This window comes from Cetorhinus maximus, chromosome 19 (assembly GCF_964194155.1).
Source record: "Cetorhinus maximus chromosome 19, sCetMax3.hap1.1, whole genome shotgun sequence".
Lineage (NCBI taxonomy): Eukaryota > Metazoa > Chordata > Chondrichthyes > Lamniformes > Cetorhinidae > Cetorhinus > Cetorhinus maximus.
Genome location: NC_135897.1, coordinates 79,363,866 through 79,435,954, shown reverse-complemented (window position 1 = coordinate 79,435,954; position 72,089 = coordinate 79,363,866).

Genomic DNA, 72,089 nt, shown 5'->3' with positions numbered 1-72,089 from the left:
TCCCAGGATGTCTAGTGAATCTCATTTGAACTGCCTCCAATGCCAGTATATCCTTTCTTAAATATGGGGACCAAAACTGTACACAGTACTCCAGGTGCAATCTCACCAACACCCTGTACAGTTGTAACAAGAATTCCCTATTTTTAAACTCCAACCCCCTAGCAATACAGGCCAAAAATTCCATTTGCCTTCTTAATTACTTGCTGCACCTGCATGCTAACTTTTTTGTGTTTCATGCACAAGAACACCCAGATCCCTCTGTGCTCTCTCCATTTAAATAATCGTCTGTCTTTTGATTCTTCCTACCAACGTGCATGACCTCACACTTTCCTACATTAAACTCCATCTGCCAAGTTTTGCCCACTCACTCAACCTTTCTGTAACCTCTTGCACATTCCTTATGTCTTCATCACAACATGCTCCCTCACCTATTTTTGTATCAGCAGCAAATCTGGATACATTGCACTCTGCCCCCTCTTCCAAGTCATTAATATAGATAGTAAATAATTGAGGCCCTAGGACTGATCCTTGTGGCACTCCATTAGTTATGTCTTTTCAACCTGAAAAAGTCCCATTAATCCCAACTCGCTGTCTTCTGTGAATCAAACAATCCTCAATCCATGCTAATACATTACCCCTAATACCATGAGCTCCTATCTTGTGCAATAACCTTTTGTGTGGCACCTTATCGAATGTCTTCTGAAAATCCAAAAACACTACATCTACCAGTTCCCCTTTATCAACTCTGCTTGTTATATCCTCAAAGAACTCTAGCAAATTTGTCAAAAATGATTTCCCTTTCACAAGACCATGCTGACTCTATTTGATTGCATTAAGCTTTACTAAATGTCCTATTTCTTCCTTAATAATGGACTCTAGCATTTTCCCAATGATAAATGTTAGGCTGACTGGCCTACAGTTTCCTGCTTTTTTGTCTCCCTCCCTTCTTGAACAGGGGCATCACATTAAAGGCTTTCCAGTCCGCTGGGACCCTCCCGGAACCCAGTGAGTTCTGGAATATTTCGACCAATGCCTCCACCATCTCTGCAGCCACTTCCTTTAAAACAAATATGGAATTATCATTATCACATAGCATGTATTGTTTTAGAAATCTTCAATTTCTATTTTTTCAAGCCATGCACCATTCAGTCACCATTATGTCACGGAATTATTTCAGTCATCAGCTAGTGTCACTCTACTGGCAGTTACTGGGAGATGCAGAGTATTTGCACTCTGACTATCCATGGTGGAATTAGGTATGCTCAGCACCAGAATGGGATGAAAAACACATCATGTGAAGAACTGTAGGCATAAACCCAAATCCTGCAACGCCATAATCTAAACAAATATTGTCACCATGGACGACACCAACCTCTAACTTTCTTCTACTCTAATTAATTCTAGATTAATGAGGAAACAACGTGGCTATGAGCACAACTTTCTCCTCCTGTCTGCAGCAGGTTTTGTGGTGGCCTGAAAGTAAGGAGGGGCCAAAAATCGGATGTCCGTCGGCTGGTTAACAGTTTGGGATTTTCCCCTCGCCACTATCATGGCGGGTCAGGTTTCCTGCTCATCCATGGCAGGAGCCCCATTTGCATGTATTACCATGTCACGAATGCTCAATAAAAATGCTACTCACCGGAATCACATAGCCCCTCCCAACCTAGCACCATGTCAGCGGGAAATTAGACCCGTCTGAAGCTCATTTGGAAATAAGTGGTTGCAGCTGTCATCCCTCGCTTTTCTCCTGATTTCAAAATGAGTGCAACAGTCAAAGCTCACCTGCAACATTGCTGCCCCAGGTTCTCACGGATGCTACATGGGTCGGGGTGTAGGCTTGCTCTTCTCACTGGCCTTCTCCATCTTCTGGGAGAGTGTCTTCAGCGGGGCTCAGGCAGGGCTGTTTACAAGAAAGAGACCAGCCATTATGACAGGAGGTGGGGGCGTGGGTTGGGAAGGAAGGAGGAGACACTGGGGACAATGGGCAATGGTGGGGTTGGACGGAGGGGCGAGGAGACAATTGCAGGCAGAAGGTGGGGAAGCTGGAGCCTGACATGGAAGACTAGAACGCAGGCACAGAAGGGGGTGGATAGAAATCGAACTGTACGAATGGGAGGGGATGCACACAGACTCCGGAATACAAGGTGGGGGTGGGATTTATGTTAGTATGGTAAAAGAGGGATGGCTTGCACAGAGACTCATGGGAGGTGGGGGAGGGGAAAGGCTTGCACGTGAGGGACGGGTTGCACAGGGACTCATGGAGTGGATGGCAGAGTGGGGGAGAGACTTTGTTGTCAGCAGTAAAGAAGGAATGGGAGACCTCTTTGAAAGATAGTCATAGCCCCTGGTCTGGGTCCAGGTAGTCAGAGTAAGGGACTAAAGGTAGTCCTGGGGATGAGAGGACCTCAGGGTCAGAGTGAGAGATTAAAGGTACTCTTGGGGCTTTGCGGGCCATGCCACAGGGCTATGCATGGCACACACGCTGTTTGCTGCTGAGATAAGGCACAGCTTGGTGTGCAGGGCATGGTCATGCTGTCACTGGCCATGGTCAGTCTGGTTTGGTACTGGGCTGCAGATGGGATGGTGAGGGTTAGGGGAGGCATCTGCAGTCTGTAAAGGGGAAAAAGATAATACAGGGGGTTGTATTCAAAAAACTTTCCTGGGTGGGGAGGGAAGGGGTGTCTTCTCTGTATGTGACCATGCACACAGCCTTGAGATGGGTAAGGGTGAGGTCCACAGTGGGCATGGAGACATCAACAGTGATGGGTCCGGGTGGGATAGTTGGAAAGTCCACCACAATTGCAATGGGATCCAGGATTGCTGGGGGAGGCTGGAGAATAACCAGAGGGAGCTCTACCTGCACATTGTGGGATTCCAGGAAGATTAAAGGGACCCGAACACTGACAGAGGGAGGGTTCGAAACTGGTCTCAAGATAATATCTCAGCACCACCATCTTGAAGTAATGGCGCAGCAACAAACCAAAAGTGGGAAAAAATCTGGATGGGTGGGGTCTGAGTGTGGGAGGAGCCCAGGGCTGCACTCAGGGCATATTTCAGTGAGAACCCTCAAACTGTTTGGACTCAAAACATTGAAATGGAGTCAGGAAATGGAGTTAGAAAACAGGAAGATTTCCGTGAGAAGGTTCCATTGGAGCCATTGCCTTTTATTTGTGCTTTAACAAGAGACTGCAGGAGTCATTGGCTTCACAATACAGTCACTCCATTTTAGCTTCAACAGAGTTATGTGAGAATTTAAATGAGGGCAACCATACAGGAAATACAGCTGCTGCATATGTGCCAGACTGCCAATGACAGCCTGAAATGTGCTTTATCCAATTGGCATAAGTCACAGGCCAAAGGCCATCCAGTCATTGCTAAAGTGCAAGCTGAGGTTGATCAGCATAAAAGATAATAGATTGCAGGTCGCACATCTCAAAGTGTCCAAAGCTCTCATAAGTTCTTTGGGATTGAGATTAAAGTATCAAGGTTGGCATCTTGGTCACCTCGATCTGTGAGTGTGCCCTCAGCTGCATGGCTGTATCAGCGAAAAGCGATTAGAGCAGACGCAGCTCTGGAGCATGATGTTGCCTTTTTGTATTCAAGTGCAAGGTCCACCATATTTGCCCAGTGTTCATTAATCTCTTGCATCGGTCCTCTCCCAGGGAGAAGGATGATTGATGGATGGAGCCTGTGGTCAATGCTGCCCTCTTGATCCGATTGAGGAGAAGGGGAAGGCCTCACATCGCCTGGCCCAGCTTCGAGAGGAGGCCCAGCCTGAGGTCCATGGTCGAGGGGAGCCCTAGCAACACTCAGAGGATGTGGAGGTTAGACCCACCCCAGGGAGGGAACTCACACGAGCAACGTTCTACCAGAGAAGACTCTCCTATCTGGAGATGAGCAACAGACAATGCTGCCCCAATCTGCACTTGTCAAGAGAGGTGGTGGGTCACATCTGGCATTCTGTGGGAGGATCTAATGCCCCATGGACTGGGAGGGCACCCCCTGCCTGTAGCCCTGAAGATCGCTGCCGCACTCAACTCTTTTGCCTGTGGATCATTCCAGGGATCCACAGGGGAGCTATGCAGCATCTCACAGTCCTCAGCACAAAAACGTATCAAGGGTGTGACAGCTGCCATCTACAGTAAGAGCCATTATGCAAACTTCATACTCAATGAAGCTAGCCTGGCTGCTAGATTTCTGGGGTCTGCAGATATCCCAGGCTTCCCTAGAATACAGGGTGCAATCGATTACACACATGTGGCATTGAGAGCTCCATGGCAGCAGCCCCTGATGTTCATTAGTAGGAAAAGACTTCACTCCATCAACGTTCATTCATGTGCGATCATCAAATCCCACCCACCACAGAACTTAGTCTCAAAAGTGGAAAATTCTGTCCTATAAGCGGGTTCCTGCCTAAGCCAAGGCTGCTACAAAGATTGGACCCGGAACTTGTCAATTAGTTTTGAAACTCTATGTAGTATTTTCATTACATGAATCTACAAGTTCTGTGCATTCTGACATGACTTCAGAACGTTCATAATCCATTTTTTTCCCCAATCTGCTGAATAAAAGGCAGCAAATGTAAAAAGATACACACAACTTTGTGCACATTTGTGCCTGGGATTTGTCATACATCCTGAGTCACTCCCAGGTGCATCACATATTCGAAGGACCTCAGCAAATGCAGGGATGGCTGCTTGGGGATAAGGGCTACCCTCTCAAACAATGGCTCATGACAGCCGTGTGTCGCCCTCTGAGGAGACATATAACATGACGCATAAGGCAACACGATCCATCACTGAACAGACCATTGGCATCCTGAAGATGCGGTTCCAATGCTTGGACTGCACAAGTGGCTCCCTGCATTACTCTCCTCAGAGGGTGTCCTGCATCATCGTGGTCTGTTGCTCCCTTCACAACCTCATGCTTCAGAGGGGGGGAATCTTTTGCAAGAGGGAGATATGGCTGAGAACTCCTCAGACGATAAAGGATGGGCAAGAATCTGAATTGGGAGATGAGGGACCGATTGCACGTGAGGGTGACCTCAAAGAAGCATGATGTGGAAGACATGCCCATGCCACAGTGATAGCCACATGATTCCAGGATGATTAAGGTACAGGCAATGTGACACAGCCACATTTCTTCCGTCCCTTTGTGCCATGCTAGTGGACTGAAAACCTACACAACCAGTAACATTGATGGCAATCTCAACACTTGGCCTTGCACGCTAGGCCCTATTCTTTGGAAAGGTCAGCGGTCAACGCTCCATCGCTGCGCTCTGGGAAGTGATAGTCACTACAACAGCGCAGATGCTGCATCAAAAGCCTTGATGCAGTGGTGGCCACCTTTATGAGAAGCATTTTGCAGACACTTCAGTAAAGAGTTTGGCACATCTCCCTGGCATATCACAAGGGTATAGTAACTATCAAGCATCATCTACACATCACATGTTAGGCAAACACTGACTGGGAGCATGGCTCTCCCTCACAATAAGAGGGCACATAGATACACATGTACAACACTTTCAAATGATGACACCATTCTCCGGAACATGTATTTACAAAGGTGTATTATATTAACAGGGATTAAACACTCGTTACCCAGAAGTGAATTCAAAGCTTATTCGTTTTTCTAATTCTACCGCTACATCCTGCTGCACCCCCAACATCTGCAGCAGAGGTGGAGGCAGCCTGTTGACTGCTACGCCTTGTTGCCTTTGATGACTTTGGCGGGTGTCCTCTAGTGGCTTGAGAGCTGGAGGGCCCCATCCTGCTTTGGGTCTCCTGCCGTGGGGCAGGTGCACCCTCCTTGGCCTGTCCAGCTGGAGGTGATGGGGTTACAGGCAAAGGGGACTGGGATTGGCTGGACACTCTCGGAGTCACCTGGGTGGATAGGTGTCCAGCTGTTGGCCCTCCTCCCTGGTGGTGCCCGAGGGCCCCTGCCTGACTCCCTGAGAAGAAGAAGGGGCACCTAAAGGAGGTCAAGGTGCCCGCTTCCCCCTTGCCTAGCCACTGATGGATCCCGCCAGTGCCTATAGCGATGGAATGCAGGTCTGAGCACAAATCCGGCAAAATCTGCTGGACCAAGGCCTCCAAGACAGTCGTCACCCTTCGCATGGAGACTTCGAGATGCTCACATGTTGGAGACACAACTTCAGACAGGACGCAGACAGACTCCTCCATCCTTCATTCTGGTCTGTTGACCACCTCTCGCAACTCAACCTGATTTTCTGCCGCCTGTTATTGCATCTCCAGCATGTGTGACATGGCCGCTTCCAGAGGCTCATCAGAGACCGAGAGCAAGAGCGAGAGCGAGATTTAGTTCATGAACAGACTGAATACAGCGTTGCAAGTCACTCACTGAGAATGTCAGGATGTGATCAACTCCTGGAGGTCTCACCCGTAATGGCTTGCTGGGAGAGGCCGATCCCGCCTTCCCCATAGGAGCGGTCCTTCTCCTCGCCCACCAACTCGGCGGCATCCTCCTTGAGTTTGGTTAGCTCCAGGATGTCAGCCCTCCCTCCTCCAGTCTGGGGTCTCTCCCTCTTGTTGTGGGTAAGCTTGGCCTACATGGAGACAAATGGATGGAGTGTGATGAGAAGAAATGGAGGAGAGATTGGGAAGCATGCATGCCTACTGTGTGCGTGGAGCTCTCCCCAGTAAGGCGCGAGGATGAAGTTTGCGCACCATGGTAGATGAGATGCTGGGATATTAAAGTATCCATGAGACAATAAGTGTGATGTGTCCCTTGTTAATATTGTGTGAAATATTGAACAGTACAACCCTTTGAGTGCATGATGCCATTATGAGAGTGTGAGATTGGAGTGAGCTGAAGGTTGACTTACCCAGCGGAGAGGATGAGATCATTCATCCTCTTCCTACATTGGATGGCATTTCTCAGGTGGTCGCCCTTGCAATGGCCTCCCAGACTGGCGAGGTGAGCTTGGTGGGCTTCCTGGAGCCATCCCTGGGTAGAGGACATCCCAGTGTTGCTGCACACCATTGATGAGCATCTCCAGGGAGTCATTATTAAAATCGGGGCAGCCCTCTTCTCCAAAGCAGCCATCTGGAAACGTCTTCTTCTCAAAGCTGGGCTGGAGTGAGCAAAGGTGATGTTTAAATATGGCACCTAGACCTTCGAGCCCATTGGATGATGCTGGAGCAGATGAATCAGTTTATTTTTTTAAAATCCATTTACGGGATGTGGGCTTCGCTGGCTGGGCCAGCATTTATTGCCCATCTCTAGTTGCCCTTGAGAAGGTGGTGGTGAGCTGCCTTCTTGAACCGCTATAGTCCATGTGGTGTAGGTACACCCACAGTGCTGTTAGGAAGGGATTTCCAGGATTTTGACCCAACAGTGAAGGAACGGCGATATATCTCCACGTCAGGATGGTGAGTGACTCGGAGTTCCCAACCTATGCATAATTAATGAGCATCCGAGCGCGAAATCAGGTGCAATTTCCCGCCACGTCACCAAGCGGGAAACGCGCCACAGGATCCGCCCACCATAGTACTCAGTCTCAAAAGTGGAAAACTCCACCCTACAAGCGGGTTCCTGCCTAAGCCAAAGCTGCAACAAAGATTGGACCCGGAACTTGTCAATCAGTGTCGTCACTCCATGTAATATCTTCATCACATGAATCTGCAAGTCCTGTGCATCCTGACATGATTTGAGAATGTTCATAATCCATTTTTTCCAATCTTCTGTATAAAAGACAGTAAATATAAAAAGATACACATGCATCTTTTCAGCATAGCCCTTGATGAACCAATACACAGTGGCCCTCTTACATATGTCTTTCAGCTTTGAGCTGTGGACCTCATAAAAGCACTTGGTTCCCAGAGTAATGATCTGCAGTTACCATTAAGATGAGCTGCTAAACCCCTTACAAACAGGTGGAGGGAGTTGGATGGTTTAAGTGTTCACGTCTTTAGTTCCCTTTACTTTCCTATAGATCTCTTCAGCAGACAGCACATCAAGCAACATGCAAGTGCCACAGTAGGGTATGCTGTTTGATTTAAAGGCTGATTCTTGGCTTGAAAGCAGGTGATGAGATGATTTGACAAAGGAAATAAAATGGCTTTAAATGCTATGGACTTAGTGCTGACAGATCCTAGTGGAAGTGCTAGTCTGTTTAAAACAGGTCCGTTCTTTAACCGTTGGAGAAATGCATTCCCTTTGCTGTATATGAAATATTCAAACAATAATAGAGGGCTGTCAGTGAGATATAAGAATAATTGAATGGAAGCATTCTGATGATGCCATAAACAGTGAGTGCAAAGCTCAAGTAATGCAATTCTTAATATATTTGTCAGCTATATTTTCTATTTGTTATAATTATCCATTAGGTAACATGTATTTGTTTTATGTTGTTTAAAAAGGTAACTGTCTGCTGCAATGGGTTAGTTATTTTCCTTTTACTTCTGGGGATGGATTCCAATCCTACCAAGATTGATAAAAAAATATCTAATTTGCCTTCCACCTGTTACAGTTCTACCCGAAAGCCAGTTCCTAGTGGACAAGGGCACAAAACATTGGCAATCTCATCCAGAGTAAAGAGGATGAAAGATGTGGAAAATAGAAATATGTCCCATTGAAGCAGCAGCTTTTATGAATGGGCCTGGGATACATCATTGCGGAAGAATGGAGAAAGTCTTCCTCTGAATCTAACTGTTTATGTTTGAGCTGGCAAAGATGACAAATATCATATGCCCAAGTTAGAAAGTGTTTCATCCTACAATAACAAAATAAAATGTATTCAATCATACTCCCAACTTCTGCCTTGTTAAGTCATGGAAAGGATTTGAGGGACTTGGTGAATGCCATGGAGCATTAAGGGCAGGTGGTTATGCTTCCTCTCATTGGAGATGGTCATTGCCTGGCACTTGTATAGTGCAAATGTTTCTTGCCACTTATCAGCCCAAACCTGGATGTTGTGCAGGTCTTATGCATGCAGATGCAGACTACTATATTATAGAAGGAATTGTGAATAGAATTGAACACAGTGCAAACATCAGCAAACAGCTCCATTTCTGGTTGTATGATGAAGTGAAGGTTATTGGTGAAGCAGCTGAAGATAGTTGTGCCAAGGATGCTACCATGTGGAACTCTTGCATCGATGTCCTTGGGCTTAGATGATGGAACCTCCAATGACCACAACCATCTTCTTTTGTGCTAGTTATGACTCAGCAAGTGGAGAGATTTCCCCTGATTCCCAATTCCGATTTACTACAGCTCCTACTAGGGATCACACTCAATCAAAAGATGCCTTGATGTCCCCACATCTCTGGAATCCATGTTTGAGCCAAGGCTGTGATGAAATCTGGAGATGAACGGTTCTGCTGGACACAAACTGAGCATTGGTGAGCAGGTTATTGGTAAATACGTGCTGCTTGCTAGCGCTATTGATGAATTATTTCATCATTTTGTTGATGATTGGGAGTATGCTGCTTTTTTTATGGACAGGGCACACCTGGCTCATTTTCCACATTATTGGTTAGATGCTAGTGTTGAAGCTGGAGCAATTTAGTTACATGCTCACTCTTGGAGAAGAGGTCTTGCTTATTGCAGCCAGAATAATATCCAAAGCTTTGCTGTGTCCAATGTGCTTAGCCATTTGGTTCCTGGATGCCAAGGATCAATAGATATCCCTGGCTCTCTATACATTTTCAGAGGTAACTTATCAAGGCAACAGAGTGAGATTTATGTCAGCATCATAAACATCAAAAGAAACATAGAAAATAGGAGCAGGAGTAGGTCATTCGGCCCTTCGAATCATATTTACAATATGATTGAAGATATTGGATCTAATTTCACTGCCTGTTACAATGGAATGAAACGCCAGTGTATATCATAATGTTAAAGGCATGTGGTATGAATGAAAAAAAGACATTCAACCTATCTGTTAAGTGGGATCTGCTCAAACAGTCCCTCTTCCATTCTTCTGGAAATCTCAAAGGCTTTAGATGACACCAACAACCATGGAGTAGAGATTCAAACAGTTCATAATTATTATCTCGAATAAAATTACAGTCATCATATCAGTCCAGGGCACATATTACTTCATCTAATCTACCGTGAAGAACTTAGGGTCAGCGCATTGTGTTTTTGGTCTTTACTTCTTCATGGCAAATGGTGGTAGCTACTGCTCTCTATCAACACAGAATGCTCACCCCACTGAATGATTAACAGTTGGGATGTGATCGCTGCGAGTGATAATCAACAGTTGATTACTCGGAGATAATTACTGTTAGCACGTAATTATAAATGCATCAGTAAAATATGTTATTTTGTCTTTAAAGTTTATTTCAAGCAAAATAGTAGCCTGGCAGTGTCACCCGAGCAATCAGTGGGTTAGAGGCAAGAACGATGGGCAAAGCCACTGATTTGGCGCTTCCACCGATAAATAGAATTGAGGTGCGCAAACAATCAAAGCACTGGTAAAAATCCCATATTTAAGGACAGTAGTTGACTCACTCAGGCTAAGGTTGCCCTTCGGCAATAGGTGTACATTTCTTCCAAGTTTCCTTTCTATTGATTTAAATGGAAAGGTAAATCGAGTCGGGTGTATAACAGGTGGCAGGTCTGATATCACCACAGCAACCTCCCCCCACCACATCCTACCCACAAAGATTAAAATAACCTCCTATCAGTCAATATAAATGGATGGTAACAAGGAATGTGAACCTGAAACGTGAGTAAGAATCCTGGAATCCCATGTAATAAAAATGGAATTGAATTTATTCAGGCCCTGATGATAGCTTCACTATTGTAGCTGCTGTGAATCAGCAAGGCCAGGTCTATACAAGAGAAAATTACAATTCCAAATATATTATTTCTTCAAGGTACCCTACTGATGAATAAAGGAACAGAAGACTAACAAGCAAATGAATTAAAATAAGATTCTTTTAATTATATGCTGCCCTCCCGCCTTATAAAGTGTCCAAGTGAAGGCTGTAATTCGTGAGACTCAATTGAACATTCTGGGAAAAACAATCCTCTCTAAACCATTTGTAATGTAAACCGCCAGCTATTTTAATCAATGGATTACTGTACCTCTGATAAAATGGAAGGCTCAAAATGTCTATTCCAATTTTTTGTCTGAAGCAACATTCATAAAGCAATTAGATTACCCATGTTGTATGGTAATTCATGACTGTCACCCCAGGACGTCTGTAAAACAATTTAACAATTTGAACATCAACTCTACTGGGGAAGGGGTGGAAAAATTGGTACATTTTAATGAGGCAAATCCATACCTGAAAATCTTGCTTTACTAGGATTCGGATAACACTCATCATTTACAATTTATCATGCTCTGTTTTCTATCCCAATGGACATGCAAGCTTAAATTATAAATTAAAATTCTAATTTGCCATTTTTGCAGCAAAACTGTGTAAATGTTCAAAGTTTTCAGAGTCACCAATAGCAATGAAGATGGTTCCTCCACATACACAGCCGTACCAATCCATCATCTGTTAACTAAAGACTAATCTCAAAATGACACCCTGTGTGATATGGTATTGTTACGATCCCCATGAGGATTCATAACCCAAAATAACCAAATTTACTGAATAACCCCCAAATGCAGAAATGACCAATAAAAAGTTTTCACTTCTTATAACTTTTACTTTAAAGTGAATCAGAATCAATGGTCAATTAACCACAAAGTAACAGGCAAACCACAGTCGGTACACACTATAAATGACACATGGAATAGAAATTACGGAGACTAACTCATTGATTTAGTAGGCAGTTCACTCCACCTGTAGGGTCCCAGTTTCAGCCATACAGTTAATCCAAGGAAAATTCCAGTTCCTTTCCTTCAAGGATTTAGCTGATTCTCCACAGCTAGCAGTTGCTGCATAAACAGAGTTCTATACATGAAATCTTTCACATAAGGCGCCTTTCCTTCCAAAGCCATCTCAACTCTCCTTACCCACTCTTCTGCTTCCGCTTCTTTTTCTGTCTGTGTGCCACTGGACTTCTGTATTTTAACTTGCTTCCTGGTGGTACTGCTACCAGGTTAAGGGTCACCAAATCACATGGACCAGTATTTCTTATTATCCATAAATTACGAGTGGTCCCATTACAGATGATACAAATGTGTAAAAGTCCTTTTCAAACACTTTTTAAAAAGAATTACAGATTCCCCAAACATTTTAAAGTAATTGCAAATTTGCCTTACTGTTACTGCTTCCAGGTCAAAGGCCATCACAGTATAATGGCATGGGTAGAAAACCTGATAACACTTTTATTTTTAATATTGAAATTCTACATGGAATGGATGTGTCTTTAAATCTGAGCCAAGTTTGGTCTATTTACAGCTCAAAATACATTTTGGCTATTTATGTTGATTTTAAGCCCCTGAGACAGTATTTGAGCCAACTGCTCCTCTGCAATAAGCACTCACCTATTTTTGCAGGGTCAGTTCTTTTACATGTTCATTGGCCGTCAATAACACAAACCCCCTGTAAAGTGAGAATGACGTGGAGTGGGAGATGGGTGGGGGGGAAGGGTGTTTTGAAATTAGAGTGTAACCTTTAAAAAGCCATAAGTGGCTCCAGCTTGCAGCAGGGGTAGAAACATGTCTGGCTCAGTGATTTGACTGTCAGACAGCTGTACTTGATGCCTCATATGTGATTTTGTGCCAGTCTTCCATTGGGGGAAGAATGTAGAATATTGCAAGGAACCAGAAAAGAAGAGCACTATAATTTTAATGAGATAAACCTCCCTGGTGAGAGGCAGCAAAGGAGGAAAAGATACTAGGTGCCCAAGAGAATGAATGACAGAATCATAAAATAGCGCAGCACCGAAGGAGGCCATTTGTTTTCTATATCTCTCCTGATTTTCACATCCATTGGTTTCAAATCAGGAGATGTAATGCCCATCGCCCATTTTATACTATTGCACAGAGTCAAAATTATCTCCTACATGTTTGTAGCTCCTTGACCACATTAACTTCTATGCAGAACTTTATGACCCCTTCCTTCATTTTAACAGGGTAATATCAGCAACCTTATTACCTCTGAGGGGCATTGCTCTATAGCTGGTCTTCACTAGATCGCTCAAACATGTTGCAGGAGAAAGTTGCACAGAATGGGGGCAAATTTGGCTTTGGCCAGTTGCATAGAATTGACAATATCCTATAAGAGGCAGATAACCAAAGGGGCAGTTCATACAATAGCGAACCTGGCCTCCTGGCCAATGTTTACCCCTTAACTATACATATGAGCATATCAATCAGGAGCAGGAGTAGGCCATTTGGCCCATCCAGCTTGCTGTGCCATTCAATAAGATCATGGCTGATCTAATCATGGCCCCAACTCAACCACCTTTGACTCCCTCATTAGTCAAGAATCTATTTACTTCTGCCTTAAAAATATTCAATGACCATGCGTCCACACCTCTCTGGGGAAGAAAGTTCCAAAGATCACAACCCTTTGAGAGAAAAATTGTCTCCTCACCTCCATCTTAAATGGGAGACCCCTTAGTTTTAAACTCTGTCCCCTAGTCTCTCCCACAAGGGGAAACATCCTTTCAGCATCCCCCCTGTCAAGTCCCCTCAGGATTGAATAAGATCACCTCTCATTCTTTTAAACTCCAATAGATATAGGCCCAACCTGTGTAACCTTTCCTCATAAGATAATACCCCCATCTTAGGTATCAGTCAAATGACCCTGCTTCATCATCAACATCACTAAAACAGATTATTTGACTATTATCACGAGGCTGTTTGTGGAGCTTGTTTTGTGCATATTAGCTGCTCCATTTCCTACATTACAACAGTGACTGCATTTCAAAAACTCCTTCATTGGTTGTAAAGTGCTTTGGGATGTCTTGAGGCTGTGAAAGTTGCAATATCAATGCAAGTTCTTTCTTCATATATAGCAAGGCATGGTCAACATCCATAAATGGCAGGTAAAATTCAGACCAGATAATGACCACCTTGAATAAGAGAAAGACCAGTAATCTTTCCTTGCTTTTCCATGGCACCTCCAGCCAACATCTTAGGGTCGCCACTGACCAGGGACTGAACTAAACCAGCAGCATCAACTCCATGGTTACAGCAGCAGGACAGTGGTTTTTCTATTGATTCCTCAACACCTCCCCATCCTCTACAAGGCTCAATTCATGATTGTGATGGAATACTCACCGGTGGCTTTGATAGGTGCAGCCAGAACACCATTGAAGGAGCTTAAGACAATAGAGAATAGATAGGTTTGCTTGATGGTGCCCCTGCTACTTGATTCAATATGCTCCCCTGCACCACAGGTACACTATTACCGCAGAATGCATGGTCCACAGGATGCATGGTGTTACTTTGACAGCACTTCCCTGCCCTGTAAGTTCTACCATCAACAAGGACATGAGGATAAGAACAACAACAACTTTCATTTATATAATAACTTTAACATAGTAAAATGTCCAAGGCACTTCACAGGGGCATTACAAATAAAATTTGACACTGACCACTTAAAGAGATTTTCGGATCAAAGGTTAAAGAGGCAGGCTATCCAGAATATCTTAAAGGAGCAAGGAAAGGTAGAGAGGCAACGAGTTTAGGCAGGGAATTTCAGAGCTTAGGGCCAAGATAGCCGAAGACACGATCACCAATAGTAGAGTGTTGAAAATCAGAAATGTAAAAGAGGCCAAGATTGAAGAAATACTGAGATCTCTGAGGGTGGCCGAGAAAGAGGAGGTTACAGAGTCAGGGAGGAATGAGGCCATTGAGGGATTTGGAAACAAAGGTGAGAATTTAAAAATGGAGGCATTACTGGTCTGGGAGTCAATGTGAGTCAGCAAGCACATTGTTGATGAGTGAACAGGACTTGGTATGAGTTAGGATATGAGCAGTGAGGTTTTGGATGAATTCAAGTGTACGTAAGGTGTTAGGTGGGAGACCAACCTGGAGGACATTGGAATAGGAACATAGGGTAGAATTGTCCCCCTGTCAGGGGGGGTTGTGCGGGGGCGGGCACGGACCCAATCGATGCCCCCAATCGAGTCCGCGTTGCCATTTTACTTGGTGGGGGGCATTTAAGGCCCGCCCAACATGACACACACCTGGAAGCGCTGTGTGCTCCGTGTGTGGGCCAGGGGGGTGTTCCCTGAGCTGGGAGTGCGTTCTTTCACACATACGCGTGCACGCGGAAGAGCACAGAAATCTCCCTGAGGCACCTCTGTGTCTCAGGGAGAGAAGTTTTAAGTTTTAGCCGTTCAATAAAATGTTGAAAAAATTTTTATGACATGTCCCCTCATGTGAAACTGTCATATGAGCTGGGATATGCGCATTAATTTCAATAAAAAATTTTGAGAAAATTTAAAATCATTCATGAAACCTCATCCCGCTCATGGATGGGGTTCCATCAAAAATGGGCTCTCCGCCTTAAGGTTGGATGGGCAGCTCCGTTAATTATTTTAATTATTAGTTAAATGGCCTTAATAGGCCTTTGACAGTTCGGCAGGCATGCAGCTGAGTTGGCTGCGCGACCGCCGAACTGAAAATCTAAATGACGCGTGGCGACGTCGAGACACATGCCCGACATCACCCTGCGTTGTTTTACGCCTTGGCGAGTGGGCCTCGCCCCCACTCGCGGAGCCGAAGATTCTCCCCATAGAAACAGGAGTAGACCATTCAGCCACTGACTGTCCTGCTGTTCAATGAGGTCGTGGCTGATCTACCCTGTAACTCCACATGTCAGGCATGGTTTCATAATGCTTTATACCCTTATCTAACAACCGTATCACCTCCACGTTTCACTGCAATTACATACCATCCCGACTTGGACATTTATCATTATTCCTTTATCATCATTTCCTGGAATTCTGCACATAATGCCCTCGCGAAACACCACCAATGCTGGCCCTGCGACAGTTCCAGAAAAAAAGCCACCTATTGGTTTCTCAGGGAAATTGGGGGTGAGTGGTGAGTGATACCTTGCCAACATTACCCACATCCTTTTCAAGTTCCACCATAGCAAAGGGGCAAGTGACAGTAGGTGAATACAATTAAGGAGAGATTGAAGATGAGGAGGAGGAAAAGTGGGAAAGAAAGAAATTATTTTTCATCAATATGGATAATGATGACAACAATAAGAATGAAGACGATAAGGGAGAGTATGTTGAGTACAAGTCCCTGGATCAGCATCAGTCTTAGAGCCTGAGTAGCCCATGTTCTTCCGCCACCACCCTCACAACATAAGCCCACTGGGTTAATTTTTTTGTCAGTTCTGCATGCAACCTCAGATGCTTCCACCTGGTGGGAATTGGATAGTATCAGTGAAGACGTGGTATGGGGTGATTTACGGAGCACAAAGGAGCCCGGAGAACTGGGGAGCGGATGAAGATGTGCCATCTTCCCAATGATGGTTGAGGGACATAGGAGCAAGAGTAGGCCATTAAGCCCCTGGAGCTGGTTCAACTGTTCAAAGAGATCATGGCTGATCTGCAAGCCTTAATACCTTTGGATAACAAAAAGCTATCAATCTCAGTTTTAAAATCAACAATTGATCTTCCATCAATTGTCATTTGCGGAAGAGAGTTCCAAACTTCTACAACCCTCTGTGGGAAGAAGTGTTCCCTAATTTCAATCCTGAAAAGTCTGAGTCTAATTTTTATCATACACCCTCTAGTCCTAGAATCCCCAACTGTTGGAAATAGTTTCTCTAATTCTACCTTCTCTGTTTGTGAAAACTTCAATCAAATCAGCCCTTAACCTTCTAAATTCTAGGGAATACAACCCTACTTTGTTTAATCACTCATTGTAGCTTAAACCTTGGAGTCGAGGTATCATTCTAGCAAATTAGTGCCACATTCACTCCAAGGCTAACATATCCTTCCAAAGGTATGCTATCCGGAACTGTTTGCGCAGCACTCCAAAACCAGGGTTTTGTATATCTGAAGTATGACTTCTACCCCCTTGTATTCTTTTGCTGTAGAAATAAAAGCCTGGTGGTTTCCCTGCCTGGCAGGGGGACCACATGCCACTTGTGAAAAGCCAGCGAAGGCGGGAAGAGGACCTCAGTTGACTACTTCAGTGGCTCAATTGGCCTCTGGCTGGAAGGACCCTCCTCCAACCTCCCCACACCCCACCCATCCCCCCCACCACTGGTAAAATGTCATGGCAATGGGAAGGCAATGGGTACTCCATGCCTTGCTTTCCCTCACCATTTTATAGGCTCACCCACTCGCAGCCTGCCCCTAGAGGGCTGGTAAAACTTAGCCCATGATGTGCACTATTACTTGAGATTATCATCACACAGGAAAGCATGCATGTATTGCACTTTGACATGTTCAATCAAATGATGAAAACTTGCATGGTTAAAAAGGGCCAAAGAAATGATGTTTTAAAGTGGATACTGGGTTGAAATATTTGTCCTTTATTTGATGATGGGGAGGACATATGTGCACTGTGACAATGGCAACTTGTGTTAAATGGATGGGAACATTTCATTAATAAGTTGTACTTGGATGGTAGCACAGCAGCTATTGGAGCTTACTCTGACAACAAACATGATACTTTCTTCCAAGTACACCTTCCTTCCAAAGCAGCTGGTGTCACCTCCCCAGAAATACCTTCGCCCAGGCTTTTTGGATGGCAAAATTGCACAGGACACAACAAGCTATGGCTACATGGAACACATGTAGTGTAGAGCCCCTCCCGCTCCACCAAAACAGCTAAAATCATCTCTTTACAATACTAATTGTCTTCTTAATAGCTGTACTGGTAGAGACACATGCCCCCTTCTATTTCAACTTAGCTATTGTCCTTGCAACGTTTATAAGGTTCGTTGTCCACCACAGAACATCTCATCACCCACAAGCCATCGATTCACCTGATTATATTCCCAAGAACCAACGTAACATCGCAACTTTCAACAAATCAAATTCTAAGGAAAAGTATGTTAGGTAACTGGTAAACTGGAAGGCAGCCTAGGTGAGATCACAGACACAGGAAGAGCTGTGAAGGAAGATGACAGGTTGCAGATCATTGTACAGTATGCTACACAGCTCTCTTTGCTAAAGAACAGTCTTCCAGCTTAGAGCTCCTCACTAAGGTCTTTACAGAATCTACAAGGTCTTTAAATTCTTTGGGAGAGGATAATAACTCAAAAGGTGCATCTTTCTCCCTTTTCTCTACCCTGTACTGCTGCCTCTCCATCATAATGGCATATGGAGGAATATCCATTGGGAATCCCATATCCAGTCCTTGGAAGTTCTCAACGTGGGCAGATGGAGAAGTATCCAAGGCAGAATTGACCCAGATTTGCACAAAGTGCAGAGGCAGGCGGGAAAAAGAACATTTTACACGTCGGCTGCAATGGCGGCTTTTCATGTCATATCGCCCCAATCCCACCTCATTAATCATGAATTCCCAGAAAACACGCCATTTCGATGGCAGCTGAGCCCTCATTTGCCCCCCCGCGCCACCACCTCACTGCTCCCTCACGCCGGGCGCCATATTTAAAATGCAGCCGTGCGCACACCTCTCAGTGCTTCCAGCCCATGACTGCTGCTCAAGGGACATGGCCCCGAAAGGCAAGAAGACTGCAGCCCCCCCCAAATCTATGACGCATCCCTGGGACGATTTATGGACACCATTGGAGCCCGCCGTGATGTCCTCTACTCCCAGTCTGGCCACAGAGGCCCATCAGAGTCACCACTCCGGCTTGGGAGGCAGTGGCAGTGGTGGTCAGTGCCAACACTGAACACAAGAGGTGGAATGATCTAATTCAGGGTAAGGCAACCATCTTATCACTTTAAGCTGCCTCCTCAGCCCTCACCCTCTTGAGGCCCCGTGCACAGATCAACATGTGCCCCCTCCCCTGAGATATCTGCCTTCCCCAGTAATACGAACATACAAACAAGGAGCAGGAGTAGGCCATTCAGTCCCTCGAGACTGCTCTACCATTTAATAAGATCATGGCTAATCTGATCATAACCTGAAATCTGCATCCCACCTACCCCTGCTAACCTCTAACTCCCTTGCTTACCAAGAATCTATCCACCTCTGCCTTAAAAATATTCAAAGAATCTGCTTCCTCCACCTTTCCAGGAAGAGAGTTCCAAAGACTCTTGACTCTCTGAGTGAAAAAATTTAGCCTCATCTCTGCTTTAAATGGGCAGCCCCTTATTTTTAAACATTGACCCCTAGTTCTAGGGGTCAGATTCTCCCACAAGAGGAAACATCCTCTCCAGATCCACTCTCTCAAGACACCTCAGGATCTTATATGTTTCAATCAAGTCGCCTCTTCTACACTCCAGCGATACAAGCCTAGTCTGTCTTTCCTCACAAGATACCCACCCATTCCAGGTATTAGTCTGGAAAACCTTCTCTGAACTGCTCCCGACGCATTTATATCCTTACCGCCCTAGTCCTGCAGCCTCTTCCCTTGCCTGAGGCCACTTCTCCTCCTTCCCCAAGCAAGCCATAGCCCTGCAGCCATTGAAGAGTCACCCCTGTCTTACGGTTGGCCTGAGCCCCCTAAAAGTGATGTGGTTCTGCCTGCGAAGCCTGGCGCTGATGACCATGAGTGCTGCCCGAAGCAAAGTAGGCAAACAAGCCTCAAAATCCCAAGCAAAGTGCAGCTTGCCAAGTGCACATTGCTTATGTATAATTCTGGAACACGTTTGCGTGGCTGCTCATATGATCCAGAATTGGGGGGGTGGTGGGGGGGGTGGGTTCCGAGAAGCTTGACTTATAATAATATGCAGACGTGTTGCAATTAAGTTCCCGAACGGGCGGCGGGAAACACTGCCCGCCATTGACGGGCAGAGCGAGCGGCTGCAAACTGGCTTCACGACAATGCAAAACCGATTTTTGGATTTCCACCATATTGCCCGCTCACGCCCGCCATGATGCCCGATGCCAGCCGGCATGGAGAATACCGGCCGCAGTGTTCCAACTGTCAGACTAAATCCCAGCATTTTGTATGTCAAAAACCAAAAAATAACAACTTCAAAAAATCCTCACAAGTTGCAGTGGTCAGCTGTCATTTCCACTAGTCTCAGTTATTACTGGCAACAGATATGTCTTAGCTATTTGGTTCTGTTTCTCCTGCTGCATTCGAAGCATGGTTTGTGGGATTTTGGAACGCCAACTCCATTGGCCTCGTTTGGGGTCTCAGCAAGTGGATCACCGAGAGGCCAGAACATGCAACTAGGAACTTGGGTGCATCGATTTTTGAGCAGAAAATCAGTGAAAGTGGCTACTTCTCCAATTTGTGATGTAGAAAATCTGATTTGCACCAAAGCGAAGCTGTAGAGATGCTGAAAAAGGAGTAACAATGGAAACCGTGCCCTTGTATTTTTCAGGTTGCCACAATACAATTGTCAGAGGAGTTGAATCCGGTTGGTTGGGGGAGTGGGAGGGTTGATTGTGGGGGTGGCTGGGGTGGGGTGGGGTGCGAATCTCATCAGAACATGGTTCTTTCTCTATCCTGTCATGCTGCCTCTCCATTATAATGGTAAACAGAGGAATACACATCAAATTTATACAGGTTATAACTTCCTTGCTTTTGTAGTCCATGCCCCTATTTATAAAGCCCAGGATCCCAAATGCTTTATTAACCACTTTCCTAATCTGCTCAGCCACCTTCAATGATTTGTGCACATATATCCCAAGGTCCCTCTGCTCCAGCACCCACTTTCTAATTAATATATTTCATTTTATATATATGAGTGCACGCTCTTGGTGTTGAGTCTCATCCATCAGAACAACATATTGGGAAATTCCAGGTACATTTGCAGCATTTTTCCATCCACGAAGGACAAAAAACCTTAAACATCGGATCATGGTTTCCCAATATAGGATTGTGGCGGCCAGAAAACACTCAAGTATTTTACCACTCTGTATAGTTTCAGTTTGAAAGAGGAAATGACAAAGGGAGGTTTGGAGTCCATCAATTCTGCACTTGTTAAAGTGGCTGACATACTGGACGATGGGTCGTCCTGATTCTGAAGATTACATTCAAACAAACGAACATGTGAGTTAGGAGCAGGAGTAGGCCACTCGGCCCCTCAAGCCTGCTCCGCCATTCAATAAGATCATGGCTGATCTGATTGTAACCTCAACTCCATGTTCCTGCCTACCCCCGTTAACCTTTCACCCCCTTGCTTACCAAGAATCTATCTACCTCTGCCTCAAAAATATTCAAAGCCGCCTTTAGAGGAAGAGAGTTCCAAGGATTCACGACCCTCTGAGAGAAAGGATTTCTCCTCATTTCTGTCTTAAATCGGCCCCTCTTATTTTTAAACAGCGAATCCCAGTTCTAAGTTCTCCCGCAAGGGAAAACACCCTCTCCACATCCACCCTGTCAAGGACCCTCAAGATCTTAAAGGTTTCAATCAAGTCACCTCTTACTCTTCTGAACTCCAGAGGATGGATACAAGCCTAGCCTGACCAACCTTTCCTCATAAGACAACCCACCCATTCCAGGGTTTAGTCTAGTAAACCTTCTCTGAACTGCTCCCAATGCATTTACATGCTTTCTTAAATAAGAAGGCCAAAACTGTACACAGCACCCCAGGTTGATGTATAACATTAAAGGAAAAAACAGTAAAACTTGGAAGTGAAGGGTACCAGTAAACTGGTGTTGTACACCTTAAAATGGAACTCCGGCATTACTGGTGCCAGTATTACTGATTTGTACTGGGATTCGAACATTTTAAACTGGCATTTTTCTCTCTTATATAAGTAGAGAGCAATAGACTCAGAAAATGGTGGTGGTGGCATCGGATAGGGCAAGATAACGGGGCAAGATAGCACCAGTGGCAGGCCTGAGTAAGTCAGTGTCAGGGATAAAAATGGCAGTGAGTGAAGGAAAACACAGGGGAAGATACTAGCGCCTGCTTGGATCTGTAGAGAATGATAGCAGCAAATTACTTACAGTTAGTTCAGCAGACAGCAGTTGTGATTTTCAGTGAAATATATGGACCCACAGTGCCACCTACACACTTGACTTTAAATTGCAGGCTGCCTTCATTGCCACTGTGTGCTGTCTTCTCACAGCAGCTTTCCAAGAAGAATGATGAAGAGAATTTTTTTCCATGCCTCATCAAGTATGCCTGGCCTCTGTTGGCAGTAACCCATGTTGTACAGGCCACAGCCATGACATCCTCAAAGAACTCCCTGACGGAGGCAAAGTCCTGGAGCAAACTATCTGCTTAGAAGTTTCCCACCTTCCCTGAACCATATCCGCATTGCCACCCCAGGAGGGGTGGGAGGGAGAGAAGGAACAGCTTTGAAAAATAACACCTTTGTTATTGCAAGTGTTAGTGATGAAGCTGAATTTGCAGATGGCCCCATGGTTTCTGCACCCTTCACCAAACACAGATGGAAAATGGACCCTTTGAACTGTTCAAAAAAAGAAATCTGTTACAATAGCTTTCTATGAGGCCTGAGAAGACCCCTCAGTGACTTTCACTCCGCCTGATTTTCAAGGCAGGTGCTGACAGAAAGTCTGATTTTTATTTTCTTTTAAAAGGCAGATGTACTCATAAAAGGGCTGCTGAGTAAACAACGATGAAAGCAAGTTTGACCATTTTAATGTAATTTGTTTTTTTGTTTCATGTTTCGCATGTCACGTCTCAACATGCAGTTGAATCAAAGTACTGAGAAGAGGAGTGACTGTTTCCAGGGGTCTGACTTTGAAACAACAGTCAACTGAGGTGCAAAGACAACGCGGAGTTTAAAAGGTTTTCACTTCAGGTTGTGGCATTTTTGTTCTGGACTAAAGAGTCTTGATGGTGTTTAATATTATCATCCCATTTTCAGGGAAATTAATTTAAAATGAATAAGGATTTGAGAGTTATTATTTTAAAGTCCTCTAATAACTGCACATGCTGGGTTTGACGTCGTTATCAGGTTTTTCTGAGCCTGCAATAATTTTTCCGATTGGCCTGCCAAACCTTCCACTGCTAAATTCCTTTTGGAGTTATACTCGTGTAATCACTCATATGATCAGTTCCTGAGCTTGAAAATCAGCAGCCTGACATTTCTGTGTCCCTGCAGGTCTCACAATCAGGCTACAAAACGCCTGATTGCAAACTGCTGCTAAGTGTCCTGCTTTTCATTAGGAAAAGGAACTAACTATATTATGTTACATTATATTGTATACATAATGGGTAGTTAGAGAGATAGACAGATGGGTGGATGGATGGGTAGATAGATAGATAAATAGACAGATATACAGGCAGACAGACAGATATATAGATAGATAGACAGACAGGTAGATAGATAGATAGACTTATAGACAGACAGACAGACACCTAGATAGATAGACAGACAGACAGATAGACAGAGAGAAAGACGGACAGACAGACAGACAGACTGACAGATAGATAGAAAAATGGATGGATAGATAGATAGATAAATAGATAGATAGATAGATAGATAGATAGATAGATAGATAGATAGATAGATAGATAGATAGATAGATAGATAGATAGATAGATAGATAGATAGATAGATAGATAGATAGATAGATAGATAGATAGATAGATAGATAGACAGACAGACACCTAGATAGATAGACAGACAGACAGATAGACAGAGAGAAAGACGGACAGACAGACGGACGGACGGACGGACGACGGACGGACGGACGGACAGACAGACAGATAGATAGAAAGAAAGAAAGAAAAATGGATGGATAGGCAGATAGACAGTCTGGAGAAGCTAAGCAGTAACTGAATTTTGGGGTTCTCACGAGATAATAATGTACAAGCGCTAAGTTTGAGGGGTTCATAACAGCCCTGGAACTCCTTCTGATTGAATTAATGCATTAATTCTGTCAATCACTTAAGAATAAATATGCTTAATACTGACTGCAAGGGCATTTTTAAGAAAACAATAGTTCACCTTTTCTACTCCCATCCTTACCTTCCTCGGAGAAGAGGGCAGTCACTACCCAAAAATAAAAAGTCCAGAAAGGTTGTAACCACAAGGCTTGTCTACATTCCTCCACCTGTACTCATCTGAATCAATCGAGGAGCAAATCCCATGATAAATTCCCTCTCTAATCAAGAATTTCTGACAACTTATCAGCTAATGCAGTTGTTAATGTTGAAAGCGGCTGGCTGATCTGTTAGTGATTAGGTTTTGGGCCAATGCAGTTTCTACATGAGCAATTCCAAAATTTCCCAAAGATGGGGAAGACCTTGATACAAAGGGCTGACCTTTCGCAGCCTCGTGGTGGTGGGCCTGGAGGTGCTGGGACAGGGGGGAAGCGGGAAAATCATGGGGAGATATGTCAGAATGTAATCCCACTGTCGGTGTCCTAGGGGTGTCATGGGAGGTGGGCAGACATTTAACATCGTTAGACCCCAATTAAAGATGATTTTGTGACTTTGCTGGCATTTAGCCATTGAGGGGAGTGCCCCTCCCCCAGCTCAATAGAGGCAGCCTCCCTGCTGCAGTCTGGGTGGCTATCAGAGCCGGAGACTCAATCCCCAGTGACAGGGCCACGGGCCACACTCACAGCCTAAACGATCCATTCAGAGGGGGTTTCCCATCCACTCGAGGGGCCTAATGGCTTTGACCCTCAGAATGATTTATTTAAATGTACGCCTCTAAGAGCGTTTCCATGTTAAGGCACCCTTGCGATCTCCGAGCTGCCTCAGCAGTGGCCATCACTCCCCATGGGGCTTCCAAAGCTTCAGAGCTGTGGGTCGTCTGACTGGGCAGGCAGCGTTGGGACCCTGCCTGCCAGCCTTAATAGGATGGAAGGTGCAGAGGCGACCAGTTAGGAGGCTGTCTCCAGGAAGGTTGCACTGCCAGTCTAGCTGCCAGCAACTGTAGGCTTGGGACCCCAATTTGGTCCTGACATCGGTGACCAGAAGCCTACAGGGAAATTCAGCCCAAGAATTCAATTTTCAGCGAGTAGTAGAGCCTTCCCCCAGGTTCTTCCCGACATTTGTTGTATCCGAGAGCCAGTAAGTGATCTGCTCACAGGCCTAGCCCAATACTGCTGGGTAACCACCTGCTGAGAGATGTGGGAGCGTAACTGCATTGCTGTCATCCCGAATGGAAGCACCTAACCTCTGCTCCCTAACCCTTACTGATAATTCAGCTGAGGTCAAGAGCTCAATATCTGGTCAATGGGAAATTACAGGTCACAGTTTATCACAGCATTGTACCAGTGCACAAACATGCTCCTCCCCTTTAAAACAATCCAATTTAGCTGCTTGCTTATGGTTCCTGTACTATATCATACATTATTCAACTAAGGGAGTTATATCGACTAATGACTTGGAGAAATTTTGACTTTGTGCCGCAGCAAATTGGCAGCCCATTTTAAATCCTACATTACAATAGTGACTACACTTCGGAAAGAACATCATCGGCTGTAAGTTGCTTTGGGACATCTTGAGTTTGTGAAAGGTACTATGGACAGAGATTTACGGCCCTGTTTCGGTGGGGATGGAGCCGTAAAATGTGACGGGGCCGTTATAAATCCCATTGACGACAGCGGAGACTTAAAATCCCGCTGTCGCAAAATTCTGCCCCGTATGTATGCAAGCAAGTTAAAAAGTCAACCCTGTGTTGCTTCAATTCTGGCCTCTTACGCCCATCCATTGGTGGCTGGCTGCACCTCCAGTGTTTCAGCCCTAAGTTCATTTTCCACCTCTCTATTGTTAACACCTTCCGTGACTTGGTGTCAATACTTTTTTGCGTGTGATTACCCTCCTGTGAAAGCCTTAGGATATTCTGCAATGCGAAAGGCACTGTTTAAACGCAAGTTGATGTTGGTAGTGGTAGGTTTGTAATTTGGGTTAAGCATTCCTCAGCGCGACTGGTAACTAGCCAACACAGCTACTTAGCAACCTGGCTGTCGGTTGAGCAGTTCTGCACTCAGAATCCCTCTGCAGATGGTTGCTGGAGTTCTCAATGTAGTCAGCTGCAAAGGAAGGGTCAAATGCTAATGTTTGAAATGACTGCAATAATGAAAGTCTGCTCTGATCTCCACATGGTAAAAGAAGAGACGTATTTCAGCACGCTTGTAACCATGTGGAGATCAGAGTGGACATGTGTCATCACAGTGACAATCTGTCCAAGGTAGTTTGGGACTGTTAAAAAACAATTGAACATTTATTGTCTTGGAATGCAATAGCCTGACTTGGATTTTTTTGTAGTTTAAGACAATGGACCTACAGCAGATTTCGAATCATTTCTAACTTACTGCATTAGTCAATCGTAAAGCCATCATGCCTTCAAATATTAGATAACCCTCCCGTAAATAATAAGGCAGAAATCCAATTGAAAGGTTCAATTTATATAACATTCCTGATTTATGTCCTTCATTTAAACCCCAAGATTAAATAAATGAATTCAGAGCAACACGCACATTGGGCAGAATTTTCTGGCCCCATTTTAGCGGGGACGGGGTCGTAAAATGCAGCGAGACATTCTAAACATCACTGGCTTCGGTGGGAAGGTAAAATCACGCTGCTGTAAAATTTCACCCATTGTGTAACAGCGTTTTTTTCTTCTTAAATACCACCATAGTGAAAATGTTTTTACCTTTGCCCTGCTACAAAGAAGGAAAGACCTCCGGGTGTATTCCTTCAATGATGTGGGGCCTGCAGCTTTATCACATTGTTCATTTAGTGGCATATAAATTAACCCAGCATATAAAGCAACCCAGATTTTTTGGCACCAAAATGCTTGTTTAATCCTATACCCAGCGGACAAGTCAACTGATACCCCCCATGCCCCCACCACCCCACCCGCCTCCACCCACTGCCCACCAACCTCATCATTTTTCAGCCAGTAAATGCAGGTTTAGGGCTATATTCGCATTAGGAGTCGTCCTCAATCTTTCAATTCAGAAATACATGCTTAGGGTTATACTCACCTTATAATTGCGGGAATGGGATCCAGCAGGCAATACAGGCCATGTTGTCACGGGAGTTTAAGACAAGCCCACACAGAGCAAACCATACATATCAAATGGCAACCACCTACATCAATACCATTGATTCACATTTTATGATCGGTGTATAAGCTGACCTCTGTTTTTGGTAGGATTTTTCAGAGCTCCAAAGGTCAATTTATACACTGGTTTCTACAGCATATATGAAATAAAGTATATGATGTCGTGAAAAACACTCAGTTCAAAAATCTTGCCAATGCAAATACAGTAAAGATAATCAGATCTTTTCAACAATGCACCTATGACATTACTTAGTGTTATGAGCAATGGGGATTTTTATGTGATTTTTAAAACTTATTCTTTCATGAGATGTGGGCCTCGCTGGCCAGCTCAGCATTTATTGCCCATCCCTAGTTGCCCTTGAGAAGGTGGTGGTGAGCTGCCTTCTTGAACTGCTGCAGTTCATGTGGTGTAGGTACACCCACAGTGCTGTTAGGGAGGGAGTTCCAGGATTTTGGCCCAGCGACAGTGAAGGAATGGCGATATATTTCCAAGTCAGGATAGTGCGAGTTGGAGGGGAAGCTGCAGGTGGTGGTGTTCCCATGCACCTGCTGCCCTTGTCCTTCTAGGTGGTAGAGGTCACAGGTTCAGAAGGTGCTATCGAAGAAGCCTTGGTGAGTTGCTGCAGTACATCTTGTAGATGGTACACACTGCTGCCATTGGTGGAAGAAGTGAATGTCTAAGTTGGTGGATGAGGTGCCAATCAAGCAGTCTGCTTTGTCCTGGATGGTGTCAAGCTTCTTCAATATTGTTGGAGCTGCACTCATCCAGCCAAATGGAGAGTATTCCATCACACTCCTGACTTGCGCCTTGTAGATGGTGGACAGGCTTTGGGGAGTCAGGTGTTGAGCTACTCACTGTAGAATTTCCAGCCTCTGACATGCTCTTGTAGCCATATTATTTATATGGCTGGTCCAGTTCAGTTTCTGGTCAATGATAACCCCCAGGATGTTGATAATGGGGGATTCAGCGATGGTAATGCCATTGAATGTCAAGGAGAGATGGTTAGATTCTCTCCTGTTGGAGATGGTCATTGTCTGGCACTTAGGTGTTGCAAATGTTACTTACCACTTATCAGCCCAAGCCTGAATGTTGTCCTGGTCTTGCTACAAAGTTGCACTGTGCTATATACTTCAACAGGAGAAGGTGTAATTAATTTATAGATTAATCTCCATGGGGAGAATTTTACAGCCCCCATCACCCACTGGTGTATTTGAATGTGGGCGACATGTAAAATGAAATGGGTGGCTTGCCCATAACCTTCCCGACCATGCCTGGCCTGTCCCTCATATTACAGTGGGCAAGCAAGGCAGCCCACGTGCCCTTAGGCCTATTGAGGCCCTAAAGTTGCCATCTTTGCATCATAATACAGTGGGTGGGGAGGGCGGAAGATAAGTGACCAGCCTGCTACTTTCCCAACTCGGGGTAAAATGCAAGAAGGAAAGGAGGTACCCCCTTTGGAGAAGCCCCTGTGAGATGGTACCACCCCCTTTTGCCTCTCCCCTGGCTTCTCAAACCCGACCCACCATCCCCCTCCTCCCACCGCACTCGGGTCTCTAATCCACCACCCAACCAAAAACCCTGGACTTACTGAAGCGTGGTATCCATGATCTTGTCGAGACTCCCTTGTAGTCCCAGCGGTGGCCGCTATAATGTCTGGCACTGCTGGGACTACAATGCTACTGGCCATTCAGTTGGCCAACAACTCTCAAGGCAGTGGGAGGGGGGGGAGACTTCCTGTCCCTAAGGGGTAGCAGTCCCACTTTCAGCTTGTTAACGGGGCAATCCTTTTTAAAGTTGTCAAGCTGCCAACTGACCTTTTTCACTGGTTAGGTGGGGACAGTGGGTGGTGCTGGGTGAGCAAACCACCAGCCTGTAAAATACACCCCATTTTATAATAAACAGTAAAAAGGGATATCACCCTTATTTTGCTAATCTATCTATAGAATCATCGAATGTTATACCACAGTGATAGGGCATTTGGCCCATCAATTCGATGCTGGTACTTTTTTTCCACATCAGATATCTAGAGTAATTCTTTCCTCTGTACTAACTCCTCAGTAGAATCATAGAATGTTACACCATTGAAAAACGCCAATTGGCTTATCAAGCCGGTGCCAATTTTTGTTTTCCACCTGAGCCACTTAGTTTAGTCCTGCTCTCTCATGCTCACTACCCTAGTCAATCATGAAATGCTAAATGGAGCAACAGTTGGTAACTCTAGTAACAAACATTTGTCTCCTCTGCGCTTATCAGCTACCTCTTTGTTCCCAATGCTGCTCTATAAGAAGGGGCAATCAGAAGTACAAAGGAAGGAATACTTAGTCATGATTTCACGTGCATTCTTTATTTTGAATTCCAGTGAGGTTTTTGGAGGTGGACAGGGACTGAGACCCTGGCCATGTTTAACTTTAGCGTGTTAGCAGGATCCGAACTTTACTGCAAACACTTGAGAAAAATTACAAGCCTATGTACATGTGTTAGTTTACTTCACAGTGAGATAAATAATAAACAATTACATTTCAACCCGAATCAAGTGAAAAAGCGTGAGATTTGGCGAGTCTGTGGCCTTATCCCAGTGTGCTATCAGATCCTCAGGAAATACTAATGTAGTTCACAGTATGTTATGAGAGAAAGGATAGCCAAACATTTTCATAGAAATCAAATCAATTTTCTGACAGACCATATCAAGCTGTTTAAAGGACTGTAAAAACATAAGACCCATTTCTGGAACTCAAGGAGACAAGAATAGAGATTGTGATCAACAAGGGTCAAGGGAGTTTTACTGTTAATAAGGCAGAGGCCTATTTCCAAAACATTTGCAATTTTAAAGTGGTGTGGTGTGAACACTTGAGGATAATTTTCAGGGCAGCAAACTGAATACTCGAGCTTGCTGCCAGTGAAAAACAACTCTGAGGGGAGAATTACCATTTGAGTGCTAAAGCAGAGGAGTGTGGGCAGCTTGACTGTTACCCAATTCCTCCTGGCCAAGATTCCATCATAAATGGATGGAAAGACTAGCGAGGCTTAATTTGAGCAATGCCTGCTGGAAACACATATGGAATAGCTTTTATAATGCTTTCGTGGGACGTGGGTGTCACTGGCAAGGCCTGCATTTGTTGCCCATCCCTAATTGCCTTTAAACTGAGGACAATTAGGAGTCAATCACATCGCTGTGGGTCTGGAATCACATGTAGGCCAGAGCAGGTGGCAGATTTCCTTCCCTATAAGGACATTAGTGAACCCGATGGGTTTTTAAACAACAATCAATGATAGTTGTCATGGTCACCGTTTCTGAGACTAGCTTTACATTCCAGATTTATTAATTGAATTTAAATTTCATCCGTTGCCATGGTGGGATTTGAACTCACGTCACCACAGCGTTAGCCTGGGCCTCTGGGTTACTATCTCAGTGACATTACCACTATGCCACCAGCTCCCTATAATAGTATAGATCTGCTTTCACCTGATTTTCTGTCCTCCCCACCCCGCCTATGCCCCATTCAGCACAAGGTGGATGGGTACAGAGTGAATGGGTACAAGGTTAATGGGTACAGGGTGAATGGATACTAGTTGAATGGAAACAGGTTGAATGGGTACAGGGTGAATGGATACAGGGTGAATGAGTACAAGGTAAATGGGTACAGGGTGAATGGGTACAGGGTGAATGGATACAGTGTGAATGGCTATAGGGTGATTTGGTACAGGTTGGATGGACACAGGGTGAATGGATACAGGGTGAATGGGTACAGGGTGAATGGGTACAGGATGAATGGGTACAGAGTGAATGGGCACAGGGTGAACGGGTACAAGGTGAATGGATAATGGTGAATAGATACAATGTGAATGCATACAGGGTGAATGGGTACAGAGTGAATGGGTATAAGGTGAATGGACACAAGGTGAACAGATACTGGGTGAACAGGTACAGGGTGGATGGATACAGAGTGAATGGATACGGGATGAATGGATATAGGGTGAATTGATACAGGGTGAATTGGTACAGAGTAAATGGGTACAGATTAAATGGTTACAAGGGGAAAGGATACAAGGTGAACAGGTACAGGATGAATGGGTACTGGGTGAACAGGTGCAGGATGAACAGGTACAGGGTGTATAGGCACAGGGTGAATGAGTTTAGTTTCACTTTAATGACAAGGACATTCAAGCCTAAGCTTTCTGGCATCTTGGTAGATCCAGGTTAGACTAGGTCAGAAAGCTGCTTGGGATCATGAAACTTACCCGGAAGGTGGACCCAGTAATGCTGTGGGTGACATGTGGTGCTCACATGCAAATAAGGAACATGCTCCTTCTGCCATAGTTTCACATTTACAATAAGAGCTGGATCTAACTCATTTCCATTTATCTCCCTTTGATCCACATCCCTTGATACCCACCCCAAAGAAAAATCCGTTGATCTCAGTCTCAATATCATGTCTATTGTTTACAAATCTGTGGCTGTCCTCTGATTGCACCACAGTAATCCACAACTCAGCCCTGATTGCCTCACAGTCATTAGCAATGAATTATAATAATTTTAAAAATCAGACCACACTAATTCCAATCCACTGCCTGCAGCAGACTGAGATAAAGCATTGCTGCAGAGCACCCCAGCCAGAGCTCCAAAATAGAACATGTTTAGCATTCAAAAGTTGTAACGCAAAATGATTTCTGGGCTTGTTTTTAGCCTCTTCTGCCCCTTCATTCTAGGTTTAATTTCTGATTTTCTACTTGACTGATCGTGCTTAGCAGTTGCAATGAGTTCACCACACAAAATATGGGTTAGCAGACACAATGTACAAAGTAGATTAAACAGCTGGAAGAGCTGGTTTTCCAATCACTGTTGTCAGCTTCAAAACATTGTTAGACGCATTATCATTCACCCTGTACCTATTCCCTCTACCTATGTACTCTGTGCCCATTCACCCTGTACCCATTCACCCTGTGCCCATTCACCCTGTACCCATTCACCCTGTACCCATTCACCCTGCATCCATTCACTCTGTGCCCATTCACCCTGTGCCCATTCACCCTGTACCTATTGACCCTGTGCCCATTCACCCTGTACGCGTTGACCCTGTAACCATTCACCCTGTATCCATTCACCCTGCATCCATTCACTCTGTGCCCATTCACCCTGTGCCCATTCACCCTGTACCCATTCACCCTGCATCCATTCACTCTGTGCCCATTCACCCTGTACCCATTCACCCTGTGCCCATTCACCCTGTACCCATTCACCCTGTGCCCATTCACCCTGTACGCGTTGACCCTGTAACCATTCACTCTGTATTCATTCACCGCTCACCCACTCACACTGTAAGGTCCACCTTGTATCCCCACTTAGGGCAAGTTCCTTTCCAGTCTTAAGAAGACAGAAGAATGTTAATCATGCTCATCTGAATTGTAACATTTTAAACAAAGGCATGTTTAATGGTGACACTCTTCTTAAAGGGGTACTAATATCATTAATGCATATTAAAAGATGTCCTGATGGTGAAAGTTTTATAAACTGGCACTCATGTAAGTGATCCTGCCTTTTAAAGAGGATTTTATGTCATTGATCCAGCCTTCGGAATACAGGAGCAGGAGTAGTCTTTTAAGACCCTCGAGCCTGTTCTGCCATTTGCTGGGGTCACAGCTGATCTGTATCTCAACTTCATGTATTCATCTCAGTTCCAAGACCCTTAAGAGATAGAAAAGGAGTCTCGATCTTTTTCTAAAAAAACTTGCTGATGCCGATGCTATTTCTTAAAATTATGCAAAGGTGACTCCTTTGGGAAGGTAGGGTCTGAAAAGCAATGTCAATTGTGTTGGGGGCTGCTGAGCAGTTTTCATAAGTCTGCCCACCACAGCTGAAAGGGAAGTCACCCTGTGCTGTTCTCGTATACCTCCCAGCTTCAAAGCTGCCTTAGATCTGGAAGCTGGTCATTGCCCAGGCCCATACGTCGCACTGAAAAAGGGTCTGAAACTCCACAACTGATGCCAACATGATTTTCGTGCTGTGTCACTGGTTCAAAGGGACCAGGGTGTAGACTGTCTCAAAACATCCACCACAGCTGATTTCAATAGTTATGCATAGCTGCTCATGCAGAAATACCTTTTGTGTAGGGAGCCAAGGCAAATGATACAACTGGAATTTCAGATCTGCATCTGAAAATTAAGTGGTTGTGTACACTTAAAGGCAAATGCCAGCGTTACAGGGGCAAAGATTTATTTCAGCCTATTTCAAAAGTTGAAGGCAATTTCACATATTTTCTGAAAGGGAGAGGTGTGAAATGTCCTGCACAGATGAGTGAAAGTAGACCCAGTGGGGAGATACAAAATAGAGACTGGAGGCAAATGAAGGAAGTTCAGTGCAGCACACTACTGATGGTTTGAGAGATGGCTAATTAGCCATGCAATTGTAGAAGACGGGTGCAAGGAAAGTTGCCCAAGGAAAGTTGCCTAGTGTGGAATGTAGGACACATTTTCCAGAGGACAGCAGGACATCTGTTGAAAATATAGTTCTAGTAATTTTTAAAAAAAGTGAATTCTGGCCTGCTCAGTATCGAACAAGTACTGCAGTTTATCAAATACCTATTTCATTTTATTTGGCAGGTGGTTTTACATGAACAGACCTTGCTTTATTTGAGCAAATCAGTTATTCTTCCGTGTCCGTGATTATACAAGTAATGGAGCCAATCATTTGCAGTCATCACGGGAGAGAGGGGAATCCTTTGACAATGCAGCTTTGCATTTCTGAAGTGATTTGTGGCTAGTTCAGTGATACTTCTTCAGCGAAAACAGTCCCTTGAACCACTTCCATAGTTATCCTTTTAACAGCCTACAAAAGCTTGACACGTGTCGAGGATGGAACATGCTTGGATGCTGAATGAGGGAACAAGTAATTGAACCTACATCAGTGTTTAGTAGTCACTGACAGCAGATTGTCTAATCTGAGAGCAACGAATGAAGGAGTGAGCATGAATCCTAGAGTGACGTGTTACTTCTCTCCAATGGCTGAGCAACTTGAATGATTTTTAACAGTGACGATAGTTTTTTTGGTGCCTCATGACACTTCAGCTCACAGAGCAAGAGCACAGCGAAATTTCACTCTCGAGTATTCACACTTGATGAAAGCAATCTATTTTCTTGACTCAGACTCGCAAACAGAGCTGTTATGCACCCATTACAGATTATCAAACTGGGACACATTAAAAGCCACTGCCAGAATTGTTCCCTTTGAAAAGCCCTGGGAAGTGAGTAGAATATTTTTTTAAAATCATTTATAAAGGCTAAGGTTTAGCAAATTGACCAGATGGAGCAAAACTGTTCATTCATAAAACATTAAGTTTGTGTAACAATGCATAATATTCTCCAGCAATGTACTAAGAATATGCAGCAAGGGTCTTATGCAACCACGATAGGTATTGGTTAAATATCTGCTTTTATGACACCAACAGAGATTTCCAGTGTGGAAGGCATCAATCTGTTTTTGTTTGCACTAATAAATATAAGGTTTTACTGAGGGAGTATGGTTAAGTGGGCAAGAGCTTCTTTATAGATGGTCATGAAGGCAAAATGAATTATTTTCAGAACTGATACATTCATTTAATGGCGCACACATCAATGTATAATTATTTTAATTGGATCCATTGAAGGGCATCCTCAACAATGTGGATTTTTGTGTTTGTATTGTGTTATTTTGGTACAAGAAATCAGCAAAATTTCATCTCTGCTACGTGCTGACTTTATGCAGTAGCATGTTCTCCAGCAGTTCAATGTCTAATTCCTAATGTACATGGTTTTCCCGCCTACCTTTTTCCAGTTAAGGTATGTCCTTGTGATATACTAGAGGAAACATCCAACCTGCACAATTCTGCGTGCAGTTTGCTCTTTATAAGGAAATGGTCAGGCGATCAAGGGGGTCGCCCTGCCTTACTGTCTGCCCCTCTTCCGTGGCTACGTTCGTGGCCGGGTGTCCTTGCAGAGAGAGCACGTGGTGTCCACTGGCACGATCAGGGCCTTCCCTTGCTGGTGGGCACCACAGGGAATGGGAACGTTTTAATTTGAGTTTCGTTAAGTGTCCTTTCAGATTTTTGTCTTTATTTTTACAGGATCTCTTTAAGGGGCTGCCTTTCAATTTGCCCCTTGATTTGTTAATTTAGTTTAACTGGTTGCTCAAAAAGAGTATAAGGGACTAGTGCTGGTGATGAGTCGTCGAAGTGTTGCATCATGTGCTTATGATCCCAAAAATTTACAAGATAACTTGAGGGCAACTAGGGTGCTGCACTGAGCTTCCTTCATTTGCCTCCAGTCTCTATTTTGTATCTCCCCACTGGGTCTACTTTCACTCAACTGTGCAGGACATTTCACACCCCTCCCTCTCAGAGAATATCTGAAATTGCCTTCAACTTTTGAAATAGGCTGAAATAAATCTTTGCCCCTGTAATGCTGGCATTTACCTTTAAGTGTACACAACCATTTAATTTTCAGGTGCAGATCTGAAATTCCAGTTGTATCATTTGCCTTGGCTCCCTACACAAAAGGTATTTCTGCATGAGCAGCTATGCATAACTATTGAAATCAGCTGTGGTGGATGTTTTGAGACAGTCCATACCCTGGTCCCTTGGGACAGTTTGAACCAGTGACATGGCACGAAAATCATATTTGCATCAGTCGTGGAGTTTCAGACCCTTTTTCAGTGCTACATACGGGCCTGGGCAACGACCAGCTTCCAGACCTAAGGCAGCTTTGAAGCTGGGAGGCATACAAGAACAGCACAGGGTGACTTCCCTTTCAGCTGTTGTGGGCAGACTTATGAAACCTGCTCAGCAGCCCCCAACACAATTGACATTGCTTTTCAGACCCTACCTTCCCAAAGGAGTCACTGTCACATAATTTTAAGAAATAGTATTGATAATAGCAAGTTTATAAAAAAGATGTCTCTTTATTGAGGCTCATTTTCTATCTCTTAAGGGCCTTGGCAATGCCATTTTAAAATTGCAGACAGCAGATGATAGAAGTGACAGGGTAGCCATCGGCAACTTCCAATGCAAGCTTATTTAGGAAACCAGATTCAGGTGCCAACATGAATTAGATGTGCCACATGGGCCTTGTTTAGATGTTGATGCCATCCGACAATTAATTTGTTATGCCTGCTTTTACAGAACAAACTCAGAGTTATGAATGTCATTTCCTATCAGGAGGACCATGCTTTTCAGATACAGTAAACTTTTTTTTTATTCATTTGTGGGATATAGGTGTCACTGGCTAGGCCAGCATTTATTGCCCATCCCTAATTGCCCTTGTTCAGAGGGCATTTTTAAGAGCCAACCACATTGCTGTGGGCCTGGAGTCACATGTACCAGGTGAGGATGGCAGATTTCCTTCCCCAAAGGGTATTAGTGAACCAGATGGGTTTTTACAACAATTGACAGTTGGTCATCATTAGGCTTTTAATTCCAGATATTTATTGAATTCAAATTCCACCATCTGCTATGGTGGGATTTAAACTCGGGTCCCCAGAGCATTACCCTGGGTCTCTAGATTATCAATCCAGTGACAATACCACTACGCCACCGCCTTCCCTTGACTTCAGCATTGTTCTATATAATTGCAATAGTTCCTATGTATGTCTTCCTTAATAAGATTGACTATATTACAGTATTACAGAAACAATGCAATGGGTGTGAGGGTGGAGGATGAAAACTGATGTGAAATAATGTACATGTATCTTTACCCTTGTCATAAACTGCTGTCAATCACTACCACTGAAACAGGATATGATGTATGAGTGTCATGATTCTGTACTCAGTATACAGCAGCAGATGTTGAAGCCAGACGTATATGCATAGCTTCCTGGTTAACACTATGTATATAGTTTTATCCTCTAATAATGATTGGTACATTTACATCAAATAGAAGAATGTAACGTGGTGGCAGTGGAGTTTTGAAGACTTGACTGAGAAGAACACAAGCCTGAACCCTTTCACAGGTTATGGAAATGAAACAACCATCACGTACTAATTCAGTATATATAAGTGGTTCTGCAACACTATAGGAACACTACACACTGTATCTTCATTCTGGTCATCACACCTTGCTCCAGCCAGCAGGCACAGGTTGCTCATAAGATTGTTCAAATTTGGGAGGGCTTAATTTGTTTAAGACTACCTGCTGCGGAGTTTGCTCAGGAACTATGATTAAACAGCCAACTCTGGGGTCGGGGGTGGGGTCTAGCTTTAAGCAGAGCTCAACAGAGAGGAGAATCCATCACTGCTGCTTACTATCCCTTCAGGAGGTCGAGGGGTTGATGAAACACTGGACACTGAGCCAGGGAAGCAGACTCCATCTAGTAACAGTTTCCAGAAGCTCCTAACAGCTGGAAGAAGGCTGCAAAAAGTATTTTTTTTCTGTTTATTTTTACCTTTAGAAGTCTACAGGCCATTTTCATGCCAAAGATCACTGTTTTGTGGGCAGAGCTTCAGTACCACCAGGGAAGCAGAAACAGCTCAAAAGCACCACTATTGCAGTCAAGCAACAACCTATGACTAGCTAATGCTGTGGCCACTTAAGGTACTGCAACTCAGGAAGACAAACTAAGCTCTGAAGGGCTGTAAAAAAAAGTTTGAACGTTTGTTCCTGTTCCAAATCATCTTTGTAATCCTGCAAAAAGCCACAGGATGACCACAAAATTTCCAATACTCAATTTGAAAGCAGCAGACCTCCTGTCTGAATTTACCTTGTCCCAGTGCGTAGAGCTCTGTTTTCTGGACCTCAATATTTCTGAACCGGAAAAACAAGCCATTAAGATTAAAATTGCGATGGGCAATGAAGGCCTCCACAGACTGAACGCTTCAGGTCTGTTGGACAACTACCTTAAAAATCCAGATAAAATCTGGTCAACGCTCGAAGATCAATTACAAGTAAATCTCAACTTCTGAATACACCGATTAGAATTCATGTATTTTCGGCAACAACTGATGGAGACCATTGATCAATTCATAAGTAGATGCAGAGACAAGGGGCATGGTTGTAACTTCATGGCTGCAGAGCTAGCCAATAGAATAATCGAGCTTGTGATATCATCTATCCCAGTAGAAGCATTCCAAAAAGATCCCCTGGACCAAGCCAAAGGTTACAGCTTGGAAGCACTACTGCAAAGCAGATGCAAGCATGAAGTCATACTACTAGGTAGACAGAATCTGCAGGTTATGTATAATATTGGCACCTTTGGCATGAGAGGCAATGCAGGCAAGCCTAGTAAGCAATATGGGCGATCCAGCCTCATACATGCACCCAGAAATTTCCCAGCTTTTAACGATATATTCAAGGCATGTGGCTCCAGAGAATACTGGAAGTGCCAATGCAGGAGGCAACAGTCGGAACAATTAGTTCGATGTCATGAGAAGCCACAACCAGAGGCCAGACACGTATAGCATTCCAATCAATCAAGGGCACATAACAGTCATTGCCACAATAAGGTCAATAAAATGTCTAGCCAAGCTGTATGGTCAGGTGGCAGGGATAACCAGACCATCGATACACAACGTGAGCAGACATTCCACATGGTGATCAACAAAGAATGTATTGGCACGGTGGTACCGATAGAAGTCTTTGCCACCATCCAGGTTATATGCCCGCAGATGCAGGGGCAGCACAAATTGTATGCAAAACTAGATAACAGCGCAGGTGCAAACTTCCACTTCGCACACTGAAATGTATGTACCCACAAAAATGGCAAGTGATAATTCAACCAACCAATGTCAAACTTATTGCATACAATAGCTCAAAGATTCCATCCCTGGGTACCATTACATTCAACTGTCACTACAACAACTCACCCAGGTCACCCCAGATATATACCATGAACACCACGGGCCCAGTGATCACAGGCCTACTGGCATGCAGGGATCTAACCCTGGTTACCATCCACAGCGACAATGACTTTATGACGAAGGCAACAGAACACAAGGACACCCTGATCGCCTCAGTAGCTGACCTAACATCCCAATACCCAGACAGGTTCAATAAGTTTGGAAGTTTCAAGGGTGATGCAGATGCTGCTCCATCATCAATCTGCCACATAAGTGTAACATTCACATCTAGTATAAGATGAAAGCTGACTGGATAAGATGGAGAGATATGACATTGTTCAGAAAGTCCAGCACCACCCAGGTTAGTGTAGCTGCATTGTGAGTGTTGTTAAGAAAGATGGCTCTATACAAATTTGTTTAGACACAAGGCATCTGAATGCAGCTCTAAAATGAAGCCCCCATAAAATTCCCACATTTGAGCAGCTGAACCCCAAGTTTGCAAATGCCAAATTCTGCTCTAAACTGGATGCTAAGACTAGTTGCAAGTCGATGCATCCCGAGAAGCCATCCCAGAGCTCAAGGCATTCCGTACTTCTTTGGGAGATACTGTTTCCAAAGGTTACCATTTGGGCTTTCCATAAACCAGGAGTTTTTCCAACAACATATGGACAAGATTGCGTGCAAGATTCCAGGATACATCAGCATAATAGATGACATTGCCACTGTGGCACAAGAAAACAGCAGCGGGATCGAAATTTGCACCTTCTGATGGAAGCTGCACACAGAAGAAGCCTGGGTTTAATGGTCAGAAATCCACATCAATGCAACACAGATCAGTTTTATCGGATCCATCTATTCTGGCCCTAACAAAATGGGAGATATCAGTGCAATGCCCACCCACAAGACAAAAGTGATCTGCAATGTTGACTTGATTTGTTTAATTTCCTTTCCCAGAAAGCCTCACCACTTCATGAACTTTTGAAGAAAGTAATATCTTTTGTTTGCCAGATGGACCATCAACATATTGTTAATGACCTTAAAAAGTCATTAACCGAAGGGCCATGAACTCTTTAATTCTACAACCCAACTGAGGAGACTACGCTTGAGGTTGATGCATCCAAAAACGATTTGGAGTGTGCCTTCTCCAGAAAGAGAAGCCTACTGCATTTGCCTCCAAGAGTTTGTCCACTCCCAAGCTAATTATTCAAATATAGAATGCAAAACTTTAGCAATGGTATTCAGCAAGCGGTGGTTCCACGCTTATTTATTTGGAAAGAAGTTCGTCGTGGAAACTGACCATAAGCTACTTGAAATGTTCTGGCGAAAGCCCTTAACATGTGCACCAAGATTACAGCACCTACTGGTCAAAATACAAGGTTACATTTGTAATGTACGCTACAAGCCGGGTAATACCACGGTCACATCTGATACCCTAAGACATCTACCTAACCCGTCAGAAACTGCAAACCTCTCCCTAGATCTGCAAGTAGATCCTGTGGACATTGAAATAGAAGATGTTCTGCATGTTGACCTTATGCATTTGGTCAATCTAAGTACCAAGGACTGCAGCAACAACAGAAACTATGGAAGACAGTGACTGGTGGATGGGCAGAGTCCTTCCAGGATGTTTTACAGGCCGTAAGACTATTTTGGCCCCATAGAGATGAAATCGAAATATCTCAAATCGAAATATTTTTAAGCAAATCATCATCTCAAGCTCCACGCAACCTGATATCATCCGACAGTTGCGCCAGGTACACATAGAAATTGATCGGACCACAAGGTTGGCCAGAGAGTCAGTATATTGACTAGGAATCCACCATGACATCAAAAAGGCCATGAGGAATGCAAGACATGTCAAACCTTCATGCCTAGCAACCAGGAAGAATAACTATTGTTTCACGAGGAATTCTCACATTCATGGACCAGACTCACAATTCGTGTCCATGGAGATCATTTCTTGGTTATCATAGATTATTTTTCCAAATTTCCCATTATCCATCAATTGCATGACGCATCTAGTGCAACCATCACAGACACATTAATTTTGATCTTCAGTCTACTGGAGACACCACAGAAGGCTGTTTCTGACAATGGACCCAATACACAGGATTTTAAGATGATGTGTGAGAAGTAGGGAGTCAACTACAGCACTTCATCAACACATTACCCCAGATCCAATGGAATGGAGGAACATATGGTTCTAACCATAAAATCCTTCATCATGAAGTGCCATCGATCTACATGTGCCCTTGCTGCATCTTAGAGCAACACCGCTCAGTGCAACCCTTCCCTCATCTGCGGAAGCACTATTCGGCAGGCAAGTACAGACAACCCTCCCCTGTCATCACTCGTTGATACTCCCAGGAGTACAAGATACATTCATCAAAAAAACTGGGGAAGATTAAATATGCCCACGGCCAGCAAGCAGGTAACTAATTACCCAACCTGAATGTTGAGAAAAGGTCCAAGTACATCACCCAGCTGACAGAATGTGGAATCCAGCAAAAATCATCAGCACAAGCCCAGAAGCAAGATTGTATCAAGTACGAACGCCAAATTGCATGAAAGTGTGAGGAAACAGATGCCAGCTCAGAACAATACCACAACAAGAAACACAAAGTAATCCTATTATGAATATAACACGGTCTAAGACACAGCACAAACAAAGCACCCCCTAACCAGCGTTCAGAAAATATATGGCAGCCTCCAACCAAGCTCACAGTAACTAAGTCTGGACGGATAAGTAAACCATCATTACATTTCAGAGTTTTGTAATTTTATTGCTTTGTATAATGGCATATCCAGACACAATGTTATTTTCTGTTGCTTTAACATAAATAGTCTGGTTCTTTAAAGGTAAATCTCTAGTTTAGAAAAAAGGGGGACGTTGTGATATGATGTACATGTTCCTTTAAGGGAGCGAGTCTTAAACTGCTGCCAATCACTACCATTAACAGGATGTGATGTAGCAGTCCCATGCCTCTGTACTCAGTATAAAGCAGCAGATGTAGAAGTCAGACATGCATAGGGCCCCAGCTATGCCTGTCTCTTTATGGGGTATGTGGAACATTCCTTGTTCCAGTCCTACTCCGGCCCCCTCCCACAACTCTTTCTCCGGTACATCGATGATTACTTCGGTGCTGCTTCATGCTCTCGTCGGGACCTGGAAAAATTTATTAATTTTGCTTCCAATCTCCACCCCTCCATCATTTTCACATGGTCCATCTCTGACACTTCTCTTCCCTTCCTTGACCTCTCTGTCTCAATTTCTGATGATAGACTGTCCACCAATATCCATTACAAGCCTACCGACTCCCACAGCTACCTCGACTACAGCTCCTCATACCCCGCTTCTTGTAAAGACTCCATCCCATTCTCTCAGTTCCTTCGCCTCCGTCGCATCTGTTCTGATGACGCTACCTTCAAAAACAGCTCCTCTGACATGTCCTCCTTCTTCCTTAACCGAGGTTTTCCATCCACGGTCGTTGACAGGGCCCTTAACCGTGTCCGGCCCATATCCCGCGCATCCTCCCTCACGCCTTCTCCTCCTTCCCAGAAACATGATAGGGTCCCCCTTGTCCTCACTTATCACCCCACCAGCCTCCGCATTCAAAGGATCATCCTCCGCCATTTCCGCCAACTCCAGCATGATGCCACCACCAAACACATCTTCCCTTCACCCCCCCTGACGGCATTCCGTAGGGATCGTTCCCTCCGGGACACCCTGGTCCACTCCTCCATCACCCCCTACTCCTCAACCCCCACTTATGGCACCTCCCCATGCCCACGCAGAAGATGCAACACCTGCCCCTTCACTTCCTCTCTCCTCACCGTCCAAGGGCCCAAACACTCCTTTCAAGTGAAGCAGCATTTCACTTGCATTTCCCCTAACTTAGTCTACTGCATTCGTTGCTCCCAATGCGGTCTCCTCTACATTGGAGAGACCAAACGCAAACTGGGCGACCGTTTTGCGGAACACCTGCGGTCTGTCCGCAAGAAAGACCCAAACCTCCCTGTCGCTTGCCATTTTAACACTCCACCCTGTTCTCTTGCCCACATGTCTGTCCTTGGCTTGCTGCATTGTTCCAGTGAAGCCCAACGCAAACTGGAGGAACAGCACCTCATCTTCCGACTAGGCACTTTACAGCCTTCCGGGCTGAATATTGAATTCAACAACTTTAGATCTTAAACTCCCCATCCCCCCATCCCCACCCCATTTCTCTCCCCCCCCCCCTCCTTTTTTTTCAATAATTTATATAGATTCTTCTTTCCCCACCTATTTCCATTATTTTTAAATCTAAAACTAAAACCTTGTTAGTCTGTCCACCCCACCCCCACTAGAGCTGTACTTTGAGTATCCTGTCTTCCATTCTTAATTAGCACTTTTCTTAGACAAATATCACCACCTTCAACACCTCTTTGACCCTTTTGTCTGTGACATCTTTTGATTATCTGCTCCTATCACTGCTTATCTCCACAATCACCACACCCTCAACGTCTCTCTTCCCCCCTCCCCCACCCCCCACCACCCCCCCCCCCCACCTTAAACCAGTTTATATTTCTCCCTTCTCCTAACTATGCTTCAGTTCTGCCGAAGGGCCATGAAGGCTCGAAACGTTAACTGATTTCTTCTCCGCCGATGCTGCCAGACCTGCTGAGTTTTTCCAGGTAATTCTGTTTTTGTTATGCATACATAACCTCCTAGTTAACACTTTATATATATAGTCTTATCTTCTAATAAAGAAGCTGCATTATTGTTTTACCAATGCTTGTCATATGATTAGTATGTTTACTTTGAATAGAAGCACGTAGCAAAAATTACCTCTGAGCTTCTCTCATTTCATCACTGTCGTGTCAGTAGAAGTTGCATGTAAAGAGGAAGTCCACTGATCTTACACTGACATTCCAACAGCCGAATTGACTTTATTGAGGAAGTTCATCCCTAAAGGCTGTCAATCCATTATATTATTATTGTGTTGTTATATCATGGCACTTATAGCCATTTCCAAATTTGACCACAAGGCGTCTGTAGCTCCCTCAAGTTCTTTTGAGCTAATTTAATGTCTAAATGTGAAAACAGAAAGGATATTTATTTGAAAGCCAGTCAGAAAATCAGTCAATACAGGTCAAATTTAGTCTACGCTATAGCAGAGTTTGGTTTGTTCCATTTACAAGAGCCTTATGAAGGTAACAGGAGCAGGGTAAGATCACATTTCTGGTTATTGAAAACACTGGATTCTGAAATGTCACTCAATTAGGCACTGAGTCCGCAACAGTGAAAAAAACTAAGTTAACAATGTTGAACAAGTAACTGATACTTTTCCCATCTTGAATTGTGTGACGCTCTTGTTAAGGGGTTTACCTTTCCCCAAGTGGTCAAACTTGATAATACTATGTTGCACAGCTGGAAGAGCAACAATTCTAATCAGCTGATGCAGTAATGCTGCTCATCAGATTTAACAGTGAGCAAGGAAATCAAACCTCATCCTACTAACGCTCAGATAATTTGCCCACATTATTTTTCTCCAACAAGAGCAAGTTTTGGCTCACACATCAATGCTAAACCAGATCTGAATTTTAAAAATCATATTTGTATCAAACTGAGAGTCCTTAATCTTTATTCCTGGAAGTTATTCTAAATCTCGCTATGGTTCCTTGTTCTGACTGGTTGGATAATAGCTGCTTAGCAACTGTCAATGAACATACGTAATTTTTGGCTCTTTATTGATTGTTCAATTAACATAGCAACCTTAGAAAAGAAAGCGCATTACTTCTTAATCATTTACAAAATTATGTACATAAGCAATTTTGCTGGTATGTGCATATACTTAACAGTGTGTATTCCTTATATACGTAAGTTGTACCAGATAGGGTCCCATACAAATAATATATTGGATGGAATTTTCTGCCCTGTTGGCATCGAACGACATGGCGGGTGTGAGTGGACAATATGGCGAGAAGGCCAAAAATCGGTTTTATGCTGTTGTGAAACCAGTTTGTGATCGTCTGCTCCGCCTGTCAACAGTGGGCTGCCCTTCCCACCGTCCAACATTGATAACCTAATTTCAATGCATTTGCATCTCATCATCTTGCCTGCCCTCCGGAATCATCCCCCGACGAATCACACCGACGTGTTTCACAACATAAGCAATATGCACCTGGCGAGCTGCACTTCACTCGGGACTTTGAGGCTTGTTTGCCTACTTTGCTTCGGGCAGCACTCGCAGTCATCAGCGCCAGGCTTCGCAGCCAGCACCACATCGCTTTTAAGGGGCTCAAGGGGAGGTCTCTACTTAGGAGACCAGTCATAAGGCGGGGGTGGCCTTTCAATGGTTGCAAGGCTAGGGCAACTTGAGGAAAGGGGGGAAGTGGCCTCAGGCAAGGGACGACACTGCATGGCTAAGGCAGTACTGGGGAAGGCGGGTATCCCACGGTATGTGTGGGGACAGATGTTGACCTGTACAAGCGGCCTCAAGAGGGTCAGGGCCGAGGAGGCAGCCTCCAGAGGAGATGAGGCCAGATGGAGATATGAGGGTGTGTGTGAGAGAGTGAATAGTGATATAGTGATGTCCCTTGAGCTGGCAGTGAGTTAGATGACCGTGAATGTGTGATGGGCTTGAGTGTGTGAGTTTAGAGTGATGAGATGGTTGCCATACTCTGGCGTCACAGATAAAATCATTCGTCCTCTTTCTGCACTGGATGGCCAACCTCTTCTGTGCAGCTTTGGCACTGACCACCACTGTCGCCTCCTCCCAAGTAGGATTGGTGACTCTGGTGGACCTTCTGCACCACAGCGGGTGTAGAGGACATCAAGGCGGCCTTCCACTGCACCCAGCAAGGCACCCCAGAGAAGTGCCACTAAATTTGGGGGCTGCCATCTTCTTTGCTTTCGGGGCCATCCGTCGCCTGGAGCATTCCTGGTCTGTAGGCATGAAGTGGGAATGCGCTCTGGTGGCACCCGGAGCGAGGAAGCACTGAGCTCACTGCGTGGTGGGCAAATCCAAGCCTGCCTGCCAGAAAACTGGCGTATTCCCCATAAATGTATAATTAATGAGGCAGGATGTGCCGGAAATGTGACGATATGGCACGAAAAGCCGCTGCTACAGCCGGTGAGTAAAACATTCTTTTTCCCGCCCGCTACTGCACTTGGTGCAAATCTGGAACGGCTCCGCCCATCGTCTCCCTAAGAGTATTTGCCAATTGGCTAAAACAAGACTCATAAACCTGAAAATTTTTTCCAAATTAAATCGTTTTCTCCCAGACCTGTGAAAACATCTGAGGAACTCAACTGCTTAAAAAGTTAAACCAAATGCCATTTATGTTGTAAAGGGAGATTTACCTACACATACTTGAGCTTTTGTCAGTCGTATAAAATTAGTGATATCGGATCAGCTGCTTGCTTCACATCTCTCACAAATGTCATTTCCATTGACTTCATACAAGAAAAGTGATTTTCTTCCGTCCTGAATTGGGACCACCCCATTCTGTAAGATGCTGGTAGTGTTACAGGCTCAGATAGATTCTGCTCTGTCATGTGGGGAGATCTAAACAAAACCTGTAAAGCAAGTTACACATAAATTATATTTAGCACATATATTTTTCTTTCAAAATGTTTTGACCCTGCCCCTTTAATTTAATAATGGTTGCAGTTTACAGATAAATTTCACCATTATTCTCTCCAGCCATGTTAGAAGTTAGGATTGAATAACACAACAAAACTCACCATTCCCATCACTCGGGCCTCTTATTCACCCCTCCTCTCTTTGCCCCACTATCATCCACTTAAGCTGGATTCTCCAGAATTCTCTGCCACACCATCTCCTTGTCTCCTTTAAGGCAGTCCTGTTATGACCCTTGGCCAGACCCCTAAGATCCTTGATAAGATCTGGCTAGGGACTAAAAACAGTTTGTTTAAAGTAGACAAAGGTTGACGTTTAAGACACTTGCTCAGTGAAGAAAGCCACAAGATTCCACAGGTTTTGAACAAACAAAAATAAACTTTATGATACAAGGTCAGAAAGATAAAAACAATTTACAATAACTATACTTATACTCTAATATTCAGGGTTAATATGAGGTACACAGGCAAACTGTGGCCGAACACACCACATTACATAATAAACGCCAAGTGCAGCCAAAACAGATTCCATGGATCTCTCAGCAGGAGTCACCCAGGTGTCAGTAACACTGTGAGTCAACCAATCTCTGAAGGACTGAAACTCCCTCTGCCTCATGAGGATTTCCAGCCTTCACCTTCAAAGATCTTGCCTTGGAATTCTCTCCAAAGGTCGCTCCAACTCGGACAGCTTTGACGACAGCCCACCTCACAGGGTTTCAGTCTCGTCGACTGGATTCCCGAGTAGACTTAAGAACCAACTTCAGATCTCCGGCCATGCTGAGCAGAACACCACTACTCCAAAGGTGTGTCTTTGCTCCAAGGGCCTGCAGAACAGGAGTCACCAGCTTTTAACTGCCTTTTCCACTTAAAGTCAGCTCCCCACAGCCCTTTTCCTGTTTGGATCATGCATTCTCTGCGCCTCTCTTTTTTCTTAACTTAACTGGGACCTTTTTTTTTTATTCATTCATGGGATGTAAGTATCGTTGCCCTGCCCAGCATTTATTACCCTTCCCTAATTTCCCTTGTTCAGAGGGCATTTAAGAGTCAACCACATTGCTGTGGGTCTGGAGTCACATGTAGGCCAGACCAGGTAAGGACGACAGATTTCCTTCCTAATGTCCTTCCTAAGGACATTAATGAACCAGATGGGGTTTTTACAACAATCGACAATGATTTCATGGTCATCATCAGACTTCTTAATTCCAGATTTTTGCTGAATTCAAATTTCACCATCTGCCGTGCGGGATTTGAACCCAGGTCCCCAGAGCATTACCCTGGGCCTCTGGATTACCAAAACCAAAGCCAAAGCCAATACATGTAACAAGTAGGATTAGCAAAAGTTAAACATCATAGAACTCATAACTCAGAATCTGCCTTTTCTCCTACACCCTTTCTTTAAACTCTGAATAGAACACCAACAATTATATGTTTTCTGGCTATAATATTTTTATGATCAACCAAAGATAGTGAAGACACATCAAAGTTTTCTTTAGCAATATCTTGACCAGCTTGTATCTCTATTTTGTACTAGAGTTTTCAACTTTGCTGGTATGACTACAAACCAATACTCTGGCAGTCTTCCCCTCTTCACATTTGGATTCATATTAGTCATACCTCATTTAACTTTTGCATAGGTTTAGCAACTTTCATACAGAAGAACATGAAGATTTTCTTACTCTTCTCCTCTGTTAATGGAAACATGCCTTTAAGTTTGCGACAGAAACCGTGTATGTCTGATTGACAACTAACTTCAAAATTATCGTCTTCAATCACTTCCTCCAGAACAGACTTTCTCTGTCCATTGTTCTGATTAACACGAGATGAATAAACTTGCACAGAGGGAGTTTCCTCTCTTTACTCAAGCCATTTTTTCAGTTTGTGCAAGAGATGTGCCACAGCCTTCAGCACACGTTCATATTCTTCTCATTGACGTTTCAAAAATGGACCTCCATTTTATTTATTTCACCATTTTATCCAAGTATTTGTTTACTCCCTTATTTTCTAATTCTTTTCCAAGCTTATTAATCTTTCCATTCAGCTCAGCAACTGCTCTGGTGAGTTCAGTTTTCTTTGTTTCAGAATTATCTGTGGAACCCTTACACAAACTTAATAACTTCACCTGGGCATTTGGCTCCTTTCAGATTCTTTCTTCTATGGTTACTGACTGCATCTTAAAGACTTTTTCCAATTCACTTGTTGCTTCCTCAATCTGTTTCTTAAAATTTTCCTTATCTGCTTTTAAAGTCTGAATTTGCCCTTCCATGCCACACACTTCACCTTTCATCTTCTCCTGATTGCTTGAAGTTCAAGAGCTTCATTACTCTTTTCTCAATGAAGTCCCAACACTTCACAGAATCACAGAATCACAGAATGACACAGTGCAGAAAAGGCCCTTCGGCCCATCGAGTCTGCACTGACACGTGAGAGACACCTGACCTACCAACCTAATCCCATTTACCAGCACTTGGCCCATAGCCTTGAATGTTATGACGTGCCAAGTGCTCATTCAGGTACTTTTTAAAGGATGTGAAGCAACCCACCTCCACCACCCTCCCAGGCAGTGCATTCCAGACCATCACCACCCTCTGGGTAAAAAGGTTTTTCCTCACATCCCCCCTAAACCTTCTGCCCCTCACCTTGAACTTATGTACCCTTGTGACTGACCCTTCAACTAAGTGGAACAGCTGCTCCCTATCCACCCTGTCCATGCCCCTCATAATCTTGTACACCTCGATCAGGTTGCCCCTCAGTCTTCTCTGCTCCAAAGAAAACAACCCAAGTCTACCCAACCTCTCTTCATAACTTAAATGTTTCATCCCAGGCAACATCTGGTGAATCTCCTCTGCAACCTTTCCAGTGCAATCACATCCTTGCTATAATGTGGCAACCAGAACTACACACAGTACTTCAGCTGTGGCCTCACCAAGGTTCTATACAACTCCAACATGACCTCCCTACTTTTGTAATCTATGCCTCGAATGATAAAGGCAAGTGTCCCATACTTTTTCACCACCCCACTAACATGCCCCTCCGCCTTCAGAGATCTATGGACACACATGCCAAGGTCCCTTTCTTCCTCAGAACTTCCTAGTGTTATACCGTTCATTGAATACTTCCTTGTCAAATTACTCCTCCCAAAGTGTATCACCTCACACTTTTCAGGGTTAAACTCATCTGTATTGGTTTTTAATTCTGCATTCAACCAACTGTCCTGATTCATCAGCAATTCCTTTCCCTGAGACTGACACTCGGATGTTCTCATCAGTTCTTGTTTATCATTAGCAAACTCATCTTTTGTGTGTGAATGTTGGTTCTCTACACTAATCAGGTTTTCCTTCAATTGCTCATTATCAGCCACAGTGATTTTTAGGAAGTTAGCAAGGTCAGCATGATTAGGTGCTTGCTGTAACACAGTCATTGTCATTTACCGTCAATGCTAACCAAATCATTACCCAGAATAAAATCTACCCCTTCAACAGGAACAATTACCACAGTAACAATTCTGTTTACTAAGTCACTTTGTAAATTGACTTTATACAAGGGAACAGGTTCATAAATATCACTAATATTCCCCCTATTAATACTTTTACCTTCATCAAACCACCTGGAACACAAATTGTATCATCAGCCACCATCAATGACTGATCTATCCCAGTGTCTCTCAAAATATTAATTTGTTTGCTTGTTTTGTTGGAGGAGTAAGGGAACATTTCTCCCTTCGAGACAAAACCTCTAAAACCTCCAGTAGCCTGACTAGCTATCACAGTAGTCAAGGAAGAATTCCTTTGACTATCCTGAGCCATATCTCCCTTTCTAATAGGTTCTGAGAGAACACATTTCACTCGTACTATTGCTATGGTTTTAACACGCATTTCCTATCTTGGTACAGCATTTTTCTAAAGACTCCTTAAGCATTCCTATTACTGGCACCGGTTCACTGTTCAGCTTCCCTTAGACCTCGCCCGCTACCCGTCCAATTGAGGAGAGGCCAGGGGCCAGACGGGAAGTAGGTAGGAAACCCATCCAGGGAATTTTCCGGTTCTCCCGACTGCAAACCCATGGCAGGGTCTGCAAAATTCTGCTCAATATCACTTCCTCTTTGCAACTGTAAATTTTCATTGTCCAAAATAAGTTTTTAGGTAAAATAAAGGAACACATATTTGCAGTTGTGTGATTAGATTAGCCAGATGAATTGCCTTTAATGTTTTAAAATTCCTTCCTTAAAGTTATTTAACAAGGAAGGAAGCTTGGGATCGGACTTGAAATATTTTACCTCAGAGCTGCAGGATTGAGATTTTAACCACAGCTGCATTCTAAATCTGTGGAGTTTGTAAAATTTCCTCACGTGCAACCTATGCATCAGCAGGACATGAGTGTAGAAGATTATATCTCTCAATTCCGTGAGGATTACAGTGAATTTCTTTTCTTTCTCCAAGAGTTTAAAGCATGCCGGAGATTCAATTCTTTATTTCTGACAAGTTGTGGGGACGAAATTCAACTGCCCTGATTTTCGGGCTCGGGGTCAGGGTTCACTGTGCCCACCCTTGTTGGAAACTGGGCGGGTCGGTGATGGGGGAGTCGGGGCATCAGGTAGACAGTTGGGAGGTTGTGGGGGGGAGTTGGGTGATCTGTGGGGCAGTCGGGTGATGAGGTCAGGTCAGGTTGCTCGAGGGTGTCAGGGGGTGAAGTCGGAGGCTCGAGGGGTTAGGGGGGAATCAAGGGGTCAGGGGAGATCAGAGGGGAGGGTGCGGAGTTGAGGGCAAGTTGTGGGTTTGAGGGGGAGTCGGGGGTCAGTGTGAGTGATTGGGGGGTCAGTTGTATAATTACCCAGGAGTTAGACTAGGTTCTAATCTCTCCAACATATCCTGGGTCACTATCCAGGTAAGCAAGTTGGAACTGTCCAGAGCCTTCGACTCTAACTCAGAGTTGGTGACTTTTTCTGAGGGTCCCTGGGAGTAGGGGAATTGTCATTGGAAGTTCAAACTTACCAGGCAATTCCCACAGAGTCATTGCATCTGGACTTCTGAGGGGTCCCATAACGCATCTTGGGGGGATACATTCAGTCTCCAACTATCTGGAGACCAGAAGATCTGGGCCCATTTGTTCCAGGCAACCTCCCCCCTTTAAAGCCACAGCCCCTATTAAAGGGAAGTTGTAGCAATGCGCTCCAGCTGCTGGTTGTTTGATTTTGGCCTCCCACAGATAAGCTATGTTACAGCAAAGGAAAGCGAGGGCTCTTAGATTTAGTGACTGGATGCACTCTGCCAGGAGATTGGAGCCAGCACGGCAGCCATGTTTCTGGCAGGAGGTAAGAAGCTTTTTAGAGTGTCCCTGAGAAGGGAGCAGGAACAGGTGACAAGAGTCACCAATGCTCAGAGAGCAGTACCTCGGACCAGGCAGCTGTGCCAAAGAGATAAATTGCCTCATTCAGGTGGTAAAGGTGAGTGAATATATTGGCACATCACGCCACCACACTGCCCACTTTTGTGCTGCTCAATGAATCACACCCCCATCGCTCACTCAACACCACACCCTGACACCCACCTACACTACACCTTACCCCCACACACACACCTCCGAAGCATACCCACTGCATTCCTCTCACAGTTTCCACATGCCTGTATCTATTCAGCTGTGGCGGGCACGTCACTCAAGCACACTGGCTTACAACCAATGACATTCTGCTTTCTCTCACTTGCAGGAGAAGGTGGCACATAAAAGAAAAAAAAACAGCCAGAGGATTGGAAGAGGACCAGGACAGTACATCACCTCAGTGCTTCAGAGTACAGCAGTATCAAGGAGCCAGTGGCATCCAGTGCAGCAAAGGGCATCCTGGATGACAGTAAGTTGGTGCCTTGTCCTCCATATAGTTGCCAAATCCTGAACCTCAATCTGAAAGATGCCATGAAATGAAATCTGTAGATGGAGTGAACGGGGGCCTCCTTATTTCCTCGCCAATCCCTTCTTTCCCTTGTCCTTACCCTCCCCTCGTACTTTCTGCTTTCAGATAGCTAGGAACTGCCAGCTGGCCAGCCCCTGCTGGGGCAAGTTGAAAGGCAAGAGGAGGAAGAGACACTGTCACTCGGTCTAATACTCACAGCCACCAGCTCGTATACTGGCACGGCACGTATCTGAGAGGCGGGTTCAGGGGTGGGATCTGTACATTTGAGTCACTGGGCACATATGGGCTGCAGCCAGGAAAGGGGAATCGTCACTCACGTGCAAACTCCCTTTGGGGATGTGGCGGGGGGTGGGCGTGGGGGGATGTGGGTGTGCTGGGGGGTGGGGGAAGGCCACACATCAATTCTATTGCAGGAGACTCGATTGGTGACTACAGGAGAACACTGATGAACGTGCACACCGAGATGCTTGGCGTATTGGCAGGGCTGCCACATAGCATCCAGTCACTGGATTAGAGCAGTTGACTGTTGCACAGGGCATTATGCAAAACTTGGATGCTTTCCACTGTGGAAGTGATGGCATCTCCATGGCAGCACTGCCAGACCAACCCATGATGGAGTTGCCTGTTGCCTGCCCTCCCACTGCAGCACAGACCGAGGCCTCCCAATGTATCAGTGCTGCAGTCATTAAATGCCTTCCACCTTGGATGAGGATCTCAGTGCTCGACAGGGTGTGCAGACTCCCAGAGCAGTCCAGCAACCAGTCCTCCAACAGATGATGAGGATTGCTGAGCTGCTGCCCTTTGGCAGTGGCAGTGGTGGTGTGGAGCATGACCTTCATCCTCTCTCAGGATGATAGCATTCATGCCACCACCTGCCACTCCGCAAGTTCCCTTGCTGTTGCCCCTCAACCAGCCAGCCCAGATTGCTGTCACCCATGCAAAGATGGGGCAGTTAAGACAGGCCTTTAAGGCCCACCAGAGCTGCTCAAGGGTGAAAGTCAGCAGCTCTACAGCAGCCATGCTGCTGCCATTGGGGTTAAACTGCATAAAGAATTAAACCAGACAAGGACACCCACATGGCAGGCACTAAGTGAGTATACAAAGGTGATTGGTTCTTTTTTTTTTCATTATTGCTGTATTGCTGAATTAATTTTGTGTGTGAAGGTTTTTGTTGTTGGCTTTCATTGAGCAATGTCATGGGGAATCTGAAATGGATGTTTTGTAAGGCAATGGTTTGTCTATTTTAGGGGTGGGGAAGTTCCCTTTAACTGAAGCGAAGCCTCGTTATGCTCTCCCACTCACTCCGTCCAGTCGCAGCTGGTGCATGTGGTCTCTCCCTTCCTCCTCTTCTTCCTCCTCCACTACCTCTTCCACCTGAGGTGCATCCAGAAACCAGGAGGTGGAAGTTTTGGACGACACAGCACATTACCAATAACATAGAGATCCTCTCAGCTGTTTAATGCAGAGATCCCCCTGAGCAATCTAGACAGCAAAATCTCTGCTTCAGTTGGTAGATGGCCTGCTCCATGGTGTTGTGTGAGGATCCATTGGCTCTCATTGAAGGCCCTCTGACCTCACATGGTGGGATGGCGAAAGGGAGCCATGAGACTTGTGTGGATTGAGTATCCCTTGTCTCCGAGAAGCCACATTGTTCTCTGCCTTGGAGGTTCGATGATTGTGGCAATACAGACAGTCAAAGGGTGAAAGCACCATGGGTGCTGCCAGTACAGTGCACATTCACCAAGATGAATTGCTTGGTGTGGTTGCACATTCACAGGCTAATAGCCCCTGCAGTTGTGGTATTGCTCCCCATGGATGGGAGGAGCCCATAGAGCCACATGTGTGCAGTCGCTGCTGCCCTGTATCATCACGACGCCTACTATCCTGGTGAATCCATGTGCCCTTGCACCTCGGTGTTCTCCTCAGGGAGGAGATGATTAAGCCCCTTCTTGTCTCGCAGAATGCCTCTATCACTTCCCGGGAACTTCTGGGGAAGGCAAATTGTGACACGTTGTTGATGTCTCCAGCTTCTGCCTGGATGAAAGCAGCTGCAAAGAAGGAAAAGGTAATAGCGATCTTCCCTGGTATTGTGAGGGCCACCTTCACCTTGAAGGAGGTGACACAACTCCATCACCACGTCCTTAGTAAATAGAAACCCCCTAAGACACAGCTCCTGACCTAGGACTGATGCTCTCGGAACCCTCTCAGGGAGTCCTCTTCTCTTGCACAGGACTTAACAGAGCTTTCCCTCTCTAGCTGCCCCTCTGTCTGTCCTCCTCATGTTGTTTAGCAAGTAGCCCTGCAATTTGTGAAAGTTAATGCAATTCTTCAGACTTGTGGTCAGCAGAAATCTTCAAACGCCTCCAACAACTCACCACAGTGCATTCCATCAACTTCGCCTGGGCACAATGAAGTCAAAAGCACCTCAGCTGCACTTTGTCAAGTGGCCCTGTAAATTACCCCAGATCAGGACTCGTCTTTGTTACTAATGCTTGTTGCTTCAGGAATGAATAAGGAAGGTATTCCCTGCACATTTGTTGACCAATTTTACTGTTTGTGCGTTATGTGTTATGACACAGCAGTTGGTAAAGACTGATTTATTTAAAACCCAGAGGGAAACTTTAAACAACTGTCATAACCGATATTTTTAATTGGCATGTTTGAGATGTAGCTCTGAATTCAGGAATGAAACCCACCAAGCCTCAAGAGGTTTTTTACATAAATTAAACTAAACATCTATTAATTTAACAAGAAATTAAACACACACACGTCTCCAAATTACTACCGTAATAACTTTAAACAAATCCCCAAATTAATCACTCCCAGGTAAAACTTCACTGAAGTAACAATAGCCCATAGACTTAAACAGATACCAGGTAAAGCACATTTTATCTTACAAATTCAAAATGAGGTTCCTTTCAATTTGGTTCCTTTGCAGACAGTTGTAGGCTCACAGACAGCTTAGATTTTACATGCTTCTGACCCCCACACAAAACTCTCTTCTGTATATACCTAGCCTTCTCTTTGAATGTAAATTCTCATTGTATCACCAGGCCCTTTTGAACTCCGCCTCCTCTAAAAATAAAACCTCTTTCATAGTACCAATTTTATTAGTAATATAAACATATTGCTTGGAGTCTCCTAGCTAGGTGCAAGATTTCACCCCCAGTCTTTGAATGGTTTATTCAACAAAACGCAAATGTACTCTTTACCTTACTGTTTACACCTCCAAACTACTATACATCAAAGCACCCAGACTAGCTGGCTTTAATCCAATTAAGACACACACACTCACACCCACAGACACAGACTCTATTACAAGTCCAATTTAAAATAATTTCCAATAGCATTATATACATTAATATCTTCATGACACACAGCTTGTTAGTGTTGTAATATGCCTTTAAGAGATAGCAGCATGACATCATGAAAAGGGAAATGTGTCATGTGAGCCAGCCTTTGTTTCACTTTTGCTCTGAGCAGAGCACACACACACAGCTCTGTTGCCACTGAGCTTTATACCAATGTGTAACTGCTCTCATGTACCTAGTCTTAACAAATGAACGCACAACGTGCCCGCCCAATCCCTTATGAGCGATTGGTGTCTTGTGTCTTGTACAGTAAATAAGCCCAAGATTATCATTATAATAACATATGTGTAGATGCTGCCCTTTCAACCTCTTCAGGAGCATGCAGGGGCCAACCTGTGAGCATCACTCCAATTGCCTGATCAAGTGAGGCCTGCACGGGAAGCAGTCAGCGACGCCTCCTGCACTATTAACATGGAGGTGAAGCAGTGCGACACAACTGAATTCACACCCATGATGTTTAAATATATTAGTAAATGCTGTCATGAAATGCACACAGACAGGTAGCGTCTTTCTAGAGCAGGTGTGTTTTCTCTGATGATGGTTAGGAAAATAATTGATTATCAAGTTGATGTATTTTTAGTCACTGTCTCTATTTGAAAACAAACATTTAATTATAAATCTTTGCCTCCTGGGCCATTTTTGAGGATTTGTATTTATAAGAGCATTCAGCTGTATAAATGATGAACTCTTGAGCATTTTATGAAGTCATTTTTGTTTACTTATTAAAATTGATATTTGTTATGTGTAAGTTGGCAAACTCAGTTACAGTGTGTTACAAGGTTAATCTGCTTCTCTGTTCCTGATGGACACTTGGGGCGAAATTTTACAGCAGCGGGATTTTGCGTTGCCGCCGAAGCCGATGGGGTTTAGAATGTCTCGCCACGTTTTACGGACGGGTCCCCGCCGAAACAGGGCCGTAAGATTCTGCCCTTGGACTACATGCTGAGGGCGGAATCCTCCCAGGTTTGCGCTAGATCGGTAGCGGGCATAAAAATATATAGTTTTACCCGCCGGCCGCAATGGCGGATTTTTGTACCATATCATTTCATTCCCGACATGTCCTATCTCACTAATCATGCATTCGCTGGAAATACTCTGGACCGCTGGCGGGCGGGCTCTGATTGGCCCTGCCACGTTATGACCTCAGCAGTTCCTCGCTCCAGGTGCCATATTTAAAGCGCACCAGGGCGCATGCCTACTTCATGTCTTCAGACTAAGACTGCTCCAGACGATAGATAGCCCCAAAAGCAAAGAAGACTGCAGCCCCAAATTTAGTGACTTAACTCTGGGGTGCCTGCTGGATGCATTGGAAGGCCGCCACGATGTCATCTGCCTCCGTTCTGGCCACAGGATGTCCACCAGAGTCATCAATCGGGCTTGGGAGGTGGTGGCAGCAGTGGTCAGTGCCATTGGAGCACAGAGGAGGTCAGCATGAAAAGGATGAATGCCCACACCTGTTCACTCTCAACTCTCACACTCACAAAGCCACCACACATCCACAAGGTTCTCACATCTCAAGGGATGACACCACAAACCCTTAAATACACCCTCACATCGCCATCAGACTCATATCCTCTGGAGCTCACGTCCTCATCCATCCATGGCTCCGCTCACCACACAACCATTCCACACAGTGCCATGCATCCCGCTCACACTCTCTCCATCTGCTTTCATGCAGGAGAAGCTGGCCCACAAAGCAGGGAGAGGTCCCAGGCTGGGTGTGGTGTGGCCCACATTAGACCCCTCACTCACTTTGAGGAGTGTGCCATCGTGCTGACTGGTGAAAACATGGATTGTGCCTGTGGTGACGGTGAGGTTGGTGGCGAACACCCACGTGAGGATCCCGCACCACATCATCCCTCTCTCAAAGCAAATGTGAGTGCTCTCTCTCCTGCTTTTGACTCTGCTGCCATGCACTAATTATCTCTACTATGGTTCACAGGGAGCTTTGTCAAGCGACTGACACCCTCAGCCAGCCAGTCCATCAGCTCCATCCATGTCCTCACATCCAGCCAAGTGGACACCTCCTCCATTGAAGAGCTGGAAATTAGCAGCCTAGAAGACCCGTCACAGCGCTTACCCACACCCTGCACCACCACAGAGACACACACTTTGGCAGCACCTAGATCTAGAGCAGGCTTGGCTTCACAATCTGGTGGTCACCACACGGACACGTGTCCACAGCAGGAGAAGGACTCGGAGGACTGCTGGGGAAGAGGCATCTTCAAAGTCCGAGTCAGGTGATGAGCCTTGGGATTCGGCCTTCAATTTGATCGTGGAGAGTCAGCAGAAGGCGGGGGAACATCACGCAGAGCTGTTGGAAGCCCTCAACAGAGTGGCACCCGAGTCAGAGGAGTGTGTCCGCCCACTCTCTGATGAAGTGGTGCCAACATGTGCACATATGGAGGTCTCCATGGGAAGAATGGTGGACGCCATGGAGACCCTGTGAGCCAAGTGCCTGCTGGGTTCTCTTTCAGTTGTCCATCTGAGCTGACCTGCATCTCTGCCCACTCACTGATCACACTCCCATGCAGCACCAGTACCTGTCCAACACGAGGCTCCGCACGCTTTTGGTTTCAACAACGATGGTCATAGTCGAGGTTTTGATCAGCTCCCCCGTCCTTTCCCCACCCCCAGTTACCCATGTCCTTTGCCCCATCACTGTCAATCTCCGGCATCACATTCTACCTCCCCACCATCACCTACCAACCCAAATCCTTGTCATTACGGGATGTCCAGGTGGCCATGCATATTCTCTAACTTCCGGAGAAGCGCAACCCTAACCATATCGATCATCCCAACCTTCTTCTGCCCACCCCCAGGGTCTGTGTCGGCCGAGTCCCCACCAGCCACCCTCGCCATCCCTTCTACCATTACCGATGCACCCTCACCCTCCCACCCATCTGGCTCACTCTTCCCCCCTCACACTCACCATTCCCTCCTACCACGCCCACCCTCAGTTTGCTCCCCAGGAGGCAGTCATTGACTCCACAGATCACTTGCTTACACATTCATCTGGACATCACCCACCCCTTATTCCCTCCTCCATCCTCGTTCCCTCTTCCAACTGTACTCCCTCCTCCCCCCAGACACCTTCCCCCACCCTTACTCCCTCCTTTCCCCCGACACCTTCCTTCCCCCAGATGCCTTCCCCCCTCTGAACCCCCTCCACCCCTCCAAACTTCTTCCTGCCCGTGAACACCTTCCCCCCTCTGAACTCCCTCCCTTACACTTTACTCTCCCCTTACACCTGCCTCCCCACTTGCCGCATTCTTCCCATTACACCCTCCTCCCCCATGCTCCCCCCTCCCCCCACCCCACCAACCTCAACAGCCCCCCGACACCTTTCATGCCCCCCTCCCAACCTCAACGCCACCCACCCTCTCCCGGATACACCTTCCTCTCCCAGTCACACCTGGAACTTCTTCTTCTCACCCCCTCTCCGGCACACCTTCCTCTCCCACTCACAGCTGGACCTTCCTCTCCCGCCTCTTTGCCAATCATCTGTAGCAGCCCTGGCCAAGTCCGTGATGTTCCGAAGCAGACCCAAGACATCAACAGAGACCTTGCACCTTCCATGAGCTGCTTCACAGTGGAACCGTGTCCATGAGAATCCACCCAGCATGCGGTGCATGTGTTCCTCCAGGGTCCGGTAGCTGTAGGGCTCCAGCATCTTCTTCTCCTCGGATATCCATGACCTGAGCAAGGTCCTAAAGGTGAGTCCCAACTTCTGCATGTCACGTCTGTCCAGATGTGTTCTGGGCCAGCTTGTTTTCCCACTGGCGTAACGGTAAATCGGGCTTGGGGGGGTGTGGGGGGAGTGGGAGGGGGGCAAATCCAGTATGGCCTTAATTTACATCCATCACTGGGATGCAAATCGGGTTCAAACCGGCCTCCAGTGGGATTTGCATTCCGCCATGGCAGACACTGTCGGATGATCCCGCTGTGCTTTCCCACCAGCGATAAACTGATTTTTGGCCTTCTTGCCATATTGTTCACTCCCCCACCCTCCATGACGCCCAATGCCAATGGAGCCAGAAAACTCCAGCCTGGGAAATTCTGCACTCAGGATTTCCTGTCCATTCGTTGCAAGAAGCATAAATCTTGCTATTAAATGACTCAAGGCAAGAACTTAAAGCTAAAAACCAGCAGACAATACAAAATGCGGTATCAGGGGAATCAGATAAGTGACTGTGACTGAGGCATGTACAAAGGTAATGGGCAGGAACGCGGTAGTTTTGGTGTCTGAAAGAGGACATGGTGTCTCTTTCCCTTGTCAATTTTCCACCAGGTTAACTAGGTCAGAGTACTGGGCACTTCCAGTAAGGTGGGGTTATTGTCCTTGGATTTGTCCTGCAGCCAATCCCTGATGTAATTAGCTTTGTGAGGGGTAAGCATAGATCCAACATAATTAGATCCATGATATTTTCCTGAAGCTTCTGCCAGTTGCCCACCAGGCTTTCAGTAAGAGGTCCAGGGGAACCCCCAAGTAAATTCTGGCATCTTTGTTTTGTTTCCCAAACAGTTTATCTGGTCATTATCACATTGCTGTTTGTTGGAGCTTGCTGTGTGCAAATTGGCTACCACATTACTGACATTACAACAGTGACTACATCTCAAAAGTGCTTAATTGACTATAGAGGACTTTGGAATGTCCTGGGGTCATAGAAGGCACTATATAAATGTAAGTCTTTATTTTCTAACTGCCAATGAAAGAAACCACAGGCCGTAAATAAAAACAGAAAATGTTGTAAATACCCAGCATTGTGTGAAGACAGAAAAGGAGAGTTAACATTTCAGATCAATGATCTTTCAACAGAGCAGGGATAAGTTCAAAATGTAATAGGTTTTATGTAGGACAAATAGGGGAGGGAGAAAAAAGGACAAAAGGAGATGCCTGTGATAGGGCTGAAGATGGGAGATATTAAATAACAAAAGAGTTGGTAGGGCAGAGCCAAAGATGTTAGTAATGGGACAAGTAAAGAAACAAAAATGCACCCAGAAGAGGTGTGAACAGCAAAATCATAGACAGCTGCCATCCAAAAGCTAAAACAAGAGAAAAGCAAGATTAAGACCAAAACATGCAAAGAACAGGAAACAAAATAGGGGCAGAGATTACAATCCGATTGTTGAACTCAATGTTTAGTCCAGAAGGCTTTAAGGCTAGAAAGATGAGGTTCTGTTCCTCCAGCTTGCATTGAGCTTCACTGAGCAGGTCGAGGACAGAGATGTCAGCGTGAGAGCAGGGTGGAACATTAAAATGGCAAGCGACTTGAAGCTGAGGGACATCCTGGTGACTGAATGGAAGTATTCCACTAAGCTGTCATCCAATCTGTGTTCAGTTTCCCCAGTATAGGACAGGCTGCATTGTGAGCAGTGAATGGAGCATATGAGTTGAAAAAAGTGCACAAACACTGTTTCACCTGCACGGAGTGTTTGAGGTCTTGATGGTGAGGAGAGAGGAGGTAAAGGGGAAGGTGTTGCATCTCTTGAGAAGGGGAGGGATGCTTGAGTAACTGAGGAGTGGACCATGGTGTCAGGGAGGGAACCACCATGGTCCCTTCAGAATGATGAAAGGTGAGGGGAGGGGAAGATGTGTTTGGTGGTGGCATCCCACTGGAGGTCGCAAGGAATGATCCATTGAATGCCATGGCTGGTGGGGCAGAAGGTGAGGGCAATGGGAACCCAATCATCGTTCTGGCAGGAGGGGGAAAGGCTAAGGCTAGATGTGCTGAGAATGGGCTGGACACAGTCAAGGGCCCTGCCAATAATACTGGAGGGAAAATCCTCAGTTGTGAAAAAAGGAAGATATCTCAGAAGTGCTAGAGTGGAATGTTGCATCTTCAGAACAGTTGCGACGGAGAAACTGAGAGAATGGAATGGAGTCCTTACAGGAAGCAGGGTGTGAGGAAGTGTAATTGAGGTAGCTGTGGTAGTTGGTGGGCTTATAGTGAATGCTTGTTGACAGCTAATCCCCAGAAATGGATACAGAGAAATCAAGGAAGGGAAGGGAGGTGTCGGAGCTGGATCATGTGAAGGTAACAGTAGGGTAGAAATTGGAAGCAATGTTACTGAAGCTATCCAGTTCAGGGCAAGAGCAGGGAGTGACACCGCTATAGTCATCAATGTGCTGGAAAAAGAGTTGAGTGAGAGGGGACCATGAGTAGGACTGGAACGAGGAATGTTCCATGTATCCCACAAAAAGACAGGTAGAGCTAGGACCCATGCAGGGTGCCCATTGCAGCATCTTTTATTTGAAGGAAGTGAGTGGAGTTGAAGGAGAAATTGTTCAATGTGGGAACAAGTTCAGCCAGGTGGAGAAGGCTGGCGGTGGATGGAAACTGGTCGGACCTCCGTTCAAGGGAGAAACGGAGAGCCCTCATACCATCTTGGTGGAGAGGAGAGGTGTAGAGGTATTGGACACCCATGGTGAAGAGGAGACAGTTAGGGCCTTATGGTCTAAATTAGGGTTGGTTAATGTAGGACATCAGGAGAGTCACAGATGTAGGTTGGGAGAGACTGGAAGGGGAGAAAAAATAGAGTCAAGATGGGAAGAAATCAGTACAGTGGGACAGGAACAAGCTGAAACAATAGATCTACCAGGGAGGTTCTGTTTGTGGATCTTGAGAAGGAGGTAAAAGTGGGCTGTTTGGGGTTGGAGGACTATGAGGTTTGAGGTCATGGAGGGAAGATATTGGCACGAAACGTGGTCATTGACAGTCCTTGCAACAGTGACTTGATGTTCAGAAGTGGGATAATGGTCCAGTTTGAGATAGGAGAGGATATTAGAAAGTTGACATTTGGCCTCTGCCAAATATAGAGGTCAATTTTCCAGTCAACAACAGCACCACCCTTGTCAGCCGGTTTGATAATAATGTTAGGATTGGTTGTGAGAGAATGGAGTACAACAAGTTCAGGGGGAGGCAGGTTAGAGTGAGTGAGGGGAGCAGAGAAATTGAGACGGCCGATCTCACGCCGGCAGTTCTCAATGAAAAGATCAAGGGTGGGTAGGAGGCCAGAGAATGGGGTCCAGGAGGAGGGAGAATATTAAAGATGGGTAGAAGGGTCTGATGTGCAATCGACGTGAAGGTGGCAGAAGAAGAGCTCAGCATCATGCAGAACTTAAAATTCATGAGGTCGAGACATAAGGGCAAGAAGCTGAGGCCTTCGCTGAGGCCAGATCTTTTAGGGTCAGAGAGGGGAGGGTCAGAGGACATTGTGAATACACAGGTTCTGTTGTTCATAAGTATTCTCTGACTCTCTGAGGGGAAAAAAATTCAACCAATCATGAAAGAAAAGAACAGCATGTAAGCTCCAGTCCAGAACTTGAACATATAATTCAGTCTAGCACATCAATCCAGTACTGAGGGAACACAGCACTGTCAGGGGTGCCATTTTTAGGATGAGACATTAAACCAAGACCCAGTCTACCATCTCCGGTAGATGTAAAAGATCCCATTGCACTATTCAAAGGGCAAGGAAGTTCTCATAATGCCGGGCCAACTGTTATACCTCAACCTACATCATTAAAACAGAACGTCTAAACATTTATCACATTCCTATTTGTGGAAATAACTGTACGCAAATTTGCTGCCGCACTTTCCTACAGCACAACAATGACTTCAAAAGTATCTCATTGACTTTTAAATACTTCAGGACATCATGAAGTCAGGTCCTATCTAAAGTTGAGTACTTCCTTTTTTCTTAGAAATGTAAATTCTAGTGGAAATAATGGTTTGAGAATTCAATCTCCAGCTTGCTTTGAAGTCTTTTGAAAAGAGGAAAGGTACTCTAAAGTCTCACAGGATGAGTGACCTTTACTATTTCAATTCAGAGAAACCTATTCACGCAAACTGGGAAGCTCTGCAAACACCATATGCTCAAAATGTTGATGCTTCAGAACAGACTTTTTTCAGAAAGTTTCTCCTCTTAGCTTTGTCACTGAAGTTAGCTTTTCTGTGGGCTGGATTTTACAGTCGGCGAGTGGGGGCGGGGACCCGCTCGCCGACGCATAAAATGACGCGCGATGACGTTGGGCGGAACTCCCGGCGTCACTGCGCCCCATTTAAATTTTCAGGAAGGCGGGGGTGCAGCAAAATCAGCTGTGCGCCCACCAACCCTTCAATGGCCAATTGAGGCCATTGACAGGATCAATTAAAGTAATTAGTGGACCTGCCCGTCCAACCTTAAGGTTGGCGGGCAGCCCAGGAGCCCTGGTGGGAAGTAGAAAAAACATGAAACCTCATCCACAGGCAGGATGAGGTTTCAAGCAGGGTTAAAAAATGTTAATAAAGTTTTTTTGGAAATTATGAACATGTCCCAACTCATGTGACATTGTCACATGAGGGAACATGTAAGGGAATTTTTTTTTTCTATTTTTAATATCTTTGAAAGTAGAGGCGATCTCTCTGAGGCTGCACTTAGCCTCAGGGAGATGAGTGTGCTCTTTTGTGCACATGCGCGAAACAGCGCACTCTTGATTTTAGGCATTCCCCCCCCGCCCCCCCGCCCGCACAGGGAGCGCATAGCACTTCCCTGCGGACATCACGCTGGGCGGGCCTTAATTGGCCGGCCCACGTAAAATGGCGCCACACCTCCAATCGGGGGCACCGATCGGAAGCATGCGCCCGCCCATCAACTTCCCCCCCAACGGGGGGAAAATTCAGCCCTGTGTCTCGGTCTAGTTCCCAATGGGAATGAACATCATAAATATCCTGTTCATTATAACAGTTGCTGATACAGCATTCTCATAGGGGGACTTCACACAACTTACCCTATTATTAAGATCTCTAGATGAGTTGCACAAGAGGCAGTTTGCCCTATTAATATTATAACAAATATCAGGTTCATGGCTCATGTTAATATTTTGGCGTGGTAAGATAGGTATAGTAGGCTGTTTTTATTTTCAGACTTTGTATAGTCGAGTTTATTTTATTTGCATAAAACCATGGCATCTTTTGGCTTTACACTCCTAGTGAGTAACTGGGATTTCAAACTTTGTCTACTTTAAACAAAAAGTCACTGGTCCCTAACTATCAATGCACAATGAAGCATGTTTAAGCTTGCTTTTGGGTATTAAACTGGACTTCTGGATTTCCCTGCCATTATAGAAACCACTCCATTTTAATTCCATTGAAATCTATAATCCACTACACCAGTTTTATGCCCGGAAGACCAATTGAAAATCTACTCTGCACTCACCTTTCTGACTTTTACCCCCTGAAGTGAGAACATGTTTTGAGATTTCTTTCCCCTCCAGTTCACTAGAACTCCTAAAGGCTGGTGTGAGGCACAAAATTAAAGGAATCACTATGGGTATCATTTCATTGTTTTTTTTTTAAATTTATTCTTTCACAGGATGTGAGCATCACTGGCTAGTCTGTTATTTGTTGTCCATCCCTAATTGCCCTTGAGGAGGTGGTAATGGGCCACCTTCTTGAACTGCTGCAGTCCATGCGGTGTAGGTATACCACAGTGCTGTTAGGGAGGGAACAACTCAACAAATTATGGACAACTTAAATATTGGTGTTGCTGTTGATAAATATAAGGCAGAGTAGATTGAATACTTCCTGAGTAGCTGACCGTCGTCATAGAGATTGGAACCAGCCCCTTCTGAATAACTGACCATCATTGCAGAGGTTGGTCCAAACACCTTCTCAACAGCTGACTAACATCATAGAAAGTGAATCAGGAATCTATTGAATAACTGATGATGATTAAACACAGATTTGGTGCTAAACTGTATGGTTTACATTCCATTTTTCAACTATGATGAACTCTCAAGCGCAGTGCCCTGAGCACTGATGCAATAGAATGGTTGACTTACTTTGATTTAGTTCCTCTGGTCCCGTGTGAGGCAATGGACAGCAAGACTCTGCCACTGGCCCCAGTCTATCACAACAGAACGGTTGAGCATTTGCCAATCTCAAGAAAGTGAGTATCAGAACTTGACCATGTTAGGGAGGGAAAGAAATGAGCTTCTCACACCCATTGGGAAGAGTCAGTCTGTGAATCTAACAGTGCCTTTCTTCCTTACTTCATTGTAGCCAGTTATACTATATTAGCAACTGAAGTCATGAAGCAGATCATTCACCAATTTTCTCAGCCCCAGAGTGACACCTGGCACCCAGAAAGCTTAACAGGGTTTGGAGGGGGTGGCGGATAATTAATGCTAAAAACATTGGGTGGGAAGGGGACGGTTTGGAATCTGAAGTAATGGAATTAGCTAAGAATAACTACTGCTCCTTGTCAAAGAAGATAGCTCTCTTCTGTGATCAAAGACTAAATAATAAAATGTTAAAATTGTTCCATTCAAAGTGGTAATTATTTTATATTTTCTTTGTCTTTCATCACCACATGTTCACCTAAATAGGGAAAAGAAAATGACAGCACCTCATCTTGAAAGGTTATTTTCTCTTTAAAATAAGATTTTACATTTATATATATATATAATATATATATATATAAATAAAACTGCATCACATCTAATAGTCCATTCAGAAAGGAGGCAGTAATGCATGGTAGAATGTTTGAACATTAGCCATTAAAATACATTGCACACATTCTATAAAATATGAGCCAAAGTCACACATTGTGCTGTCTGTACAGTTTTCTACAATTCTTTAGTCCATTACTGTGGAATACAATTTACTGTAACTTCATTTCCTGTGCCTAATGAGCCCCATGGACCTGTTGTGATGCCTTCATTTCAAGCCGTACCACTGAATCTAATTTTGTTTAGTGAGGCATCTGGGCAAAGATTCTGCAACACTCTCACATTAAAGTTGAAAAATTAATGGGTAGAGACAGTTGTTATGTGAAACGATTAAGGGAGGAGCCTTGCATACATTAATTGGGGCAAAGGGAGAGAAAAGATACAATACAACAGACACACAAATGTTCTTCACGAAAGCAGAGTGATGTGTAATGTCATCTTAAGGGCATATGGCTATTTGACAGTGTCTTGACTATCCTAATGGCTACTCATAGTTGAAAGCGGAATTGATATTCTACTGAATATTAAAAGCAATTCCCAAAGACTGCAAATAGCTGTGTATATGTTTCATAGAAGCAGCGATCACAAACAGAGTAGCTGGGTTGGATTGGTTCCAATATAATTATAGTTAGTCCCCCTGGTGACTAGTTGTGTTGGCAGTTTGAAGCTGTTTATATTTAGCTGCAGCCGTTCCTCAAGATAGCAGTAGTGATACAAGGCTTTAATCCAACTGGAAAAAAAAAACACGAGTGCAGTTCTATTCCACATGGAAATTGCTCAAAAATAGGCAGGAGAATGTCACCACTAAGATGTGCTTGTTTTACAGATGCGTGATTTAGTGGTGCTTGTAGAAGATTCGCATCTGCTGCTCCTGTGATCCTGCTTAAAACAAACCAAGTCTCTTATTTCCGTCTGATTTTCATGGACTGTATCCTGAGTCAAACAATTTATTGAGATTAAAGATCCCTCGTATTTTCCCTCACAGAGCAATTACCAGGGTAATTACTATTACTGAATATCAATTATACTTTCTGCAGCTAACATGTGACATATACCACACAGACTCAAATCCATTTCTAGAATATTTGAACACATAACCACAGGGCCTACATGTTAACGCTGACATCTGGAGCCAATTTGTGGGTGCAATAACTCTTCACTAAATTTCTTATGCATTTTTCTGATTATTAAAGAATAAATCTCACTACCAGGACCTCATTATATGTAAAAAGAAATCAGTTCAAAAGAATTATAATCAACATGAATACTTTCGGAGAATAGCATTAGTGTCGTGGAAATCCTATTTACACAGTCCCAGCCATTGTTTGTTCATTTCTGACCACCTCTGTCACATTTTGAATGTCTTCGCTTAAACAGTGAGTGATGGTGACATCTTTGGGTGGGGTGGGGTGTGTGGTGGGGAGATGGGGAAGCACTGATGTGAATCTGTTTTAAGCCAAACAGCGCAAGGGAGCTGAATTGAAATGATCGCTGAAGCACCCGTGGGTTAATGACTATCTCTACCTGACATTAATCCAGCTTCCTCTCACTGTCACACTCAGTAACTCTTTCCGAATGCTGCTCTCAACAGTCTCTTTGGTGATTTGCTGTTTAAGCAAATATTTCACTCCCACCCCCCCACCTCAGAAAAATAAATTCAGACAGAAGAAACACACAGATATTGAAATGAACAGTTTTCCTTCTGCCAGAATGGTTCGATTTTGAAAAGATTTTCCCCGCACTGCCCCAACACCACCGCCGCACCCCTCCCCCACCAATTTTCTTCCCTGATGTTGCTGAGTCATGTGTTGGTAAGGCTCAATGGGTATCATCTACCCTCCTGTACCACACCCCAATGCCCATTCTACACAGTGGCACCTATTCAGGCTATTCATTTCACTAAGCTATTACAGATAACACCCCCCCCCCTCCACTCTATACTTACCTGTCATGACAAATAGGAACAGGAGGAGGCCATTCAGCTCCTTCAGCCGAGCTATGCCATTCAATTATATATCATGACTAATCTGTAACTTAACTCCATTTACCCACCTTTGGGTCCATAACTCTTAATAACCTTGCCTAACAATAAATCTATGGGCTGGAAATTAGACTCCATAGTGCCCGGCCTGCGTCCAAAATGGCATCAACATCACACGCACACAGTTTTGCTGTGGGATGCGATGGATGCCATTTTGGTAAAAGTCAGTCCTTCACCCACATCTGAAGTAGGTGTCAGACCGTTCCCATATGTAGACAAGTGGCCAAATGCCTGCTTCTGCTCCCTCTTGCAACTTTGATTTGCGCCAGAGGGAGCCAGCGCCAGTGCTCAGTGCTCCCAGGAAACCAATGCTAAACAGCACAGAATGAAAAAAAGGAAAGAACTCACCGTAATCACTGCCATTCCCAATCCCAAGATTCCCCTACCTCACACACAAGTTTCTGACCTCCAGGAACCAGACCCTGCACCCCCGCCGCCCTTGGTCTCATCTTCTGACCTTGACTTCTTACCCCCCGACAGGCAGCACCCCTGATACCGCCACCCCCCTACCCGCCTCCCCCCACCCCCCCCACCGCCAATTCCAGAGCACCACAATCTTCTTCCTTGACCCCTGACAACCCTCTGAGATCTTCCTCCAGGGCACTTGTGATTTTCTCCCCCAATCCCCAAAATTGCTCCAATCGCAACCTGAGTCACAACCATTCCTCCTCCAGACCCCTGTGATCTGACACAATCACTTACCTGAAAGTCGGCAAACAAGCCTGTGCGAGCTCCTGCTGCTGTGCCATCTACATGACAATGAGGTCCGAGGCCCGAAACCCTGTGCTTCTAAGGCCTCCCCACTTGAGCACAGGCTGTTAGCGCTCCCCAGGTAAAGTGCCCAAAAGATGGATGCTACCAACTTTCTAGGCTTATCAATCTCACTTTTAAAATGATCAACTGACCCTCCACCTCAACAACTGTTTTGAGGGATATAGTTCCAGATTTCCCACAACATCTGCATTTTCCATCAGAAATCACCGGTTAACGCTCAGGAGCTGGCCTGTTTGACTGACTCTTACTGTCCCTAACAGGAAGACACTGAGGCAGATTACAACATCCTACTGCTGCTAAGAATTGTTTGACTCAACCTGGCATTCCTCTGCTCTGCCTGGTATAACAGCACACAGCGCTTGTGGGTGGTCTTTTAAAAGGGGTTTGTGAAGTGTGCTGGCAGAGCTTTTCAGCACACAATACCAGCAAGTGGCAGGATGCTGTTCATTCTCTAAGTCCCCAACTTCAGCTATATCACTGCAGGAAAGCAATGCGCAAAGCACTTCTCTACAGGGAAGAAAATCCCAGAGAGAGAAACATTGCAAGCCAATGTAGTGCATCTCCCAGCAGCCGATTCAATACAGCATCAGCAAAGGCCTTCCTGCAGTGAGCACGCTGCTTAAGAAGACCAGGCAAGATGATACTCCGAACAGAATCGAAAATCTTGCTCTGGACGGACAGCAGCGAAAGAAATGGGCTGCCTCATGTGTGACTAACAACAACAAACTAACAATTAGGGCCCATCAAACATGGATGCCCAAGAAAAGTATCATTTGAATACTAGGCCACCCGATCATAAACAAAGCCACTGTGGTTTAATCTGTTTGCGCACTGTACTGTAAGCCCAATCACAGGAGGTTCGATAATCCATGCCCACCATCAGTGTTTCACGTCGATGATCAATATTTCAATGGTCTGGCAAAGCATGTCAGCACTTGTCAACAATATCAGAGAATAATATCGTTGACCACAACTGGAGATCTTACCAAACAGGAATAGCAGGGAAAACAAATCGTGACTTTTTTCCGATTTCTGTAAAATGTATTAGAGTCCTCAGCCAAATCACAGGCTTCTTTCGGGGGGAGGTGGGGTGATGGCGGGTGTCAGGGGCGGTTGGGGGGTGCAAAAACTCGAGACACTTTGGCAAATGGTTTAATTTCTAATGCTATTGTGTAATTCCCAGGAGAACAATGAAGTCAAAGCTCTATTAAAAATGTATGTTGATTTCCATATGGAGACGAGGTGGTATATTTCCTTGAGTGTTTTACTGGACAGAATATTAAGCTCGGCGGGCGCGCACCCGACCCAGCCAAGCATAAAATGATGCGCGATGACGTCGGGCGAGCATCACAACATCATCGCACAGTCCCGCGATATTTCGTTCAGCGGGTGCGCGCTGGAGTCGATGCGGTGCGCCCACCGACAATTAAAAAGCCATTAAAAAGGTAATTAAATTCAAATTTACGCTGCCCGTCCAACCTTACAGTTATCGGTCAGGCGAAAATGCCAAGCGGCCTTTGCACTTTTTAGGAAACCTCAACCACGGGCGGGATGAGGCTTCCTAAAGCAAATAAAAACAAAATAAAAATTGAATTAAAAACATGTCCCTGCTCTCATGTGACAGTCACACGAGGGGACATGTTTCATGACATTTTTATTTTCTTCATTAGTTTTTTTTAACCAACGTTTCATCTCCCTGACCCAGCTCCGTGCCTCAGGGAGATTGAAGCACTCTTTCGCACACGCGCAGAGATCGTGCTAGCCCGGCTGGCCCTCCTGCCCCCTGTCCGCACAGGCAACACTCAGCGCTGGCGCTCAGGTTCCACACTGGGCGGGCTTTAATTGGCCCACGGTGCGGTGCCGATTGTGGGCAGCGCCCCCCTCACCGAGCACCCCTGCCAAGGGCAAAATCCTGGCCACTGTGTATGGAATCATACTCATTCTGAATGATAGTGTCGGCACGTAAAAAAAGAACCAATAATTTATTGCCTGCCTGATAGGTGAAACAGAATGTTGCTACTAGCTTAATATCCTGATATTATTGCAGAATTCACTTGCTGGTGACCTACTAATTTATATCGATAGCTCTGGTGCTGGTGGTCTCGTATTCAAGATCCAAACAGCAGCCCTGTGGTCACAACCAGGCACGAAATCTGGCAGTCAGAACATTAAAGCAAGGGAAAATGCTATCTTATGTGTTTACATTTCTCATTTATGCTGGAGCTTGAATTTTATGGACCTGGAGGTAAAATCAGGTCACAGATCAACAACTTGAGATATACAGAAATTAATAGGAACATGGATTGACGTGTGGGCCCTGAGGTTCCACAGTAGGTGAGCACCAATGTGGAACGTGAAGACCAAAGTTTTGATAACTCTGGTTGAATGGGTCAACACCCTATATGCATGTGTTCAGATATTGCACCAGGTATGATTCTTATTCTACTTGAAATTAGATAATCTCAATGGGGAAGGTGTAAGACTTGGCCTCAGCTTCTGTGAATTGGGTGGGAGTATATAAGTACAAAGTTAGTCATGGTTTTGGGTCCTGGTAACTTTCCAGTGACCTCCACTGCTAGAAGGTTTGCATGCATAAATATGAGATGAGGGCAAGACTGGGTTCAGTTCCAACATTCCTTGTGGCCAAATAGCTTGCGGATACCACTTAAGCCTTGATTTTAATCTAACCTGCCCAGTGGGAACAGGGCTAGTTCAGGCCGGGTGCCCATTTTCCGTTGCATTGTCTTAGATGGAGTGCAAAATCAGGTAGGGCTGAAAGCGGGCATGAGACCCAACCCCCAACTCAAAGAGATATCTGTCCCCCATTCAGTTTTCTTTGACCTCTTTTGTTGTGAGAAGAAACTCTACCACCACGTATATGTTAGAGCTTGGACAATTTTCTATCCCTTTCCATTCAAATGTATGGAGATGAAAATTGAGGGGGTTACATAATCCGACCTGCAATGCTATTTTCACAAGCGGACAGCAAGTTACACATCTACCCCATTAAGTTGGAGCTAGAAGTTCAAAAAATCTTCATGAACCACTTGACCTTTCTCTGTTGTGGTTTGTGTGCACCCTCTGGACGCCTCAGTTGTGTCATGGGCATCAATTCACTGGAATGTGGCCAGTGTTTTACATATTAAGC